This window comes from Dipodomys merriami, unplaced genomic scaffold (genome assembly GCF_024711535.1).
Source record: "Dipodomys merriami isolate MVZ:Mamm:240054 unplaced genomic scaffold, mDipMer1.0.p SCAF_11, whole genome shotgun sequence".
Taxonomy (NCBI): Eukaryota; Metazoa; Chordata; class Mammalia; order Rodentia; family Heteromyidae; genus Dipodomys; species Dipodomys merriami.
The window spans coordinates 12,744,275-12,802,747 of NW_027202382.1; the positions used below are offsets into that span (position 1 = coordinate 12,744,275).

The 58,473-nt window shown below is 42.4% G+C and overlaps 1 protein-coding gene across 1 annotated transcript; it reads left to right on the forward strand.

Annotated features, from left to right (window-relative positions):
* Positions 1–5,549: 5,549 nt before the first annotated feature.
* Aco1 (aconitase 1) lies at positions 5,550–57,196 on the forward strand. Its single transcript, XM_070008503.1, has 21 exons — positions 5,550–5,647; positions 26,072–26,190; positions 27,189–27,357; positions 28,296–28,433; positions 33,062–33,131; positions 33,258–33,441; positions 34,128–34,267; positions 36,524–36,695; positions 38,718–38,818; positions 39,662–39,778; positions 40,680–40,839; positions 41,939–42,074; positions 42,896–42,980; positions 43,692–43,848; positions 45,287–45,411; positions 48,140–48,244; positions 49,698–49,840; positions 52,000–52,147; positions 53,731–53,853; positions 54,691–54,876; positions 56,380–57,196. The coding sequence occupies exons 2-21, from the start codon at positions 26,094–26,096 to the stop codon at positions 56,491–56,493; spliced, it is 2,670 nt and encodes an 889-aa protein (XP_069864604.1). The 5' UTR covers positions 5,550–5,647; positions 26,072–26,093; the 3' UTR covers positions 56,494–57,196.
* Positions 57,197–58,473: the final 1,277 nt, after the last annotated feature.

Genomic DNA, 58,473 nt, shown 5'->3' on the forward strand with positions numbered 1-58,473 from the left:
TTCCCATCTCAAGATCCTTAATTCACCCACATATGCATAATTCCCTTGGCCATGCTAATCATGGCAACAGCTCAGTGTTCACTGGCTGTAACAGAAATCCTAGTGGGTGTGGTGCTCTTAGGCAACTCCCTATCAGCCTTGTAGGAGGGGCTGTGGGCCAGCCTGTGCCCGTGATGCCCATGCTGCTGCTTCCTACATCATGAGGAGGGAGAGGCTGCCTAGATCCAGGAGTCTTGTCTTGTCTCGCCTCATCTTCTACAAGATCTGTGACACAGCCATGGTTTTACCAGTTTAAAATGGAATAAAAACCTCAAACCCTGATGGGCATCTGTGAGAATTTTTATTTGTTTCAGGTCTACACCTAAATTTCTTCACTAACTACTTCACTAACTTCTCGGTATCCCTTATGCCCAATTCTTCTTTTGGGAAAAAAAAAAAGAGAGAAGAAAGAAAAATGCTTAATTTTATCCCTAGTTCCATCTTTAATTCTCAGACCAATGAGTTGAATTCCTATCATTCTCCAAGAAGACCAATCAGTTTCTGTTCTTAAGTAGGATAAACTCACGAATGTAGATGTGTGTGTGTGTGTGTGTGTGTGTGTGTGTGTGTGTGTGTGTGTGTGTGTGCACGCCAGTCCCATGGCTTGAACTTGGGGCTTGGGCACTGTCCCTGAGGGGTTTTGCTCAAGGCTAGCATGCTTTAACATTTGAGCCACAACTTTACTTCCAGCTTTTTGTTAGTTTATTAGAGATAAAAGTCTTTTGGGGGGGGGGGAATCTGGTCGTTGGTCCTGAACTCCGGGCCTGGGTGCTGTCCTCAGCTCTTCAGCTCAAGGCTAGCGCTCTACCACTTGAGCCACAGCGCCACTTCCGGCTTTTTTCATTTTGCTTATGTGGTGCTGAGGAATCGAACTCAGGGCCTCAGGCATGCAAGGCAAGCTCTTTACCACTGAGCCACCTTCCCAGCCCTCTTTTTTTCTTTTTATATTTTAGTTGTACAAAGGAGTTGCCTTTTAAAAAAAATTTTTTTTTTTTTTGCTGTAAAGGTGATATACAGAGGGGTTACAGTTACATGAGTCAGGGATTGATTGAGTACATTTGGTTTTGAACAGTGTCACCCCCACCCAGTTTTTCCCTCCCGACCCCTCTCCCCCCAAATTGTATAGTTCATTTCCAACAGTGTCTACTGAGGATCACTGCTGGTGGGACAAAGTAACTCTCTTAAGGCCAAAGCCATACTCAAATTCTCATTTTGACAATGTGTTTAACTGCATACTCACAGGCCATCAACAGAGGGCAGCAGCTGACCATGATCTTGTGGGCTCTTTTGTTGTTATTTGGGTTCTTGTTTTGTTTTCTTTTGTTTTTGAGAAGGATCTTCCTGTATAGGCCAGCCTGGCCTCCAACTCCCAGTCCTCCTGCCTCTACCTACTGAGTTCTGGAATTGTAGGTATGCACCACCACATCTGTACCACTTAATCAATCTCCATGGTACTTTCAAGGATGAATCTGGAATAAACATGTATCTTTCTCTGTCATAGTTTGTTTCTTCCCACAAAGAATGCGAGTTGTTTAAAACATTGAAAATGACATGTCAAAGCAATCTCTTCATAAACTAGAGCTAAAAATGAGCCACATTATCAACAAACTTGATATATATTTTTTACACTTTCATTTGTCAATGTTGCCAAATGATCTTATTGAAGAAAAAAGAAACAGTAGCAACAAACTTACCTGACATAGTATTTTGTGCTACTGAATAGACTGGATGGATAATTCATGCAGATTTATCTCCACATTGAGAAAAACAACAGATTGTATTTTACAAGTATCCAGCAAATCAATATATATGAAAGATATACTAGACATACAGAAGTTCCTTGCAGGTCTTGAAAATTCACACTTGAAAGGGGACCCAATGAAAGGATCAAGGAAAGGATCCTTCACATCCAAGCCAGGGGACCACGCAGAGGCAGGCAGGCACAGGAGAAAGATTATTACAAGGTTTATTAGAGGAGCCATATTTCTCCCGAAGAAGAGCACATGGCAGCCTTCACTAGCTAGGTAGCAGCAGGGTCTGGGGGTTAGGAAGTGAGGTAAATGGGAGTCCAGGTGGGTCTGGGTGGAGAGAGGGAGGGGCCAGCTGTGTGGCCAGAACTCCAGAGCAGGGAGGAGCTCAAGTCTGGGTGGAGCTGAGGATGGAAGGTGGGCATAATGCTTACATTCCCCACTCTGTTGTTTAATAAAAATAGGGGGTACCAGGCTGGGGGGGTTGGGTGGAGATCTCTTTTTCTGGAGCTACTTCCTGCTGTAAAGGGGTGAAGTAGTCAGGGGTCCCTGTTTTGTTGCTCCACCAGATACCATGCAAGAAGCATCTGCTTAAAAGTCCGCCTTTCCCATGACAATAGTTATCTAAAATGCTAGACACAATTAATAAAAGGCAAAATTGCTGTTAAGGCAAAAACTGCTGTTAGCAGCCCAAGAGAGGAATATGCCATGGGAGGACTGATTCTCAGAAGAGGCTATCAAAAACCTGAAATTGCCTTTTTTTTTGTCTTGGATTGGAGTTATAGCATGGTACCTGACTCCCAGCATCCTGGAGGAGGGGGAGTAAGATTTTTTCTGCTTTATGTTCACAATAACCTGAGGAGTAGGTAGCAGAGATATGAGTCAATGGGTGTCATGGGCTCTTTTGGCTACTTCCTCTGATTCTAATCTCTCCAAGAATAAGGGCTGTGTTTACCTGGTGCTAATAAATTACCGGCTACAGTAGGAATCTCAGCCCCTGGACAGTGAGTGCAACCTGAACGTCTCTAGTGTTCTTTTTTTTGGGGGGGGGAGTCAGTCATAGGGCTTGAACTCTGGGCCTGAGCGCTATCCCTCAGCTCTCTAGCTCAAGGCTAGCATACACCATTTTTCTATTAAATAACAATGTGCATGGAAGTGTACCATGCATGGCAAAGCATGATAGAAGGTCAGTTGGATTTCGTTCTTAGGACTCTTCAACACACTGAAAAGCCGAGCTGATGTGCCATATAACAACATTTTAACCCAGCCAACAACAGGCTTCATGAACTACCCTGTCACAAGACCTTACCCCCGGAGATATCACAGTCATCACAGTCTGTGTCAGTACACTCTAAGTTTGCACAATGACACCGCCAGATTTCAGAATCATTCCCCAGGCCACACCAGACTAACTGAAGCCAGTGTGAAAAACACCAAGGTGTTCCTCACAGCTGACCAGGGCTCGAGCACACTCCCTGTTGTTGTTCTCAAAGTAGCAGAAGCTCTGGCAGGTGAGGATGCTGGAAAAATGCTATTTCACCTGAAGACCTTTCTTCTACTAGCCAATGATGAGATGCTTTGGTGTCTGGGCTCCATTACCATATTTAGGTGGCCTCCTCTCAGAAGATAAATGATATAACTCCATAAAGTATACAAACTCTGCTGGTCTACTAGCACAATCTTTTGTATCAGGACAGAAAAACTTATTAATGAGACACTGCATGAGCATAATAATATGGTTCTCAACTCATTATTTTTGTTGTTGTTGTTGTTGTTGTTATTGCTTTCTGAAAAGACCCTGAGACCCAAACTCAAGATATAGAATACACGATGAAAAAGAAAGTGGATGGGTGGAGGGGACAGATAGAAAGAATACTAACATCCCCATTAGATATGATGGCTCACACGTGGCGATGGTTTAGAAGGCCATGTTCCAGTCATGACATCTTCAGCAATTGGCACTGGCTTTAGAAGAAAGACTACGTATAGCTATTGTCACTTGCTATGAGGGGGCAGTTGAAAAATTCCAGAGACTCACCAAGAACTAAAGGTCCCCAACATCCAAAGTCCAGAACACAGCTCAGAAGGCAGCAAAGAGTTCCAAAGAACCTCTGGATCTAAGGTCCCCATACACAAAACCCTGCTAACATTAGGAGGCAGTGGATTTCAGAGAGCTCAATCCAGAAGGCAGAAACTGCAAGCTAAGACCCAGTATAGACAGGTGGGCAGCTGTATAGAACCATAGTTGGGAGTGAAGACATAAGAACTTCAAGCTGTGGTCACTAGAAGTTTGAGAGAGTTGCTAATGCTTAAGAGCCCAGATCCTGACACCCAAAACCGAGTTGTAACTCTACCTGCTGGATTTCCAGAGCAGTAATTCTTGAATTCTTGAAGCCATGATACTTGGACTTGGAAATCTTGGGGGCATGGGCTTCTAGTTCTCAAGGCTCACAATCAAAAGCCAAAGCCTCTGGGTTTGGAAGCCCAGCTTGTGAATTTCTGGAACTCAAAGGCCTTCAATAGTAAGAAGCTTCCCCCATGCCTATCTGATTTCTATCTGGATACAGCAAAAGAACTCCCCAGGCAGCTATTGGGTGGCATCAGCTCTTGTTCTAAATCCTTAAGAAAACAACAATAACTTAAAGAAGAGGCTGAGATCTGAGGATCACAGTTTGAAGCCATCTCTGACAGCAAAGTCAGGAGACTTTTGTTTCCAATTAGCCAGAAGTAGAGCTGTGGCTCAAGTGGAGAGTGCCAGCCTTGCGCCAAAAAAAAAAAAAAAAAAAAAAAAAAAAAAAAAAAAAAAAAAAGCTAAAGGACAGCACCTAAGTCCTGAGTTCAAGACTCCATACTGGCAATAACAACAACAACAATAATAATATTTAATTTAACTGAAAAGGAAGCTGTGGTGACTTTCCAGATAATCTGGGCAGGAAAAAAAACTCACCTTTGATCTTAAAAAAAAAAAAATCTAATTACTTTTCTGAACTCACATTTACCTGGCATGGCACAAATCTAAGCAACACCCAACGCAGGTCTGGAGACGGCAGCTGCTCAGGCCTATTTCTCAGCCATTTGTCTGCTTGCAGATTTATGTTTCACACACAGGACGTTTTGCATTTGCTTGGACACCGCCGCTGATCATTTATCATCGTGTGTGCACGTGAACCGCGAAAGCTGGGCCCGATCCCAGAGCCCACTGGGCGTGCTTCGCACAAAGAGCCGGGCTGGGCTGGGTGGAGGCAGCGGACAGGCCGTGAGGGGCCCGGCGGCCCTCCTCCCCGCCCCAGCCCCAGCCCCACAATAGGATCCCTGCGGTGATGGCCCAAGCACCTTAAAGGAAATTAAAGAAGCGTGTCTTCCGCTTGGGCTCACTGCCCAGCGCCGGCTGGGCACTCGCACCCTGTGCCCCAGCGGGGGTGAGAACCAGCCCTGCCGCAGGCCCCGGGCTCACAGAGAAGGACGGAGTCCAAGGCAGCCCGGCCTCCACTGCCTGTCCCTGGGCGGTCAGCCACCTCGGGCTACCTCCCGCGGGCGAAGGCGGGAGGGACACCGCAGAGGCCCGGTCCGCCGGTGCAGCCACGCCCCTCCGACATGCCTGCCGCGGAGGCCCGCCCATCGTCAGAACCCCGCCCCTTCCAGGCCACGCCCCCTCGCAGCCCGTGGCCGGGGTTTGACCGCCGCCGGGACCACGCCCCTCGCCACAGGCCCCGCCCCTCGCCAGTCCCGGCCCGGCTCCGCCCCTCGTCCGGTGGCCTGGGGGTGGCTGGAGGAGGAGCGTGCAGGCAGCGGACGGAGCTCTCAGAGCGGCCCGCTGCTCGGTCCCGACCCGGTCGTGAAGCCCCACCGTGCAATCCTCGGTGAGTACCGACTGGTCCCACCCACATCCCAGAGCTGGGGGCCGGGGGGCCACGCAGACCCGGCGGAGTCGCCCCGGGCCTTGTGTGCGGCGTCCGGGGCGCCGCGGCCCGGGGGAGGCCGAGGGGTGGTTCCGGGGAGTAATGTCCCCGGTGTCGCGCCGGGGGACCCCCCCCCCGCCGTGGCTCTCCTCCCGCCCTGGTTCGTGCGCGCCGCGGGGAGGCCGTGCGGGGCCGCGAGCGGGGGTCCGGGCCCCGCGGGGTGCGGGCCTCACGGCGGGTCCCTGCCCAGGCCCGGCCCGCGCCCCGACACCTCGGGAGTCCTTGTGGGGTGAGGGGAGCGGAGGGGGGTGAGGAGGAGACGGGTGGGCGCACCTCCTTCCTGCCCCCCCCCACCCCTCTGCAAGGGAGTTCTCGAACTTCTTTAATTTTTGGACTCAGTACCCCTTGGCACTCTCCAAAACGAGTGACCGAAGGAGGCTTCGTTCCTGCGATTTGTAGCTGTTATTTGTTATCTGTTAGTAAAGCCGAGAAACTTTGAGTGTGAGTAATATGTCGCTTGAAATTAATACCAGGCTAATTGTATCTTAACGCTGCACGTTGTTTTTTTTTTTTTTTTTGTAAACTCTGTTTTCCAAAACGAAGTTACTGAGTACAATATGGTACTGCTTTCCGTTTGCGAAAACTCTTTTTCAATCTCAGCTTTAAGACAAGTGCAGAGCTAAGTGCTGTGGTACTCTCCTGTAATCGCAGTACTTGGAAGGCGCAGCAGTTAAGATTTCCAAGTGTGGGGTCCGTCTGAGCTAAGTTTCAAGACAATTTGAGCTACAGGGACTATCTGTCTCAAAGAAGGAAACTTAATAAATAAATAAGGTTTTTGTACCTGCTCCTGCATACATCCCATTCTAATAATACATGCCAGGTAGCTCCTGGAGACTTTCACAGTGCCCAGCTAACAAAGGCAAATCGCATCTTAGGCTTATTATGGTAGTGGTCTTGACCTTGTAGATACATAGGAGTCTGGTGCACCACACTTTCAGAGTTGTGAGTGTAGGAAATGCTTAAGAGGCTTAATCCACTGAGCCCGCTTCTTGTTGGTGATTTGCCTGTAAGTGGAACACCTCCTCCACCCCAACACCAGAGATAGTGTTAAATGTGATCCAAGGGACCGAGCTTGATCACTTGGGATACCAAACGCTTGGTGCCCACATTCGATGGTGGCTCCGCTGTCAGCCTCCTGAAATCTCAGCATGGCTCAAATGAGGCTTCCGTTGTTTCTTTGCTTGTGTCAAAGCTGAGCCTGTTTGTGTTCTCAGCATTACAGCGCTGATGTTGCAAGCAGAATCGTGGGTTGAGAGCAGGGCCTCTGGAGAGATAGTGCCAAGTGTGTAGGGTGTGAGGATTACCAAGTCGTTGAGAGGTTATTTCCAAAAGAAGGAAAGAGCCGTTTGTTTTTTTTTAGCTCCTTTCCTGGTGCTCACTAGCCATGGGTTTGTTCCAAGAAGCTTCTCAGTCTTGGTGTTCTTTCATTTTCCACTTTCAGAGGTCTAGTGCTGTGTCTAGTCCTCATCCAACCCTACCAGAAAGTAGTTGTTCAACATGTCAGGGAGAGTCTTTCACTGGACTTCGCTTCGTCAGCACAAGTTCCTGAACAAAATTATAGACAAAGACACATCATAGGAAAAAACTTCTCTACTTCTGTCCTCTTCCCAAAGATTCTGTCATTGGAATAAAGCAGCTTGGACACTGCTGCTGATCATTTATAATAGTTTGTGCATGTGAACCTGATGCACATGTTACTGCAGAGTGAACTAGTGGGAGCAGGGACAGGAACCTAAACTCTGAGCCCCTTTTGTGTTCTTTGTAGAAGATTCTACACGTTGATGGTAGAACCTCACTTGTTTATCGTGTCAGGACATAGTTGCTGATCTGTTTATGACCTACCCAGTTCTGTACTGTACGCTGGGAAAGCGGAGCACAAAAGATAACAGTCCCTGTCTTTCTGGAGATTACAGTCTAACAGTTTAGGTTAATGAGACAATCCTGCCACATGTTTATGCGAAACATGGTCCAATTCCCTAATGAAAGTGTACTTCAAAAGCATGTGCTAAAAATACCAGTGCCACGTTGTGAAGATAATGGTAAAATTGAACGTTTATGAGCACATGCCTGGCAAAGAACTTCCTTTGTCTTGTTTCCTCCAGCCTTTTTATGGAATAACTCACTATGATTCTCTTAAGTGTTCTTTACAGGAAAAGTACTCCTAACCTGGCTAGCCTTAGGGAAGATACTTGATCTTTCCTGGCCCTAATGACTTCGGCTTAAAAGAGAAGGTTTGGACCATTGATAACAAGTGTTCATAGCAACCAGTGTTTTACTGCCGCTGCCTTATATTTGTGCCTGCTCTTCCCAACTCTATGGTCAGTGACATCACATTATTTTAGTTTGAAATAAGCTACGAAGAGAATATTTATACCATGGAACAGCCAGCGCTCCAAATCTGGGCTCTTTTCCCCTGGAGAGAATAGTGGTTAAACATTTACTAGAACACCATTGTTACTGTCAGAGTAAAGGTATTTTGTGTTTTTGTTGTTCTTGGTTTTTGTTGTTGTTGTTGTTTTAACATAAAACAGACTCACCTGACCAAAGACTTTGGATATGGGGTGTTTTTCACATCATAGAATATGACTCTGCAAATTTTCTGTGTAAAGTGGAAAACAGAACTATACTATCTCTATTGCAAATATACAGTGTGTAAGCAGTCATAGGCAATGTGCAAAGAAACATGGGTGTGTCCCAATAAAACTTTATGTACAAAAGCATGAGCTAGGCCACAGTTTGCAGGTCCTTGTCCTAGAATATCACAGCAGGAGCTCTGTTTCAAGATCATTTCATAGGAACAAAAAGTCTTCAGGACTTTATCCTAGGGACCTGAATCTCTAAGGTAGATGTAGCTGGGAATAGGAACTTCAGAGGATTTGGGATTAATCATTAAAGAATCTATAGCAGGTTGTTTAAAGGAATACCACATTTTCAAGTTTTGAGGACTTAGCCATTGATGCTCAATGGAAATCTGTATTCCCTACTCCTTTTTTGGAGCAATCCCAGGCCTAAGGTAGATGGACCTCCAGTCTAACTCAATGTGTAGATTTTCTTACACAAAACCCCATAGGATCTCTAACAGTATCCTGATTTCAGGACCAGCACCAAAGGATGTGCTTAAAAATCCTTGTACATCTGTATTTTACACATTGTATAGACACACAGTGTGTATTCATGTGTGTATATGCATATATTATGTACATGAGTGGTATGCATGTGCAATTACACAGCTTGTGAGTTTAAAGTAGCCTCTTAAATGTATGGAAGACAGACACCAAACCTCAGTGTATACCAGAAACAGGTTGTGAGCAGTAGAGGTGGAAGCCAATGGGGAAGCTTTATTTTTATAACACTAGATGTGTCTGTGTGCAACATTTATATATTATTTTTACAACTTTACAAAAAAAGTCCTTGAAATCTCAGCAAGCTATACTTTTTTTTTTGTCAAGTCATGGGGCTTGAACTCAGGGCCTGAGTGCTGTCCCTGAGCTCTTAGGCTAAAGGCTAGTGTTCTGCCACTTTGAGCCACAGCTCGACTTCTGTTTTTTCTGGTGGTTAATTGGAGATAAGAGTCTCATGGACTTTCCTGCCCAGGCTGGCTTTGAACCATAAGCCCCAGATCTCAGCCACCTTAATAGTTAAGATTACAGGTGTGAGCCACCAGCACCAAGCTAGCAAGCTACACTTTTTTAAAACGGAGCTGGGGTTCTTAAGTAATAAAAATCTGCCAGCACCCCTCTCTCTCCCAATAAAACTAATTGTCAAATTACACTTCTGAACTAGTATTTGCAGTGCTAGCATATATAAACTCAAACTGTCATTGAAATCAGGCCCTTCTCAAGTGAAAACTTTTTATTAAACAGTATTAATGTTTGACTCTTATTAACTCTTGTCCAAGGTTAGAAGTATTAGATCAAAGTGTCTCTTAAAGGGCCATTATACAGTCTTTATACTGGTGTTATAAAAAGGCTATGGATTTGCCAAAAGGTTAAGTTGCTTCTCTTGATGGGGGAAAGGGGTATAGATTTTTAGGTTTTTCTTCACCTTTATTTACAAGTGTTTCCCAGCATGAACAAATGATAAACTTGATATGAACAAAACCAGCCTCTATTGTTGTTTGCACATACTGAGGACAGAGTGGCCTCCATTTTTTTCATGCTGACTTATCACCAGCCTGCCTAGAAGCAGAACCCTGCTGGGTTTTTTCCCCCAGTGGGAAGTAGAAAGATAAGTGAGAAGAGCCAGGCCTGAGGAACTGAAGACAGACATACTGCAGTCACGGAGTGCTGTCGACTTCCCCCAAGGTCTCTTCTGACGCTTCTCTGCCGTTAATCACAAGGGGACATTAGAAAGTTCTGCATGGGTTTAATGCCTTCCGCTGACCATCATTAATTGTCCTTCATTATTATTATTATTATTATTATTATTTTAAATTTATTATTATTTTAAATTTATTTTAAATTTATTATTATTTTAAATTTTTTGCGAAAAATGTCAGAAGTACAAAGAAGTGAAATGGAAACTGTAAATCCTCCCCTCACTTGGACCTTTCCTTGACCTCACTCCTTTTTCCCTCTACCAGGTATTGGCTTCTTCATGTTCAACTATTGAACTTCACACACACACACACACACACACACACACACACACACACACACACACACACACACACACACACACACACACACACACACACACACACACACACACACACACACACACACACACACACACACACACACACACACACACCCCTCACTTGACCTCACTCCTTTTTCCCTCTACCAGGCATTGGCTTCTTCATGTTCAACTATTGAACTTCAGACACACACACACACACACACACACACACACACACACATCTCACTCCTTTTTCCCTCTACCAGGCATTGGCTTCTTCATGTTCAACTATTGAACTTCACACACACACACACACACACACACACACACACACACACACACACACACACACATTCTTTTTGGTTGTGACTTTTAAGAAGCTAGAGTCTATTGCCCACCACCAAGGAAGTCTTAAAATTATCCTGTCCTAATGGCAGCACCTGTGCACTTGCTGTTTCTCATTCTTTCCTTTTGTATTTGCTCTTCCCTCTAAATGTCTCAACCTGTCTTTCAGTCTTCTGATAGCCATTCTCAAATCCCAGCAGTAACACTCTTCCTGTGGACTTTTCTTATGACCATTATCTTACTGTAATTAAATGTGTGCTAATCTGCATCTCCTCATTCAATTGTAACTTTTACTTAAAAGCAATGTTTTCCTTATCTTCTTTTCTCCCGAGGTTATTTAGCTATCATAATGCAAAGTAGATACTCAAGAAATACATGCTAAATTAATTTGGATTGATCAAGATCATTGGGAGGAAATTTGAGTGTAAAAAAAAATCCATCATATTAAAAGAAACATTTTCAGACGTTACCTAGGGCCAAGAACATTTTATCCTATCTGCATATTGTTTTAAAACTCATGATGGGGCTGGGAAGGTGGCTCAGTGGTAGAGTGCTTGCCTCGCATGCATGACGCCCTGGGTTCGATTCCTCAGTACCACATAAAAAGAAAAGGCTGGAAGTGGCTTTTCAAGCCCCACAACCAACAAAATAAATAAATAAATAAAATAAGTAAATAAAAATAAAAACTCATGATGTACCTGTATAAAAAAGTGAAGGGGAACTGGAGCTTGACTCCAAGTGGTAGAATGCTAGCCTTCAGTAAAAAAAAAGCTCAGGGACAGTGCCCAGGCCCTGAGTTCAAGCCCCATGATTAATTTTATTTTTTAAGTGATGGTTTTGTTGTTTTCATTTTGTTTTTTAAGAAATATTTTTCACATATGTGTGTTGAATTGTTAACTCTTTTCTGACCTTAAAATGCCTCGTCCCAGGAAAACTACCTGAAAAAATAAATAAAACTAAACAGAGGCATTTTTTATTGAATGACTGAGTTTAATTATTTGTTATGTTAATTTTTTGAGGCACTGGGATTTGAACTTAAGACCTCATTCTTGCTAGGCAATGGCCTTCTGAATCCTGTACCTAGATCCTAAAATCTTTAGCAAAAGAAGTAGGTTATATTTAGAGCCCACCCCCTCAAGCCTCATGAAGTAAATTAATAGCTATACCATGAATGATGTAGCTCCCAGCATCCACTGTGCTTCAAGTATTAACCCATTTAATTATCCCAGCAGCCTTTGTCATGGGGCTTAGAACTGTACTCATAGGCATTATTACAAACAGAGGTTTAACAAACTATAAGGACTCTGCTTACAGCAGGTAAGTAATAGAGTTTGATTTTAAGTGCAGATTAGAAACCAAAAGAATTTGGGATTAGATGCTGTGAGCATGCAAAGACATGAAACCATCTTGCTAGGCATGATAGGTCTTTTGGCTCAGAACAAGTTCTTGTATCCCTTCATGCTTTGAAACTTCAAAGATGAGGTCACTTTCTGAACCAGTTGTTTCTCTGATTGCCCAGGTCCTACTGTAGCTTTGTTGTCAAGAGCTAATCCAGGCACTCTGCTGAATTATCAGACTCTGTCTGGGCACATACCCCTCTGTGGTTTTCTCACATTCTCTCCTGACCTAAGAACTCTGGGTACCATGGTGTCTTTGGATAATGGAATTTACCAGGGTCCATTGCCCCAATATGCGACACTTAATCGTTCATTATCCTTGTCAGCCTGTCTGTGCCCATTATTGTAGAACTACAAAGCAAAGCACACATTGTGCAAGTAGTCCAGGAAGTGACCTTCTGTGTGATTGAGAAGAATAGTAGTAGGCAAACCATTGCTGAGAGTTTTGCATATGCAAGAGCTGAGCCAAGACACAGGTTTAGTAGGTATGGTTTTTCATGATCAGGATCGTGAATAGGATCAGGAATAGCCTTGCATTTGAGGTTGTTGATTATTTTGACCCACACTGTTCAGAAAGGGAATCAGTCACCTCCTGAGTGCTGGTGATACCTATATTGTCCACATCAACCCATCCCATCATACAAATGTTGCCCAAATCAAGGCCATTTTAGACAGCTTGAGGTCCACTATCTGGTCCTCGGCACATGGGTACAATTGAGTTTGAAGATTATTTTAAAGTGAGTTTTGATTTTTAAAATCGATTTGGTAAACTTGAATCTGAGTACGTAAAGTGACTATAAAATGGTATTGTGTGTACAGTCTGCTGGGTGCTTCATGGTAGACGTGAGAGAGTTGGCTCTGGCATCAGGAAGCCTAGCCTTAACCCCCTAAACAGCTTCTTCCTTGTGATTGATGTACCATCCAGGAGACCTCTGCAGGTGACTAACCCCTGTGATGCAGTCTTGTCACCGTCTGCTTCTCTGGGGGTTGCAGTGCTCTGGCAGCGATGGAATACTTGCTCTATAATAGTCCACATTGATGCTGTTTTTCCCAAGCCATACCACCTGAGTTCCAGGGCCCCCCAGATGCATCGTATCTGAAACCAGCATCCCGCTTCCCATCTTGGTTATTGGCCCTGACATTTTCCCCAATAGAAACAGGAGTGATTTTAGACCTCTCTGTCCTTTCCTGCCCACTGACTAGGTGACTCTTTACCAGCCCTTACCCTGAGTCAGTCAGACCACACAGCCAGAGTGGTTTTGTTTTCAGGGCTAGTTCAAACCTTTCAGTGAGGCCCCCTCATGCTCCAGACCTGATTACCCACTTTTTTCCCTCTTAGCCTTTCCCCACATTCCCCTGCTTCATGCATAAGGAAGGACTTTGTGACTCCCATAGCATCCCTCTTGTGCCTTTACATGTATTGTTTCCTCTGCCAGCATATTCTTTCATTGACCTCCTACCTCCCTGCATTCGAGAAGTCTGGAAATGCTGTCACCTTCCCTAAAGGCCTTCCCCTCCCCCCTCCCATAGTAGACTCCGTACTCTTTCTGGATACTTCTTAATTGCCCTGCATCCACCACAGCTGCAGCCTGGACAGCATCATGGAGGGATTTTACTTTCCCCTTCTTATCCTGGTGATCTACAAATACCAAGTGCATGAATGAATCCCTGTCAGTTTCTTCTCTAGGCAGCCTGGCTGGGTCAGCACATCGTGCTGCTCCATTCCTTGTCGTACCTTGAACCCAATGAAATGGCAATCATGAGTAGAAGTCATGCCACCGTGTGAGTCACTGAGAGGGAGGCAGCATATAGCTGCCTTAGAGGCTGATGGATCTGAGCTTGCATTCCACTTCCCTCAACATACCTGCATCTGGCTGCAGATTTCCAGCTCAGAAAACGTGCTGCTATCCTTGTGATGGGAAGGCATGTGCTGGTTAATCGGGTCCTTCTGGTTGTTGCCATTCTTTTGGAAAATCAATGCTACATGAGTTTATCCATCAGGCCTCTGGGAACGTCATTAGCATGAGTCATCATCTCTGAGTCTAAGCAGGTCTGAGGCCCTCATGAAACCATGTTTACCTCTACAGCTTGGTGAGTGCTGAGATAAAGATTATCCTGTGAGACTTCTGGGGGCCAGACCCAGCCTCTAATGGTGACATCCTTTCTGATTTCTAAAGTTGAAAGTTCCTTATGATTTGTAAAATGCATCCAGGAGCTTGAGGAAATGATGTAGTGGATTTTTTTGTTGTTTTGTTTTGTTTTGTCAGTCATGGGTCTTGAACTCTGGGGCTGGGCACTGTCCTTGAGCTCTTCAGCTCAAGGTGAGTTCTCTACCACTTGAGCCACAGCACCACTTCCAGTTTTCTGGTGATTATTTGAGATAAGAGTCTCATGGACTTTCCTGCCTAGGCTGACTTTGAACCATTATCCTCAGATCTGAGCCTCCTGAATAGCTAGGATAATAGGCATGAGCCACCAGTACCCGGCTGCAGTGTTCTTAAAGAATGACTGGGTGCCCTTATTTGAAATAACTAGTATGTGTCTAGGATATTCTTATCAGATGAGCAGAAGAGCTCAAAAGCTATGTACATCTGACCATATAATATGATGCTAAGCGAAATGAACCCTATTGGACACAAGGTTTTTCTTTGTTGTTGTTTTTAATGTACTATGTGGATTTTTTTGTTTCTTTTATATGTTCTTCCCCCTGTGGTATATCCCCTGTTATCACTGTACTTGATTTTGGTACCCTGCATCTTATATACACTTATCTAATTTGGGGAGGGGTAGGAGAATACCAAAATGGTGAAACAAGGACACAGGATGACCCATTGCAACAATGATACTCACAAGACACTATGTTGGAAATGATCTTTACAATCTTGGCTAGGAGGGAGGAGTGGGGGAGATAAAGGATAGTAGGAAAAAACGAAGGAGGGGGTAAAACTATTTGACAACAAATGTACTCATTACCTTACTATATGTAACTATGTAACTATAACCCCTCTGTACAGCATCTTTACAATAAAATATTTTTTTAAAAAAATGACTTTTAGCATAAAAACATACAGCTGGCTGGCCCGTCCATCTGTCCTCAGGACTTTGGTGCAATAGGACTTGATTGCAGTCTCTGAAGGTGTCATGGGTAACTCTGGGGAGCTGCAGCGTAGAAGACCTCCACTCGAAGCAAAGACTGAGGATGAGGTCAGGCTGGGTCTGGAACTTTCTGAGGAGCCCTGCCTCCAGTTCTTCCTCTGCTTTATGGCCAAATGTTTCATGACCCTGTGATGGCTTGCTTTTCCCAGCTGATTTCTGGAATCTAGAAATGTCGAGTTCACATTATGCTTTCATTAGCCCCATGTTAGTTACCAAAATGCAAAAAAATGAATGCACCTATTCTTTTGAGCTGGCACAACTAATGCAATGAGCTTAAATGATGTGTTAGATTAAGTTCATCTGTGAGAGATGTGTATGACCCTGCTCCCCCTTCAAACATATCCCAGAATTCAGGAGCCAAAAGAGCCAACGGAACCCCATGCTGTAGTATACCCCAAGCCCCCCACATTCTGACCATAGCTGTATACATGTGCTCAGTAAGTCACGATCATTTCTCTAAGGCAGCCTGAGAGTTTCTAGTGTTGCTTAATGATGAAGTTGAGTAATATAAAAGATTAGATTACATTTCAGGGATAGCCACTTTTGTGTGTGAGCTTGAACTCAAGTACCTCCACTTCTGGTGTGTTTGCTGCTTTATTTGGAAATAAGAGTGTCATGGACTTTTCTGACAGACTGCCTTTGAACTTCCATCCTTAGATCTCCTGAGTAGCTAGGATTGCAGGTGTGAGCCACTAGCATCTGGAAGGAATAACCATTTCTTCATTGCAGTTTTGGCACACAATGCATTAATTTCTTATTGAACTTTAACAGATATGATATTAGAGACCTTTAGGCCAGATGTACAAGCAGGGTTTGTAGTTGTCTTTATCATTCCCTGCAACGTCTGACATGTTAGGCCGCTGCTGTCTCCTTACCTTCTCTGTTTTGTGTTCTTTTGCCCTCACTCACTTGGTTCTGTAGGCCATTCCGTAGGGCCACATCAGTATACCTCTACCTCAGTGCCCTTGCATGGGATCCCCCTCACTTCCTTCAACGCTGTCTCTGCTCAGATGGCTCATGTCAGTGAGTTCTTTTATGATCATGCCTCATCCTAACCCCATGGCTTCTTCACTCTAATTTTCTTGCCCTCCATTTCCACAGCACAAATAGATCACTGTCTGACATTCTGTCTGTATGTTTATGTATTTGTGTAGTGCAGCTCCTTCCATAAAATGGAGGCATTGTACTATAAGGGCAAAGAATTTGTCTTTGTGTTCACTGCTATCTCCCTAGAGCCTAAAATAGTTCTTGGCACTCCACTCATTAGAAATTAATATAGGTATACATTGAGAGAATGAATGAACAAATGCACAAACAAGTGAATCACAAGTTGTTTTTTTTTTCCCTTAGGACTGTAAAGATCATCAACCAACGTTATATTAGATCACTTGATCATTAAAGCACAGGAGAGTTATATGACTAAACCAAAATGGAACTAATTCATTGACCCACCATGAGAGCTTTTAAAAGATCTAGAATATATTGAAACATTCTTGTTGGTTATGCAGAGGAAGATCGAAAGCTTGGAGAAAATAGACTGATGACATACAAATTGAGTAAAGGAGAGGTTTACTACTGGGCAATGGCAAAGCACTCTGACGCAGAAGCATTGCTGCACTAGACTTAGCATACAGAGCACCCTGCAGGTTATAAGTGAGCACTGTTACAGTCCTGTTAAAGAGCCATTCTTTCTCCAAGATCCTTCTCTACCATTCTCTGTTTATTTGTTTTGCTAGTCTCTCTCGAAAGTGTTCTTCTGGCTTCTCCTTCCATATTTTAAAATTTTACAAGTGTTTAGTTCTGAGTTAAGAGGTTTTTTGTTGTTGTTGTTGTTCTAGTGAGATCATGTTTATCAAGAGCTGAAATAAAGTGGTGGCCTGGTCTCAGGGCAATTTTAGATAGTAAACTCATCCACATGCATACACATCACGTAAAGCAGAGGACTAACCAACCCTGTGCTTGTAAAAGAACCCAGCTGACAAGGAGCCATGGTGATTTTGCTGTCTTGGAGAGTTCTGATCACAGTGTTGCTTGCGCTTACATAGACATACTTGGAATCTTTTCTTTCAACCAGATTAGTTGTTTATAAGTCACAGAATGTTTAGATACACAGCACATACTTTAGGAATGGGACCAATTAGTTTCTCTTTAAGCAGAGGGGAATATGAAGCATGGCTAATCTTAGTGAAGTGAACCCTAGAGATAAAGTGACATTACTTTGACTTTGAAGTTAGAACTTAGGAAAATGCAATATGAATGTGTTTAAGTGTGTGGAAGAGAGGTAGGTTCACCACAAGAAATACAGAAGAAACTTCCTTTGGGTTGTCTAAAAACCTACCTCTTGTGTGTCTTTCAAAATCTTAAATAAAGTCTGCCTTGTGCTACTCATGCTTTAGACCATGGAGGGGTGATTCTCAGCTGATTACTTGAAGGTTCTTGCAAACCATATAGGTCCTCTGAAGGCTGTGTCCACACCCAAAACAAAAAGCACAAAGCACAAATTATCTTTACCTCACTACTGGTAACTCTGATAACAAGAATTCTACTGTTAGGGGTCACTTCTCTCCTCTCTTTTCCTGTGGTACACAAATGCTGGACTGTCCGTATGACGGGTTAAAAACTGTACCTCTTTATTATAAGGCAGGGATTCAGTTATGATAGTAGAGACTGACGAATCATAAACGTTTGTACTCTGTGGGATAGAGACTATAAAAGGAAAGTCTCCCCCCCCCCAACCCTGATCATTGGCATTTGGCTAATAAATAAATGCCAATACAAATCTCTACAGATCTGGATGAAATGGATAAAATCATAGCATAGTACCACTCTTGGGTCAAGATTCTAATATTGACTCATTTGTTATCAGCTGGTGTAGGGTCCAACATGGTTTGCTAGCAAGGTGATGTTTTAGCTGTGCTTAGTCTCCCTCACAAAACCCATTTTGCAGGAATGCTGCTTGGGTTTGGAAGTTCAGCCTGGGGTCATACATAACAAAGCTCACAGGCCCAAATGGGGATTTTGCCTATGATTTAAACTAATGAGTCTCTTATCTTATTGTCACCCATGATGTTCACAATTATGCAAGCAGAAAGTCAAATTGTGCAACACATTTTAGATCTGTCATTTGTGTGAGGGGAAATCTTGCTGACTGCAAGTCTCACACATAGATGGAGACTAAGAGCAGTCCTAGCCCTGCCAGGGTTACACAGCTAAGTCTTATTCACATTAATATTTTAGTCATGTTCCTTGGAAATGAGAACATTTGGTCACTAGAGGTCATCTTAGTGTCATTCAGTTTGACCTGTTTGGCAGTCAGGCAGTTTACAGAGGAAGAAATTCAGATATCTAAGAAGACAAATAAGAAATTATTCAGCTTTACTTGCTATTGAAGAAATGCCAAGATAGGTGGTTTTAATCTCTCAACTTGACAAAAATGTAAGAACAAGTTATGTTGCCTGGTTGGGGTAGCCCCATTCACAGCTCAGAGAAGGGTCATTAAATGCATTCAGACTTTACCAGCACCTTAATGTATGTCACACAGGACATCAGAACCCTTTCACCCAACTCCTTCTGCTAATAATTGAAATCCAGGAATTTAAGAGAATTGATTGGGGACAGTTTAAAGCTATGTACGTGTGCAAGGTTTGCAGCGTTGAGTGGTAATACTTTGAAACACCCTAAGTATTTTAATGATAAAGCTTTCCATGAATCATTTATCTATTCATGTAGTAGATTTTTATTTTAAAGTGATGTAAAATATCACGGTTATCCCAATGAGATATTTGTGATCTACCACTCACTGAGAAAAATTTGCAAAACAATCGGTTCTAATAATTTAAAACTACCCTGAGAATTCATAGTAAGAAAAAAATCTAAACTGTATTATTACAGAGATCTTTTATTTTCTTCTTTAATTCACTTGCGTTTTGTGTTGTCTATATAATGAGGATCTGTTTGTGGAACATTTTTTTCATGTTTTCCAATACATTTTTATTTAAATTTTATTGTAAAGGTTATGTACAGAGGAGTTACAGTTACATAACTTAGGTAATGAGTAGATTTCTTTTTGAACAGTGTTATCCTCTCCCTCATTTTCTCCCATGCCCCCCAACCCCCCTCCCGTCTCCCTCAAGTTGTGTGAAGTTCATTTCCAACATAGTGTCTAGTAAGTATCACTGTTGCATTGATTCACCCTTTGTTCCACTATTTCTGTGTTTCCCCTTCCCTTCCCCAAATCAGATAAACATATACTCAAGACAAAAAGTACAGAAATCAAAAACAGTGACAACAGGGAATAAACCAAAAGGGAAAAAAAGGAAAAAAGAAATAACTGCAAATGGTACAAAAAAAACCCCACAAAACTCTTGTTTCCATTTCTTGGAGTTCATTTTGTTAAGTACCATTTTATATGGTCATATGCACATAGCTATTGAGCTATTGTGATCCTCGCCTAAGAATATCCTCCTATGTTCTCACTGTGCAATGCTTAGAGTAATATTTAATTAACCATGTCCAACCAAGTGTAACTGTATGTCTTTTTGGATTAACATGTAGATTTATGGACATATTCTATTAATTACAAATGAGGGAAGCATGCAGCCTGTGTTTCTTTGGGTCTGGCTTACTTTTTCCAAGTCCTTCCATTTCCTTACAAATGAGGTGTTGATTCCATATTTTAGCTATGGTAAATAATGCTACAGTGAACATGGTTTTGCTGGTGGCTGGTTTGTGATCATTTGGGTAAATGCCCAGACGTAGGATTGCTGGGTTCTAGGGAAGCTCTATGTTTAGTCTTTTGAGGAACCTCCGTACTGCTTTCCAGAGTAGTGGAACAAGTTTACACTCCCACCAACAGTGCAGTAGCATTCCTTTATGGCCACATCCCTGCCAGCATGTTATTATTAGTTTTCTTGATAATGGCCATTCTAACTGGGGTGAGTGGTTTGCATTTCTTTTATGGCCAGAGATGTTGAGCATTTCTTCATGTGTCTGTTGGCCATTCTTATTTCTTCTTTGGAGAAATCTCTCTTTAAGTCTTTAGCCCATGTATTGATGAGGTTGCTGTTTCTTTGAGGATTTGGGGTTTTGGGGGGGGGGATTTTTTGAGTTCTAAGTATATTTTAGATATGAGGCCTTCGTCTGATGTATAGCTAGTAAAAACCTTCTTTATGGAGTATTTTCTAAATTGTCACTACCCAAGAAGGTTGCTAGTTTGGTATCCTGGCACAAGAGAAGGAGGAAAGGGAATTGGGGACTGGGTCAGAGGAAGAATCAGCTTGATTGGCATTTGTGGCTTGATTAAAGTCTGGGACTAAAGCTAAATATGAGCCATTCCAGGATTCTCTTCAGACCAATTTTATTCTGTTAGTGGATAAGGAGAGGGATCTGAGATAGCACAGTGGATTTTATCTACAATTTTAGTCACAAATTTACTTTTCAATAAATATCAGACATTAAAGAAAGACCTAAATATTTGATAGTTCCAGGAAGTTTATGAGCTAGTCTCTCTTTCATTCAAAGAATATTACAAAGCACCTTTTTTTTTTTTTTGCCAGTCCTGGAGCCTTGAACTCAGGGCCTGGGCACTGTCCTTGAGCTTCTTTTGCTTATGGAAAGCACTCTACCACTTGAGCCACAGTGCCACTTCTGGCTGTTTCTGTTTATGTAGTACTGAGGAATTGAACCCAGGGTATCATGTATGCTAGGCAAGTACTCTACTACTAAGCCACATTCCCAGCCCTATAGGGCACCTTTTTTTGTATTTTTTATTGAGTTGATGGGGATCAAATTCAGGGGCTACTGCATGCCAGGCATGCTTGGAAAGTTCTCTACCATTGAGCTAGATCCCCAGACCCCAATTCTCATTTCACAGATATGATTAGAGGTATTTATGAGCTGGGTTAAATGTAGCTGGGTGCCAGAGGCTCATGCCTGTAATCCCAGCTACTCAGGAGGCTGAGATCTGAGGATCACGGTTCAAAGCCATTCCAGGCAAGGAAAGTCCATGAGACTCCTAATCTCCAATTAACCACTGGAAAACCAGAACCGACACTGTGGCTCAAGTGGTAGAGCACTTTGCCTTGAGCTGAAGAGCTCAGGGACAGCATCCAGGCTCAGAGTTCAAGCCCCATGACCACCACTAACAACAACAAAGAAGTAAGTAGTAAGAGGGCAGAGCAAAGTAGCAGATTAGAAGCATCTACTGTTTTCACTCAGACAAGGGAAAGAATCTGATATCACAGAAGAGAGTAGACTCTGAAGAGAGGAAAGAATAGAAAAGTACCAGAAACCATGCAGGAGGTCACAGGGAAGCACAGAGGTAGGTACAGAGGGAAAAAGAAAAAGCAGCAGCCAAGACCTCTGAGCTGCCCCACAGTTACCCTGTTAGGGAAGAGACCATTGAAAATTGCAGTACAAGACAAAATGAGAAGGTCCTACATTACCAACAGACCACCAACTCTAGCTGTGAGAAAAGCCCACACATCCAGCAAACCTTAACACCAGCACAAGGCTATGTGGGGCAGAGACCATCCTTGTAGGGAAGGCTTAGTGAGGAAAGGCATTGTGCAGCTTCTCAGCAGCGAACTGGGAGGGAGTCACTATGAGAGACTGGCATCAGAGCATGGCCCAAGGGCTCACTGGACACTTCACCATAACTTTTGAGTAAAATTTAGAAGCAGTGGTTGAGAAGAAAGAAGTGTGTCTGACAGGACCCTGTAAATAAGAGTAAAACACCGGGAAATTACACTGTCAGCGTCCACACTGGAAGCAGCAGTCGTTCAGGTGATAGGGGTTTGATGCGAATGTTCCAAGGTAGCACACAGCAGAGGCACTGATCTGACACCTCTGTGTTCACCCTGGGGAACGTGTGTCTCATGATGCCAGCAGAAGCCACCCTTAAAGGCATCTGAGACCCCAAAGACGGCCCTCCCAGAGGTTTGTCCATGAAAGCCTTGCAGCTTCCTGTTGGATCACACCGTAGAGATGCTGGGATGGCCACCACTGTTTTCACCCTAGGAGAAGGGCAGCCTCTTATCACAACACAGGCATAGACTGCCAGCACACTGCCATGAGAGACAGCTGCGACTCAGAAGACACAGGCATGGCAGTTGTCCACAGCTCCATCCTAACCCTGCCAGGAGATAATCCCAATACCACAGCCAACATAACCATGACCCTTTGAGCCGAAGGTCTACCAAGTACTCCTACTCCAGGGCCTGCTCCCTGGCTGTATGTGGAAGACAGAGCTCCCAAATCGAAAGAATATGATTTCCTTTTGTGAATGGAGGTTGTTGAAACACTGCACTATGAGTCCCACTCTCCTGTGTGCAAAACCTACCTCCGAAAAACATGATTTGTAAATCACCAGCTGATATTTCCTGACGAGTTGGCTTTGATGCCAACTGTTCCACGAAATAATTTTCTTGGCTTTCAGAATATAGGTGCAGTGCAGGTGTAAGCTGTCTCTTCAGTCCTTTTGTATACTTAGTCTTCAGCCATCTTTCTTGATTTTGTGGCCAGAGAGAATATACTTCAGCAGGTGGAAAGGACCCAGGAAGAAGTTCTGAATGATGGCTCCAACTTCACTGCTTAAAATATATCTTGCCCTTTTCTTTTTTAAGTCTGTCCTCTTCATTTTTTTCTCCTTTTTTTTTTTTACTCTTGCCTCCATGTATTATCTCATTCTATGAAGAATTAGAGATGATAGCTCCTGAACATATTGTGAAATGTCCATGCTGATTTCCCTTTCCAACAAGGAAACAAAAAAATAACCTCTAGCCCTTTCCCCTAAAATCCATGTCTATTCTCCAGGTTCATTTCTGTCTTTTGTTATGTAGTGAAGATTGGATGAAACAGAGAAAGAGTCCGGAACACCATGGGAGGAGGACAGGGGCAGAAAAGAACTACCAGACTTTGCCAGACTTGCATGTAGGGGTTATTTTCCCAACTTTCCAGCAAAACCAGTTTTAATTACTGTAACAGGGCTGCTGTTGTTTTCTACTGACCTTTGGCTTAGTAAGATTGGCAAGGGACGGACGTGACAATGTCTGACTTAGAATAGTTGCTGGAGGATCCCTGTAGCATTCAAACCTTAATCTTCTGCTTAGGGGCAGGTGAGTGGCCACAGCCAACATCATCTTTAGAACAGGAGTCACTGGTGGAGTGGGGTAGTAGAAAGAGTCAGTTATATGCCCTTGGGCAAGATTTTCTGTTGTTGGAGTTGCAGCTTCCATAGCTAGAAGATGGGAATCATAATAAGCTTGTGTTCATGGACCTGTTGCCAGGACTAGAAAAGATGTCACGGGCAGCTTGGCACATGCGTGTGCTTACTGAGTAGTTGCTTCTTCTCTCTCCTAACTTCTGCAGGTAGAATTTGCCTGCTGACTATAATGAAACTCTAGACCATTATAGTTCCTAAGGACACAAGGAGTCAGACACCAGAGCTCTTCCCATCCACGTTTTTTTCAAAGCTACATTGGCAGCTCCCAAGATGCTGACTTCATAGACGCGTGGCAAGCATCTGTGTGAAGGCAGTGGCAGGTTCAGGGCATCTGTGAGCTGCAGGGAAAGGAAATCATCAGACTTGGTGTCACTGAAGAATGGCAAAGCTGGGTACACCCTAGTTACTGGTTTAAACAATGAATTTCAGCAGATTTCTGCTCCCCACCTCCCTTTAGGATGTGGTCCAGAAGTAGGGGCGATTCAGAAATGTAAGACTGTCTAGATGATGGACAACTTATCTAGCTCAGTCCTGCCTAGAGCTCCCACCACCTCTTCTGACCCCTGAGTGTCTGAAACATCTCCCGCACTCTCTGGAGATGCTCTTCTGTTGGCTCATTCATCCAGGCAAATGAATCAGTAGTTTTATAGTGGGAGTTGCTATTGTTTGGGATAGGAAAGTTGAATTTGGGACCTTGGCATGGGTGACAAACCAAAGAGTGGCTAGCAGTATGGCTTCTGTAAGTAATACCTATGTTCGGAATTCCTGTTTAATGGAATTATAGTCTCATTTTCTGAGCCAAAGATTTTTCAAACTCAGAGGAACCAGCATAGTTTTTGCCTTCTGTCCTGTTAGTGGAGATTTTAACAAATTTTGTGCATTTGTGTGGGCTTTATCTACTATGCACTTTCACCTCAAGAACTAAATGCACCCTACTTGTGCACCCTGCTTCTCATGTAGGGTTCTCTGTCCCTAAGTTAGGCTGAGCCCTTCCTCTCCCCTGTATCCTGAGTGCTGTCCCACTGAACTGGGTGTGAGTTTCTCATCTTGCTTTCCACAGCCCCCAGCCAGGGTTCTGTGCTCAAACCACCTGCCCCTTTCTCCATCTGTTCTGATTCTGTAAATCAAATGGAGGGGAGGGAACACTTCAGAATCTGTTTTTCACAAGAAAGACATGAAGGTATTTCCAATACAGTCAGCCTAAGTTACATACTTTTATAAACATTACTGATGCCCTACTATAACTGTTTGGCCTGGCTGGGACTTTCTCTCTTAACTTTCCACAATTCCTAGAGAAGGAAGTTGGTACAGAATGAGTCCTGCCTTTTTCTCCTGCTGAAAAGCAGCTGCTGTAGATACCATGTAATACAAGAGGAGATGACATGTTCCAAGGACAGAGTGCTAGACAAATACTGTGTGTTTGTCTTCTCCTGCCTGGCTCAAATATCTGTAGCATGTTCTGTTACTTGCTACACTGGTAACTCCAGGAACACAGAGGCTGCTTCTCAACCAACTGGTTGGCCTCAAAACTACTTGATGCAGGTTTGGTACCCTGTATTGAAGCTTAGGATGAAAAGCATTTCAAGTTTCAGATGACTTTTGAATGTTTACACATTCATGAGACTCCTTGGGGATGATACCAAAGTCTCAACATGAAATTCATTCCATGTGTAAAACCTTATACACATGGCCTAAAGGTATTAATACACCTTTCACAGTGACTGTCACTTGATATCAGGTGTAAAATTTTCCACTTGTGGCATCATGCTGGCACTCAAAAAGTTTCAGATTTGGGGGCATTTGGGATTTCATCTTTTTGAAGAGGGGGTACCCAACTCATACTGGATCTCAGACAGAGGTGTTTTAACATATGTGTTTTCCATTTTAAATCATTTTTTAAAGTTATATGTGTACACAGTTAAAAACATAAATAATACTGAAGGATACACAATAAAAAAAGTGAGACTTCCAGCCAGGAGCTGGTGGCTCATACCTGCAATCCTAGCTACTCAGGAGACTGAGATCTAAGGATCACAGTTTGAGGCCATCTTGGGCAAGAAGTCCATGATACTTTTGTCTCCAATTCAGCATGAAAACAGCCAGAAGTAGAGCTATGGCTCAAATGGTAACGTGCTAACCTTTAGCAGAAAAAAAAAAAAGCTCAGGGACAACTCCCAAGCCCTGAGGTCAAGCCCCAGCACCAAAAAAAGGAGAGAGAAAGAGGAGAGAGATGTCACCTGTGATGGAACCTTGCCTTCTGCTAAACAGGTAAGTCCATATCAGATGTCAGTGTATGTATATATTCAGATTCCTGTGTGGAACATCCTCCATTTCCCTATTCACTGCCTCTTAGCAGTAGAAGGATACTGGGAAGTTATAGAAATAAGACAAGTTGGAGTTGTATGTGGCTTTCTCAGTAGCTTTACAGAAGCCCATTTCATTGCTAAGAATATTATTCTTATATTCATTAAGTATTACCCACCCCCATTTTGAAAAGAAAATAAGTGATTCTCTAAGTGAATGTGTACCATAATTGTTAAATAGGGCCTAACTTCCAAAGGAAAAATTAAGTTCTTTCTTTTTCAGGGAAGTGTGACCATCAGTGATCATGAAGAACCCCTTTGTGCACGTTGTTGAGTCCCTAGATCCTGCACAACCAGAAAAGAAATTCTTCAATTTGAATAAATTGGAGGATTCAAGATATGGTAGGTACATACTCTCATGTAATTGTTCTGTTTTAGTAGTTTGAATATTACTAGCTTAATGATTAAGCTTTGTAACATTTTACCCTCTAGGAGAGTTGGTAGAGGGAGATAGCAAATGAATGGGAAAATGTTCTTGGATTAAGCATACTGGTATGTGTATGCAGACACACACACACACACACACACACACACACACATACACACACACACACTTATATTGATGACTTTTTTTAGTATTTTTTATATTATATACATGTAACACAGTATTTATATGAACTTACCAATCCATGCTCTGTAAATTCCATATAAGATCATGTTTATAAAACTTAAGGATTAGGAAGCAGAGTCTCAGGGAGAGCTACTGACACAGCTCAGGTAACAAATTATTTGAGGTGCAGAAGGAAACAAGAACCAAAGTCGTTTTTATCCCAGACTCCTTGTTTATGCTACCTTTGTTGCCTTTTCCAAATACTATTGGTAATTTTCCTATACCAAGATCAAACTTCTGTTTTGCAAATAAACAAAATTAATTTTCTTTAATTACTATAATGCTATCTTAGAAATTTCAGCTGCAGGTGACCATGTTGTGATATTTAGGATCTTCCTTTGAAAGATGTCTGCAGATATACTGGAAGTTCAGTTACAATAATTGTAAATGGGTTATTTTCTCAGTTTTGGAGCTTTAGTTTTAATAAGGAATAGGTTCTGTGCATATATAAATGTATATATTACTTGATAACTAACTGATAGTGAGATGTGGTGAGTTAAGGAAAACTTCATGTTATTGCAACCCAAGGCAAGGCAACCATTTAAAATGAAAAATAAACTAGGATATTTTGGTTTGCTTAAACTGTCAGTTACTTTGTCCTTTTCCCTGTTAGTAGAATAATCTGATGCTTCATATCAAGTTTATGTACAGATTGAGTTCAAAGAGAGCTCTTAAGGTGCCTTACGATTTCATTTCAGGTTATTTTCTAATGCTTTCCCTTTATTCCTAGGACGCTTACCATTTTCTATCAGAGTTCTTCTGGAAGCAGCTGTTCGGAACTGCGATGAGTTTTTAGTGAAGAAAAATGACGTTGAAAATATTCTCAATTGGAATGTCATGCAGCACAAGAACATAGAAGTGCCATTTAAGCCTGCCCGTGTGATCCTGCAGGACTTTACGTGAGCCTAATGTCACTTCTCTTCCTCTTCCCCTCTTGTCAGCCTTTCAATGACTGTAAATTGTCACCTAGTATTTAGACACTTTTGAAAGAAAAAGGTGGCTCTTCCTACATCCACAAGAGTAAACTGGGATTGTTTCCTCCCATTTCTAGAAATGCTCACTTCCCACCATGGCCTCTTTTCTGTGACATACATAACCCTCCCATTAAAAAAAAAAAAAAAAAAAAAAGATGTTACCTCAGCTGGGAATGTGGCTTAGTGGTAGAGTGCCTCTCTATCATACATGAAGCCCTGGGTTTGATTCCTCAGTACCACATAAACTAAAAAAGCTAGAAGTAGCACTGTGGCTTAAGTGGTAGCCTTAACCAAAAAGAAGCTCAGGGACAGTGCTCAGGCCCTGAGTTCAAACCCCAGGACAGGTTAAAAATAATAATAATAATGTTCCAGAAACCAAATTTTTTTTCTAAAGGAAAATTACTGATTTTTTAGGTAACAAAAGCAGCAATTTACTTGACTTAAATATGTCTCACAGCCTACTTTTCTGAATTAGATCCATTCCTTAAGTTTGGTGTGAAATTGAAGGTGTGTTCTATCTTCTCGAGGCCTTTGACTACCCCCCTCTTTTATAAATGGGAAGCAATTATGGCAAAAAAAAAGAAAAAAAGTTTCCAAGGGAACATGTCAGCCTTCCTACAGTTTCTCTACCAGTCCATAGTTGTGGCCTAGTTTTATAGCTGCATGTCAAGAGTCCATCAGTCATAGCACATACTACTTATGAGATTTCTGCTCAGAGAAATATGCTTAGAAACTTCCACCTTTCTAAGTCACCCACTGTTACCTTCTCTGATGAACAGCCCCTTGTCAGCACTGTCAATGGTAGCAAAAGTGTAAAATCCAATTACCCACAGTTAAGGCTGTTTAATCCTTTCTTCCCCTAGGGGTGTTCCAGCTGTGGTTGACTTTGCCGCTATGCGTGATGCTGTGAAGAAGCTGGGAGGAGACCCAGAGAAAATCAACCCTGTGTGTCCCGCTGACCTTGTGATTGATCATTCCATCCAGGTTGATTTCAACAGAAGGTGAGGCAGGATTATGAGTTCTTGAGTGTTCTGTTTTGTGAAAAATCTTGAGGTAGAAGTTGGTTTTGTCTTTGGCCTTTTCTTTTCGAAATGTGTTTACTTAGAAGAAAATCTTTAAAAGGTATTGTCAGGAATATTCAAACTGAATGTAGACTTGGCAGTGAATTTCTTTTGTGGAGAGTGGACTCTTTAAAGATTTATTTTTTTGTATGTGTATTTACTTTGGTTAAGAGCAGCCTGCATTTGTATAAAGTTTAAGTGAAACAGACAATACATTAAATTCTGCCATGAGTTTGTCAATATAAGTATGTATTTAACTGAGTTAAATTTGGATTGTTTTCATCCACTGGAGCTTTTTTAAATTGTTTTTTTCTTGTTTTGTTTGTTTTCATTTGGCTTTGGTAGTAGTGGAGACTGAATTCAGGGTTAATTGTTAGGTGAATCCTCTCCCATTTGAGACATGCCTGTCAAGCCTTTTTGCTTTGGTTATTTTTAAGGGATTGGGTCTCTCCATTTTGTAGAAGCCAGCCTGGGCTATGATCCTTCTGATCTCTGCCTCCTGAATAGCTGAGATTACAGGCATGACCTGTTCAGGTGTACACCTGGCACTTTATTCCTCTTTTTAATCCCAAGTAGTTGTCTTGTATCTAGCTGTTTTGTGGGTCTTGGAGGTTTCTCTCCACTTCTGTTTATTCTGTTGTCTAAGATAGCCTCTCCTCTCTGCTCCTGTCCTCCACACTTAACTAACAGCACTGTATATTAAATCCTCTTGTAATAGTATTCTGGAGATTTTATATTCTCTGTTCTAGAATTTCCACTTCCAAGCTTGCCTTTAATCAACATCTGAAATCCAGAAGAAGCCAATAATGCTCATAGCCAATAATGTCCACTAAAGTATTCCGTACAAATGAAAGCCCAGGAGCAGTCCAAATGCCAAAGAAAGATGAATGGTTTGTTAAATTGTGGTACATCCTAGAAATTATTAGGTAATTGTTCCATTATGTTTATAAAGTGTTTTATTATTCTTGGAACAAGCTCATGATAACTCAGTGAGCCAGGTCCTAAATTGTAGGTGTAGAAATCTCAACTAGACAAAAGATATATGGGAATTAAAAGATGAGAAAGAAGTACTAAAGCAATCATTACTGGAATTGTAACTGGTCTTTGTTTATTTTTACACTAACAAGGTATTACTTCATAATTTTTAAGTCATATGAAATAAACCAGTCAAAGGGAAATAAAACTACCCTGGAGATTTGGTTGGGTTCCAGAAAGACTCAAAGGACATTTAGGAAGTGATCATTTTTCCATTTAATATTACAATATTTATCCAGATAAATTTAGAAATGTACTTTGTTCTCTGAATTGACAATTCTTGGGCAAAGAGACTGAATTCTTGCCAACTGTCTTTTTCCTTTGCAACCTTAGCAATCTGCCTTCACACCTTTAAATCACAGGGGCTCAGTTTAAAGTTTCATTTCAAAATGAAACATTGAAGGCATAAAATGATACTGTATTTGACAGTTAAGTATGTTTCCTAAAGTCCCCTCCAGAAATGATAGGAGTGGCCCTACAACACAGGGCCAGCTTCATCTTGGAGAGGCTCATTGATGACTTACCTTCATTTTGCCTGGCTAGAAAGTCAAAAGACTAGTGGAGACAGAAGTGTAATTTCTAAGACCTCTTGGCTTAGAAGTTGAAGTATTTATGGTTATTAGTGCATCTGCATTATCAGTTAGTTTACCTTGACTTTCCCCCCTTTAGATCTTGACTTCCAGCACTCTGGTTTTCATTTTTTATGTCTTTCCCATTTACACTGTGAACATTGCATTATGAAAACTACAAAATCCAGAGGATGACCTCCTAGTCTTAATACCCAAATCTAAGCCAGCTGCTGATTCCAGCTACTCAAGGGGCTAATATCTGAAGGATCATTGTTTGAGAACACCCTAGGCAAAAAAAATTCAATAAGCTCCATCTCCAAAATAACCAGCAAAAAGCAGGACTGGATGTATGAGTTGAGTGGTAGAGTGCCACACTAACAAGTGTAAGGCCTAGGTTCATACTGCAATACCAAAGAGAGAAAAGAGAAACACAAAAAATAGATATCTAAATCTAGTAAACATATATATATATATATATATATATATATATAATTGGAGAGGACAGTTAGAATTGTTTTCATTGATGGTATTTTGTTCTCTTTTCTTGTGTTTCGGTTTTGCAATTTGACCTCCTGATCTTGTTCCTTATTTTTGCTCTTATAGCTCTTCCAGAGGGAAAGGGAAAGGGTGGTAGAATGATGCCTTTTTCCATTCTTTCTAAGCAACTTGGCCTACTTTGAATAATATTGGCTTAATGTTGTGTTTTGGGAAGTTAGGATATAGCTATTGTATATTTTGTTGTAACATTTTACATAATTACCTTGGAAGTACATCCTCCTAGCAAGAATTTCTGACAAGACATCATGGATGTGAAAACTGTCTTTTTTTAAAATATGATTTATGAATTTCTAGAGCACCATTTAGTGTGATTCTCAGAAACTGTGAACAGTGTCCATATGTGAATTCAAATCATATAATTAGCAAACAATTTTTCTGTTTGTCTGTGAGGTCATTCACATGCAGGGATCTTGCTTAAAATTCACAAGATGGAAATAATTTAGGAAGAACTCTGAACTCTAGGTCTGTTTATTCATTCCAGTAATTAGAACTAAATGAATTGACAAAGCTGAGCGTAACAGATGTTTTATTTTCATAGTAAATAGGTTTTTACCTAGAAGTACTATAACTTGGACATTTCTGCCTGCTCATCCTCCCATGAATATGTTGCTTTTGTCAGGCTAATGTCTCCAGCATTTCCTGGGGCCGGCATTTGCCTTCCACCTAACAGCCTCCTGCTGCTGGAGGAAAGGGAACAAAAGGACAGCAACTTAGTCCTGAAGTGCTCAAAGTACAGCAGAAAAGATGATAGCAAGAATCTTACCCAGAAGTAGAAATAATGGCTGGAGATCCCTTCTCGTTTTGGTTTGGGCTTTGTCAGACCCTTTAACAAGCCTACTGTGGATCAGTATTTATTGGGGTTTTTTTGTTGTTAGAATCAATTATTTATCATAAAGTGAACAATTTCAATTTTAAACATAAAATTTCTTTTCTTCATACTGAACCCAAATATGAGTGAACAGGATTTTATTCAAACTTTACAAATATCATTTACACTTAGCCTGAGTTTAAGCCTGAGAGAGTTCAGCCTGAAGTTAGACTTCATTCTAAACAGTTAAGCATCTGACAACAGTGCAGAGGATGACCATGAATGACCATATACAACCCAATGGTCCAGAGAAATCTGTGAACATTGACACAAATGAACTTCAACCCTTTACTTTGCTCTGGTCTACATCATCTTTTTTTTCTCCCTTTTCCGCTCCCGGGGATTGAACCCAGGGCCTCAGCATGCTAGGGAAGTGCTTCATACCCTGAGCTACATCCGAAGCTTTCATAAGATCTTTGGAGCCTAAAATTGTCTACTGTAAAATAACTTCAAAAATCTGCAAATGGGGCTGGGAAGGTGGCTCAGTGGTAGAGCGCTTGCCTTGCATGCATGAGGCCCTGGGTTCGATTCCTCAGCACCACATAAGCAGAAAAAAAAAGCCGGAAGTGTTGCTGTGGCTCAAGTGGTAGAGCACTAGCCTTGAGCTGAAGAGCTGAGGGACAGCGCCCAAGCCCAGAGTTCAGGTCCATGACCGGACCCCCCCCCAAAAAAAATCTGCAAATGACATCTTTATGAAGGTGCACCCAGATGCAAAATTTTAGCTCAGAAGCTGCTTTAGGTGACAACTTTTCAGTCCTCACTGTTCATCATGTACTTGAAAATATGCAGCAGCATGATACTGTTTAGTAAGTTTATAAAAATCAGTACTTGTAACAAAATATAAAATACAGAGTATCTCTTTTTCAAATATGAAGTCTCTGAATGTTTCATTCATCCTTTGGTTTCAGACCCATATAATGCAGTCATATGACACTGTACACTTGAGCACTGAGACAGAACACTGTCCCTCTAACTGGGAGGGAGGTAAACTAGTATTTGTTCATGAAGCTAGTTAGATTAGAAGAAGAGATTCATGAACGTGTAATTTTAATATAGCTGCAAAGTGCAGCCACCCAGAGAGAGCAGAAAATCATCCTGAAAGTGACTGAAGTTCTTGGAATGGCCAGTTACAGCCACACAAACAAGGGAGCACGTGCATGCCAGCCCACACGTGGTTCAGCTCAGAGGAGTGGCAAGGTCTTGGAGGGAAAAGGGTGCAAAAACAAGTGTTCCCTAAATGTCTCTGCCGCCACTGTTGTATAAACGTCTTGAATTTGTTTCTTGAAGTCAGACTTCACTATTAATTTTAACATCACTCAGTGCGACCATGCTTGAGGACATTGTAGGGAAGAGCCAGATAAATTTGTATAAATTTCTAAATTTGACACTCCTTCTCTAGATTGTAATAGTGAAATTTACTATACCATCCTGCAAGGGGCAGAATACAGCTGCAATTGGCGTTTATTCATTACTCGCTAAATTTAACTGTTAACTTCTTCAGCTTTGAAATTCCTACAGTTACTTTTTCTTTCTAACAGAACAGACAGTTTACAGAAGAATCAAGACCTGGAATTTGAAAGAAATAGAGAGCGATTTGAGTTTCTGAAGGTATGGGCCCGGTTTGGTTTTACAGTTCGGTCTCCTGGTTGTGGGGTATGAGGGAGGGGTGTGTAGGAGATGGTCTGGTAGAAGTGTGGCAGGTGTTCATGGTGTTCTCTCCTTGTTCAATCCTAGTGGGGTTCCCAGGCCTTTCACAACATGAGGATTATTCCCCCTGGCTCAGGAATCATCCACCAAGTGAATCTGGAGTATTTGGCAAGAGTGGTATTTGACCAGGATGGATATTATTACCCAGATAGCCTTGTGGGCACAGATTCACACACTACCATGATTGATGGCCTGGGCATTCTTGGTTGGGGTGAGTGTTCTCAAGAGTGTTCTAGAGTATTCCAAGTCACATCAAATCTCAGTGGCATGAATTTATATGACCACAAGTATCGAAGGAGTGTTTTTATCCGCAGTTTCTCACTTCCTCCTATACTTACAGTGCCTGGAAAAGCACACAATTTATAATTGGAAAACTAAACTGAAATGAGGGGTTAGGGGCACTTTGTGTAAATGAAATTCATATGGGATATTTAAAAATAGAGGATGATTTATTTTTTTTTATACCAGTTCTACGGTTTAGACTCAGGGCCTCATGTTCTTACTTGGCTTTCTTGTTCCCAGATGGCAGAATACTGCTGGAGTCACACTTCCAGTCTAGCTTTTTTGCTGGTTAATTAGAAATGGAGTTTCACAGATTTTTCTACCCAGCCTGGCTTTGAACTGCAGTCCTCAAATCTCAGCCTCCTAAATAGCTAGGAGCCACTGGCACCCGGCTAACCATGGACTCTTGAACCTCACTCTCCAGTGTAGCCCGGAGGGTTACAGCTGTCAGGGTGAGGAGAACACTTTGGAAAAACACTTGTTAAAATTTTCGTAGAGAGACAGAGAGAAAAAAATAACTGTTCCCTATAGAAAACTCTAAACATTGTAACTGGATTTGTTGAATTCTTAGATGAGGGTATAGTGAGTTGTTTTGTCCACGCTGTTCCCTTGCAGGAGTGGGAGGAATTGAAGCAGAAGCAGTCATGCTGGGCCAGCCCATCAGCATGGTGCTTCCTCAGGTGATTGGCTATCGGCTGGCAGGGAAACCCCACCCTCTGGTGACATCTACTGACATCGTGCTCACCATTACCAAGGTAAGGACATGCTGCCTCTTCTCTGGTCTTGGAAAACCTGTGACAGGTGGAGTCTGGATTTCTGTGTGCTGTGGAAATCCTGGGAAATAATACACTCATAATTTTAAAGGGATAAGTTTTTATAATTATGTTCATTTTCCTTTTTGATAATTATGTTTCATTTTCCTTTAGTGTTCATTTTCCTTTTGCTTAATTTTTTAAAATTGTGACAGAGTGAAACTATGCGTAAATTAAGATGATGTTTATATGCCTACCACTTAGATTTGGCAGATGATAAGATTTTTATCATATTTTGGAATCTATTTTTAAAGAAGTAATATACATTGTTTATGGCTGAAGCCACCTTCCCACAATCACTGTAGTGAGGTTGAGAGACTCCCATACAAATGGTTATGGTTTGGTTTTTTTGGGGGGGGGGCGGTTGTGGGGCTTGAACTCAAGGACTAGGCACTGTCCCTGAGCCTGTTTGTGTTTAAGGCTAGCACTCCACCACTTGAGCCACAGTGCCACTTTGGGTTTTTGAGTGGTTAATTGGCGATAATAATCTCATTAGGACTTTTCTGCCTGAGCTGGCTTCAAACCGCAGTCCTCAGATCTCAGCCTCCTGAGTAGCTAGGATTACAGGCATGAACCACTGGAACCTGGCTGATTATACTTTTGATATATTTTTCCCACATGGTTCTTTATATGTGCAAATAGTAAATTAGTTTCATGAGTGTTGTTTGACTTTTAAATTTTTCTTCTGTATTGCAAATTATAGTATTATAACAACATTTTCCCAAGTTGGAAAATATTAAGATTTATAGCTTAAGCTTTTATAAGAAACCATCCTTTTTTAATGACTTAGATGCTTTAACCACCCACCCCCAAAAGTTGCATCTTGGAAAATTTTTTGGAAAAAGTACATCATAAAAATCCAAGAGAATTTCTCTTGGAATGAAGAATTGGATTTATTTGAAGACCATACTTATAGTAAATATCTGTATATTCTTTTTCTTTACATTTTTTAAAGAGTGAACTCAGAGCTTTGTGATTATGAGACAGGTGCTCTACCACTTGAGCTCACCTTCTAGCCCTATTTGTGCTAATTTTTTTGGATGGGGGTCTGGTCGTGGGGCCTGAACTCTGGGCCTGGGCACTGTCCCTCAGCTCTTCAGCTCAAGGCTAGCGCTCTACCACTTGAGCCACAGAGCCACTTCCGGCTTTTTTCTTTTTGTTTATGTGGTACTGAGGAATTGAACCCAGGGCCTCAGGCATGCAAGGCAAGCACTCTACCACTGAGCCACCTTCCCAGCCCCTGTGCTAATTATTTTTGAGGTAGACCTTCTTTGTACCCAGACTGGCCTGGCCTGAAGTCTTCCTACTTTCACTTCCCCACACTGCTGGGATGACAGATGCATGCCAGGGCACCCAGCACTTGTGCTTTGCTCCATAGTTAGGATTACACACACACACACACCATGTACCCAATGAGATAGAATCTTACAGTTTTGTGTCCAGGCCAGCCTCAAATCATGATCTCTTGACCTCTGCCTCCCAAATGGCTAGGAGTACAGCCTTCAGCCACCATGCCTGGCCGTGCTGTGTTTCAGATAGAGTGTGCCACAAAATTTGGAAACATTCGCATAACAAAAAGCGCTTTTTCCAGTCTGTGAAACTGGCTCATGCACCGCTAAGTCAGTCATGGGCCTCACCCCTGGCTGACGGCCTGTTGCATTGACATGTACCTGTAACATGAAGCTTGCTTATCATTACCTTTACATATAAGTCATTTTCTTATTATTAATTATTATGATTACATAACAATTGATTTAGATTTATTTAGTTTGAAAGAACCTAATTTTAGCACGTCTAGGCACTTCTGTCTTATTAGAGGGTGTGTGATTTGGGGACTTACTTTTTCTTAAGAAGTATGTTGACGTAATTATACAGGAGAGTCGGGAGAAAGATGGTACCTAATCCCTGTTACTTTTCTCCCAGCCCACAAGTGTTAACATCTTACCTATTCACAGCACATTCCCTAAAACTACAACCTTAGCCTATGGCACTCCTCACCACTCCCCAACTTCCCCAGTGATGTCCTTTGCTGTCCCTGGGGTCACCCACAATGCCGTGTTACTTAGATGACACTTTTTAAAGTATTTTTTAAAAGTAATCTGAAGCATGTTGGGCTAACTTATTGTTTGTGCAAGAGGATAGTTGTGTTTCAACGTGAGCCATCAAGTTTCAAACTTCTCTGTTGTTTTTGCTGCTCAGCACCTCCGCCAGGTTGGGGTTGTGGGCAAATTCGTGGAGTTCTTTGGCCCAGGAGTAGCTCAGTTGTCCATTGCTGACCGAGCTACAATTGCTAATATGTGTCCAGAATACGGAGCCACTGCTGCTTTTTTCCCAGTTGATGAAGTTAGTATCAAGTACCTGGTGCAGACAGGTAAGTGAGGCTCGGGGAGGCAGAGGGCTTCTGCTGAAAATCTCATTGAATACAGAGAATCCAAGCCCCACTATATTCCTGTGCTCTGGTCAAAGTTACATATTTTGTCCTGCTTTTGGACCCAAAATATATTGTTGGGATTGAAGAGTCTATACAGGTGGTATAGCCACTAGAAAGAGCTTGGTGCCCCAGAAGCCTGGATGCTGGATTTCAACTCCTAGTTTTTAACTATGAAACCAGTGATCTCAGTAATGATGATTATTATCTGAAGTAGCTGGTATACCAGATACTGGGCATGTATTTACTCTCATCATCATCATCACACAGATGTGTGAAGGCAGAGTAGACTGATTAAGCAATCCAATAGGAGAGAAAACTGAGATCAGAAAAACACAAGTTATTATCCAAGGTTAGTAAATAGCAAAATCAAGATCCAGCCTGCAAAGGCCTGACTCTGGTTGTTCTAAAACAAATGAAAATCTTCCCTGGAAGACATTTTATGTCCTTACAGTTTTAACTTTGTATAAACTTGTTGAGAAATGAAAACAGAAAAATGTGCTAATGACAAAAGTAGTTTTCTGTATGGGAAGGCCAGCAGAGAATCCCTGGGCGGAGACTTGAACAGATGGATGAGGGAAGTGGGGTTTGAACCAGGCATGGGTAGGTTTTCATGAGGCTTTTACAAACTCCAATCAATCTCAGCTCTTCTGCTAGCAGGAGGAAATTCCTCTGGAACTAGTAATGATTGTGATGAAAAAGTTTATTTTTAAGAAAGCTTTTCTTAAGTCTAACCACATTGGAATTCCTATGCCTTTGTTCCCCGCAAAGAATTAGAAGTGAAAAGGATATAGAAGTTAAAAAAAAAAAAAAAAAGAACCAAGACAGAATTAATAGTTGAGGGCAACAGCCTAAAGAACAGGAAGGCAGAATGGCAGCTGGGAAAAGGAGAAAGGTTACAGAATGCTTCCAGAAGTCAAGTTCATTTCTAAAAGAACTGGAAATGTCACCCGAGTTCTTACTAATTGAGTAATAAACTCACCACATCTATTAAATTGAGAGGAACACTTTGATAAAGTGAGAACCTTTCCTATTCAACCCTAGGAGAACTCTCTCCTGTTCATCTTCCTGGAAAGGAAGCATAGCATGCGATCAGCAGTGGACTTAACAGTAGGTTATGTTCAGTGTGTTAATAATGAAGCTCCTCGCTCTGTTTTTTGGCTCCATAATGAAAGCCAGTGACCTTGGTAACTCATTTGAAACACACAAGCATTCTGGCAGATGGTTGGATCCAACTTTTGGCCAGCTTAACTGTCAAAGAAGCAGGTCTACTGGGCATACTTTGGGAGCATTATTATCTTCAATATCAGGATCTTGATAAGCATTAAATATCAGAGTTCAGAGTCATATTTCTGGTCATACTGCACTTTGGACTTTGGAGACCGACTGAGGTTTGGATCCTGGTTCAGCTATTTATTGGCTGTGTACTGTGAGAAAGTTTCCTGATTTGTAAAGACAATAATAGTGCTTTTCTCATAGGATGTGATAAAAGAATGAAATACTTCACATAAAGCATTTAGCACCTAGTACCAGGCACACAGGAAGTGATCACTAGTCAGGGGCTGGGAGGAGGGGTGTTGGGCTGGGAGTCAGTGGGGTGATTGTTTCAGAAGGAATGTCGTACGCCAAGTCTTCATGACCAGCTGAAGGCAGATGCGGAGGTGCACTTTGACAAACTGTCTCAGACTTAGGTTCCTCCTAATCAAGGGTTAGAAACCAAAAAGAAGAGGGGAGCCTACATGTAGACCCAGAATTCCTTCCAGAAGATATAGCTACTTCGTGAGGAACAGCAGGTCATTCACGGCTCCATCCAAATGCAGACAGCATCAATCAGAGGTCACACAATCAGCTGTTGCTGAGTGTATGTGTGAAATGCATATTCCTTTCATAACTGCTGATAGACAGTTTTAAGATCTGTCACCAGGAAATACTAACATGTCACTTTCCACTCTTTATACTATTTAGGTCGGGATGAAAACAAAGTGAAGTACATTAAAAAGTATCTTCAAGCTGTAGGAATGTTTCGTGATTTCTGTGACTCCTCGCAAGACCCAGACTTTGCTCAGGTATGAGATATAACGTCTTCTACCAAACACGTTTCTTCTTTCCCAAGGTTGCACTTACAGGTGTCTGTTTTCTGGGGTGGAGAGTGCAGTGCACTTGTGAGAAATGAGTCACAAGGATGAAATATGAAAAGGATAAGGAAAACGTAAGAAATATTTCAACTACTGATTGACACCTCCTGCAGGGCAGAGGAACTAGAGCTATTCACAGGCTTAAGTTTGTCATTGATGTAGTCCTGAAAAGAAGCAAAGGTATGAACGCATCAGTTGATTCCATCTATCCTTCTATTTGCCTTTATTTCTTGGGTTGCAAACTGAACCTATGTGTTTTGATAGCCAAGGTTGGAGGGTAAGCCAGACTTGGAATCCTTATTTTTATGTTTTATTGAGAGAAGGAAGTGTGTGATGAAACTAAAGCCTAGTTCCTGGCACCAGTGACTTACTAGCATGTCCTACCAGATCACTTTTGAAGTGTGTTGGTTTATGTACTGTATCAGTAGAAAACCCACCTCAACCTAATGGGAGCAATGAAAACTATGTATTACAAACTGCTTCACAGCGTGGGGTGAATGAAAATACTGCATAGCTGCTGCAGCATCTACTCTGACCTCTAAGAGGCATCAAGAAGTCCTGCCAGTCTTGCTTAAGTGCCCAGCTTGATCTTGGGAAATGAATAGCTCGGGTCTTAAAAGGAGTCTGGGGCTTCTTTGTTTTAGAGTGTGATGATTTTGTTTATTGGCTTATGTTACATTTCATTGCAATGGTTGGTTTCTCTAGCCTGGCTTGTGCTGCTGCTTTTGTACCTGTAACGTGAATTCCGCAATCCCTTTTGGCTCGGATTTACAGGTTGTGGAGTTAGATTTGAAAACAGTGGTACCTTGCTGCAGTGGACCCAAAAGGCCTCAGGACAAAGTCGCTGTGTCTGACATGAAAAAGGACTTTGAAAGCTGCCTTGGAGCCAAGGTAGGGCCTCTGGACTTGGCCACACGTCCAGTTTCCTTCCTGCCCAGGCTTTTACCCCACTCCACGAGGAATCCTCCTGGAGCCTGCTACTGAGGGCAAGTCTTGTTCATTCTAAAATCCTTAGTGATTCCTTCACTACTTGCTAGCAAGGCAGCTTCCTTAGAGCCATGTGCCTTTGTGTAAACACAACTGAACCTTCCTTTTTATGTATGTCTGCTTTTCACATGGCTCACCATGTTGCTTACCCACTCAGGACTGCCTATCATGGCTAATGTCAGCCTTTTCCTACATGGCCACCATGTTTCTTCTCCATCATCTGGTGTGCTATTCTGTGACATCCTTCAGACTTAGTACAGATACCAGCTCTGCAACACAGCCTGACATCTCCTAACAAAGTCTTCTTTGCCGCTCTCAGAATTTCAGGGCACTTGGTCTGACCACCTTTGATGGGATATCACTTGCTTTAAATTATGTTGTTGGTACCTTATTTACATGTACAAATTCCCTTACTGAATTATACTGTGGCACATAGGACGTGTGTCAGAATACCCAATGGAATGTCTATACACAGACTTTCAGTTGAATATTTTCCAAATAAAAATAAATGATCAAGATGTGCCATGACTTGTAATCCCAGTACTCAGGAGACTGAGGCAGAGGGATTGTGGGTTCATCTCCAGTGGGAGCTATATAGTGGCAGCCTGTTTCAAGAAAATTGTAATGAAAGGGACTCACTCTTGGACACTAGCATTGTACCCTATGACAAAAAAAAAATTACCATTACCGAAATATTCCTCCTCCTACCAAAGTAAAAACTTTTGACCATATATGTTTTTGCTTCCTATCTTTATGTCTTATCTTTCTCTTCCTGTATATAATATGTACTTTTTTCTACCTATAGCAAGGATTTAAAGGATTCCAAGTTTCTCCAGAACATCATCATGCCCAACAGACATTTGTCTACAATAACAGTGAATTCACCCTTGCTCATGGCTCTGTGGTAATCGCTGCCATTACAAGCTGCACAAACACAAGTAACCCATCTGTGATGTTAGGAGCAGGTGAGTGAGTGTATGTTCATCCTGTGGATCTGAGATAGGGACCCATCTGGTCACTGTGTTGTACATGTAGGGCCTTTCCTTTCTGGATGCAGAAATAGTATCCAAAGCAAAGTATTTAAGATAGGATTCATAATATAGACTTATAATATAAACATTTATAATATAGACACATAATAGGCTTTTTCTTTAGCATTATCACCAAAGATACGTAGAGGAAAGCTGAATTTCTGCTGCCTAGAATCTGTACCAAATGTTAGAAAATTAAAATAAAAAAAGAATGCCTTCTGTTGTGTCATAGACTTTGTTCTCTGAAAAATCTCCTGACCAGTGGAATTCTGTACCATCTTGGTGGATTGGCGGTTGCATCTGAGCCAGGGCAGAGGGCATGGGTTGATAAGGCTCAGTGCACCTGACCCTTCACACAATTCGGGTGGAGCAGTTAATATGCACTTGCAGGAGGTCACTCACACAAGATTGCTTTAGTTTCCAGATACTGATTCGTTGTGTGCACACATCAGGGTGAACAGGGGAACTTTCTTTTTGAAGAGTTCATTGGTTGCCACTTGAGCTTTCCTTCTCTGCAGCCACCAGACCAGTTTTCTTAGGCCACATCACAAGCTTCAGTAGCTCTTGTCCCTTTGCCATCAGCATCCAATTCTCTAGTAACAGTCTCTGAATTTGTCCAAAGTTCAAAGTCCCAGGAACTGGTGATGTTACACTTAAAAAATACCTGTATCTAGATTTTTCACTTGTAACCAGTTTTATTCCATGCCAGCCAATACACAATATAGTCCTCCAGTTCTCATCTCCATCCACATGGAACATAATTAGAAAGATAACTTTTCCTCCAAAAAATTCGAAATTCGTTTGTAATTTATTACTAAATGTTTGGGGTTTATCTCTTAAACAGAAACATAAAAGTAAGCACATCCCTTTCTTCATTTCTGTGACTGGCCTTGAGTTTACTGAATACATGTATATGTCCCTGGGCCAGGAACTTTGGACTGCTGTTAGGCAGAAAAATCTGGCTCTTTCCTGAGGTCCCCTGGACACCTAGAGCAGGTGTTCATGCAGAGTATCTCTCTTCTCTGTTTCACAGGGTTGCTGGCAAAGAAAGCTGTGGATGCTGGCCTGAATGTGAAGCCATACATCAAAACCAGCCTGTCCCCGGGAAGTGGTGTGGTCACCTACTACCTGAGAGAGAGTGGAGTCATGCCTTATCTGTCTCAGCTTGGGTGAGGCATTCTTGTTTTTGTTGTTTTTTATTGCTCATGTATCACCGAGCAGAGCAGCTGTGGGCTTATCGGATACTGTCTGGTTACATAGTCTTCAGCAGATGGTGGATGGACTTCAACCTGCCACTCCAACTACTCAGGGCCCTGCTGTACAGTTGTGCTGGCTGTTCATGGGACAAGGGTGCCCTCTAAGGGCCAAGCCTGTGCTCTGCTTTCAGGACCCTGTGCCCCAGTAGTCTACACCCTTTTCTCACGTGCCCTGGAGTGTGCCAGGAGCTGCTTGGTGGCTCTGCCACAGAGAGGTATATCTTTTGATATGAAAATAATTATTTACCATGGCTAACAACATTCAGTCAAGTTGGGTATTCATTGCCAAATAGTTTCTCCGGTTAGCTGTTATTTCTAGTTTAGACATTTATTTTCCAGGCACTGCTGGCTCACAGCTAGCTATTCAGGAGGCTGAGATCTGAGGGTCACAGTTCTAAGCCAGCCCGGGCAGCAAAGTCCACAAGACTCTTATCTTCAGTTAACCCCTCCGAAGTAGCACCATGGCCCAAATGGTAGAGTGCTGGCCTTGAGCAAAAGGAAGCTCAGGGACAGTAGCTAGACTCTGAGTTCAAGCCTCAGGACCTCCAGATCATTCAACTCTTTGTTATGAGTTTTAAAAATATGAGTTAGATTCTTCTTTGATACAATATATGAAAATGCTCTACAGATGGGAATATCGCTGTCTTGGCTTTACGGCTCTCTGTGTCCCACAGCCTCCTGGATGGCTTAATGGCAGAGCAACTCCTTGAACGTGATTCTCTTTCCATGTCTAGGTTTGATGTGGTAGGCTACGGCTGCATGACCTGCATAGGCAACAGCGGGCCCTTACCTGAACCCGTGGTAGACGCCATCACTCAGGTAAGTACAGAGGAGCCCGGGTCTTCAGAGATGTTGTTACTTTTCATGTGATAGATGACCAAAAAATGCTGGTATTTCAAAACAGTCCATGGAAACAGGGTGAGATTAAAAATATTAAGAATATTGTCTTTAGTGCTAAAATTACATAATCTTAAAGACTTACTCTCTTTGTGCCTCATTTTGCACACCCGTCCATTGGAGATGGCAAGAGTGTCTGTTTTATAGAGTTACAGGAATTCTGATGGTGAGGGTGCCTGACACTCAAGTGAGCTTAATTCTTGCTGGTTTTGACTCCAGTAACTCAGGAATTGTTTGCTCCTGATTATGTGACATTTGGTTAAGAGTCAAGCAAGTCTCCGTGTGTTGGCTGCATTCATGTCACAAAGTTCTATAGCCTTGAAGCTACTGTGGAATGTGTGTGCGTCACTTGGCTTCCTTATTTATCCCTGTATCTGCACTTTCCCACCAGTTCTTCAGCCAGGCAGCCATGGCTAGGACACTCCATTCTCACCTCCCTGGTCTTTTCTCATGAGCAGAAATCACTTAATATTACTCTGTTACTTTTGCTCTAAGAAATCTACTGTCTGCAGAAGAGGACCAGGTGAAAGGGCAGCTGGCGGAACAAGAGGTCCCGTGATAGGAGAGCTGATGAAAATGGTCTGTGATGAGAGGTCTAAAACAATCTCTTTGTGACTTGATTTTTCTCTTAAGGGAGACCTCGTAGCTGTGGGAGTACTATCTGGAAACAGAAATTTTGAAGGTCGCGTCCACCCTAATACCCGGGCCAATTATTTAGCATCTCCTCCCTTAGTAATAGCATATGCAATAGCTGGAACTGTCAGAATTGACTTTGAGAAAGAGCCATTAGGTAAGTTTTTGGTTTTGTGATTGTAATTCTTTTGCAGTGAACTCCAAAAGAAAAAAAAATGAAGTAAATTGCTGTTTTTGTTAGTGAAAAGTGATGTGTCAAATCTCCACAGATAAAGACAGAGGAGAATTATCTGAAGTAAATAATATGGTGTGGGAGAGGGGGGTGAGAGGAGGCAAATGGGGAAAGTAGTAGGATTGGCTATTCTGGTTTCTTCTGAAGTTCATCCCTTCCCTCTCCCATGGGACTCTAGTGATAGACATTGTTCTCATATATACTTTGTGTCTACACACTCCAGATATTTCAGCCTCTCAAATTCAGGAGAAGTGATACTTTGTCTCTCACCCCCTCCCATTTTTGCTGCTTTACGGCCTTGAATTCATTTTAAGCAGTCTCCCTTAGAAATCTATAGTGTAGCAGTTCATATAATGGTTAATCTTTATTATTTGTGGATTCTATGTTCGTAATTTTGCTCCCTGAAGCCTGGCATCAGTGTGTCTTTTTTGTTTTGTTCTCAGGATTGATCTCAGGGCTTGCGCTCCAGTGGAAACACTGTCCGCTGCTATCCTGGCATGTAGAGGGAAAGAAGTCAGGAAGGCTGCACTCTGCCTTGCTGTCTCAGTTGTTACGCTGTCACACTATAAACAAGTGTCATTGTTACTGCCTATTTAGTTCCTATTTATATTTGCTCCTTCCCCCCTCCCCCCCCCACACACAGTTTGGTGCCTTTTGTAGTGACTGATGTTTAAAATGGCCCTTGGTCCCTGGGCATCGGGCTGAAGTGCAGTCTGGTATCCTAACACAAGTGAACCGTGTTCTGCCTTGGGCTTGGACAGACTTCATTCAGGCATGAGTTAGAGCTGTTGGCTATACGTTCATGAGGCATCGATGTTCAGCCAATCATCCGAGTTCCTAGGGGATTAATTTCAGGATCTCATATACCCAAGTCTGCAGACATTCAAGTGCCTTGTAGCAAACGGCCTTACATTAGCATTTAACCTATACAGATCATCTCTGAATTGAATACCAATACAATCCAAATGTTTAGGAATAGCTATATAAATATTGTATTATTTGGAGAATAATGACAGGTACTATGTCCTTACATATTTAGTACAGATGTAATGTTTTCCCTAAATAGTTTTGAGGTATTGCTCAGTTTAGCAGATGTAAAACTCACAGACATGAAAGACCCACTACATATTGAATAAGATGTCTTTTTAAAAAATAAAAAAAAAGCACCTATAACACAGGACTATGTATTGGCCAGCAGGTCTGAAGGCCTAACCTGTATTGTCTCTGGGAGCAGATGACATTCAGTGATTCAGTACTGACCCTTGTAGCACAGAGGCACTGGAGAAAAGCACCTCCTGTGTGCAAGAACGAAGTGGAGACATAGGCCAAATGCTTCTCTCTGATAACATTCATGTTTTCCCAGGAGTTAATGTGAAGGGACAACAAGTGTTTCTGAAGGATATCTGGCCAACTCGAGATGAGATCCAGGCAGTGGAGCGACAGTTTGTCATCCCGGGGATGTTTAAGGAAGTCTATCAGAAAATAGAGGTGAGGCCCCTTTCAGTACCTAAGAGAAAGACTCTCCTGTGTTCTATCTGCACTTCTTCAGGGAGTATAAGGTATAGGAAATAGGATTTGTCTTTGGATAACTAGAGAAGTGGTCTTCAGCCATATGATACCATTTTTTTAACTTTTTTATTTATTTTTTGTTGTCAAGGTGATGTACAGAGGGGTTATAGTTACATACATAAGATAATAAGTACATTTCTTAAGGAGGAGGCAACAATGCTTGATAAGAAATGTACTCATTACCTTGCTCATGTAACTACAACCCCTCTGTACAGTATTTTCACAATAAAAGCCCTACTTTAAAAAAGTACATTTCTTGTCAAACTTGTTACCCCTTCCTTCATTTTTCTCCCTCCTTCCCTCTCCCTACAGTTCCCCCCAAGTTGTACAGATCATTTCTAACATGTTACTTTGTGTATATCACTGTTGCATTGGTCCCCCCTTGTCCTTTGTCTCACCATTCTGTTGCTCCCCTTCCCTTCCCTAATTCAGATAAATGTTTATACAATACCAGGGTCCCAAATTCAAATACAGTGACATAGGGGGAAGAACATACAAAAGAAACAAGAAATTATATAGTGTATTTTAAAACAACAACAACAAAGAAAAACAAACCTCTGGTGTCCATGTCTTGGAGTTCATTTCATTTAGCATCATCTTATATGGTCATATGTATGTAGCTATTGAGCTATTCTGCTCATCTGTTAAGATTATCCTAGACATATACTATTTATTGAAAATAAGGGAAACCATGGGACCTATGTTTCTTTGGGTCTGGCTTACTTTGCTTAATATGGTTTTTTCCAAGTCTTCCCATTTCCTTACAAATGGGGCAGATGACACACAATTTTATAAACCCGACACTCCCCAGATGTTCCTAGTATCGCTGAAGGATAATCAGCTGAATTGGTTGAACATACCATTCAATGTATTATTTGGTTGCTTTAAGAATATAGTAAAGGGGGCTGGGAAGGTGGCTCAGTGGTAGAGCGCTTGCCTTGCATGCATAAGGCCCTGCGTTTGATTCCTCAGCACCACATAAGCAAAAAGAAAAATGTGGCTCAGGTGGTAGAGTGCTAGCCTTGAGCTGAAGAGCTGAGGAACAGTGCCCAGGCCCAGAGTTCAGGCCCCACGACCAGACACAGCCCCCCCCCCAAAAAAAAAAGAATATAGTAAAATAGGCGCTAGTGGTTCACACCTGTAATCCTACTTAAGTTCATGGGACTGTTACCTCCAGTTAACCACCAGAAAACCAGAAATGGAGCCATTGCGCAAAGTGGTAGAGTGCTAGCCTTGAGCAAAAGAGTTCAGGGACAACACCCAGGCCCTGAGTTCAAGCCCCATCACTGCCAAAACACACACACACACACACACACATGTACATATACATATACATATATATGTACATACAAATATATACATATAGACTCACATATATGTAGTGAATATAGGAAATACCAAAGTCAAGAAATAAGAACTTTCTATACATTTTACAAATAGGAAAACGTGAGTAGGGCTCAGTGTATTTTTCTGATGTTACTCCTTTTCCTGTTTTCTGGGTTAAGCTGCTCAAGGACTTGAAATAAGGGGACTGTCCCACAAGCAGCTTATTAGTGTTAGGTAGCTTGGCAGACATCAAGTTAAACATATTTGCCCAAGAGCCCAATTAGTATATTTGTGAAGAATTTGAGCACATTGTAAATTCATAGCAGCTCTTATTGCCATCCAGTGTCCATGTTACCAGGAATTTCATTCATACTTTGCAAAATATTTAGAGTACATCATTTTACCTTCAATACAATCTGGATTATTATTTTGTGAATTACATATGTATAAGTAACAACTTGCTTTAAAAATTAGTAAGTAGAAAGCAAAGAAATTCATTATCTTAAGGGTACCTGTGGGCCAGACATCCAGGTGTTCTGACTTTATAAGTCTCAGACAAGATGTTCTGGAAGAGCACTGCCTAGTGCAGGGTCCAGATAGACTTGGGGTGGCTGGGCTGAGAACTGCCGTTCCTCACTGGCTGCTAGCTTGATGCCTTCCTCATGGCCTTCTCCATGATCTCCGGAGCTCACCCTGGGATTGTATTCCCATCAGAATAAGCAAGAAAGCAGGGTCAGAAGACAGAGTCTGTAACTCAACCTTGGAATTTAGTTACTAGGGTGAATCCCAGGAAGTAGAATAGCTCCTACCATTTTAGTAGTGCTCTTATATTTTTAAGTTAGTAAATAAGAAATTATCTCCTACCATTTTAGTAGTGCTCTTATATTTTTAAGTTAGTAAATAAGAAATTATCTTGGGGGCTGGGAAGGTGGCTCAGTGGTAGAGCGCTTGCTTGCATGCATGAGGCCCTAGGTTTGATTCCTCAGCACATAAGCAAAAAGAAAAAAGCTGGAAATGGCACTGTGGCTCAAGTGGTAGAGCTCTAGCCTTGAGCTGAAGAGCTGAGGGACAGCACCCAGGCCCAGAGTCCAGGCCCCACAACTGACAAAATAAAAAAGAGAGAAAGAAAGGAAGGGAGGGAGGGAGGGAGGGAAGGGAAGGGAAGGAAGGAAGCAAGGAAGGAAGGACTCTTTTGTATTAACTATTTTAAAAAACAGTATTTGTTGTATGTCTAAACTAGAGTATTTTGCATATTTAATTTTCTGTGGGATGGATTATGATTTAATATGTCTGTATTTTTCTTTTTTCTTTCTTTTTTAAGACTGTCAATGAAAGCTGGAATTCCCTAGAAGCTCCATCAGAAAAACTGTATTTTTGGAACCCCAAATCTACGTACATTAAATCACCACCGTTCTTTGAAAATCTGGTATGACTTTTTTTTTAAACAATGAATTCTTTTTTTTTTTTTTTTGTCGGTCATGGTTCTTGAACTCTGGGCCTGGGCACTGTCCCTCATCTCTTCAGCTCAAGACTAGACCACTACCACTTGAGCTACAATTACACTTCCAGTTTTTCTGATGACTTATTGGAGATAAGAATCTCACAGACTTTCCTGCCCAGGCTGCCTTTGAACCATGAGCCTCAGATCTCAGCCTCCTGAGTAGCTAGGATAAAAGGCATGAGCCACCAGTGCCTGGCTAACAGTGAATTCTTTTTTTTAAAATAAGTTTTTTATTGTGAAAATACTGTACAGATGGGTTACAGTTACATGAGCAAGGTAATGAGTACATTTCTTATCAAGCATTGTGGCCTCCTCCTTTGTTTCCCCTACCATCCCTTCCCTCCCACTTCCACAACTACACTCCACCCCCCCACCCCCGTCTAAAGTGTAAAGTTCATTTTCCAACATAGTGTCTTGTACGTCTCATTGTTACAGTGGGTCAACCTGTATCCCTATTTAAACATTTTGTTTTTTCCCTTCCCCTCCCCAAATTATACCGACATCAAATACAGTGAAAACAGGAATTCTATGCCTCCATCAGAAAGAATGACATTGACCCATTTGTTAGGAAATGGAAAGACTTGGAAAAAATTATATTAAGTGAAGTAAGCCAGGCCCAAAGAAACACAGGTCCCATGGTTTCCCTTATTTGCAATAACTAGTATATGTCTGGGACAAGCCGAAAAGGTCAAAAGCTATGTACATATGATCATATAAGATAAAGTTAAGTGAAATGAACCCCAAGATAGGGACACGAGTGGTTTTTTTTCTTGCTATTGTTTCTAACATATTTATAAGGTACCATGTGATTTTTTTTGTTGCTTTGTATGTTCCTCCCCCACGGTATAACCCATTTTCACTGTGTTTTAACAGTGAATTCTTTAAAAAGCTCTTTTGCCTTGTAAAATACACTTTACTACCCATTCCCTTGCTTAAAATACCATCTTGTTAAAAACCTTTGCCTAGTTAGGCAGATAGTGCTATGGCTTTCGTAGGACCGGGAGGTTTGTCTGTAGGAACTGTTTCTCTATGCAGGGACTCTGTGTGACTGTGTGGAGGCCCTGAGGTGCTCTGGGAGAACACTCCATATACTCCCCAGTGGGTCGTTGGGAGGGGCAAGGCAGAGAAGCCAGAATTCCATTTGTGTGGAGAGGAAGGAAGTCTGGTTTGTTTTGTTGCTTTGGAGAAGATCGTGCCAATTACTCTGCCTTTTCTTCTAGCTTGAGTGAATTCACCTTACTTCTCTAAGCACTTGCTCAAAATCAGTAAAGGAGAATTCTGTGTGAATTTGGTGAAGAGCTGTCATTCAGTTTGGATTACTTGGTGAAGTGTTTTGAGAAAACCTGGGCAAACACTGACTTGTCATTTTCTTTGCTAGACTTTAGATCTCCAGCCTCCCAAATCTATCGTGGATGCCTATGTGCTGTTAAATCTGGGAGACTCAGTAACAACTGACCACATCTCTCCAGCTGGAAATATTGCAAGAAACAGCCCTGCTGCTCGCTACTTAACTAAGAGAGGGTAAGTCTGAATGAGGTGGGAAATCTAAGGACAAAGTCAATTTTTCTGGAGAATCTGTCAACACATGATTGATTCCCAGCAGGGGGCAGCAGAGAGTCACCTTGTTTTTGAGCAAGTGTCATCCCTGCCCCCAGCTTGAAGTGGAGCCTGCCTGAGGCCCCCCGCAGTGATAGACCCAAAATGCCAGGTCCTGGTTGAGAAGCATGTTTACAGAGAACTGCTTCAGATTTGTAGTTCATTTATCCATTCATCAGTGCCAAAGACATGTCAGTGGTTATTAGATCTGTGGTATATAAATATAAATATTTTCTGTTATACTGATGGGAATTGAGGTTAGAGGTTCTCAAGTCTGATTTCCCAGGAGAGGCTCCTGTCCCAAGTTATGATCAGCCCCTGCAGAGATGGATCCCAGAGATGGTGATTCTTCACCATTTTGTGACATACAAAGTCTTTCAGGAATTAAATGAAAGCAAATATACCTTCTCCTCAAGATGCACCAACCCACAACATTACATAGACAGGATCTCTGGGATTCCTAAGCATGCCTGCCTGCTCCTGAAGCCAAGTTAGACCCATCACTAAACCGTATTAATACTCATGCCACTCCCTAGTGTTTTAAGAAACAGGCCAGCCATTGTGTTCACTGTAAGACAATGTCCTTGATGGCGTGAACTGTCTTTTATATTGGTTCCCAGAGACAAGATTTTTCTGTGTTTGGGGGACCGGAAAAATGGATCCTGCCACATTGGTACTACTATGATTTCATTTTGTAAAACTTGTAAATTATGTGGCCAACATATTGTTCACCTTTGCATACATTTCTTAATAACTCAGGGACAAAGTCAAATCGACTTCTGCTTAGCTTTTATGTAATGAGTTCTAGGTCAGAGGCCAGGTGCAGGGGTTCTAGCATGTTAGGCCTGGCCCACTATACTGTGTAGAGATGAGTGGTCATGAAGGGCAGACAAAGGAGGTTCATTTGACATGGGTATACTGCAGGAAGAAGATAAGCAAGCACTTCAGTGTGTTTTTAGATTAAAGCCCACATAGTGCTTTAATCAGAAGAATGGAGGCAGAGGGCAAGAGGTATACATAATCATTAAAGGATCACAGATACAAGCAGTCTGGTGGTCAGAGGTTGTTAGAGCTATGGTTGGGTTGATCATCCTTTATCTCAGAACTGGTCAGGTGAGGCCTGGTCATGGTACAATCATTGGTGGCTCAGGGTAGTTTCAATTCTTGTTATAATATTGTATCAATCAATCCTATTCCTCCTGGATTCCAAGGTGGCTGCATGGAGAACGGCTCAGAAGACAGATATGAAATGGCAGCTGGGATGCCAAGTTTTTATGTTGTTTCTAGTTAACTTGTGGGCCCAAATAGATGACAGTGCTTTCCTCCTCCCCCTCCTCCTCCTCCACCTCCTCCTCCCCCTCCTCCTCCCTCTCCTTCTCCTCTTTCTCGTGTACGGAAGAGACTCACACTCTTGCCCAGCTTGCTTGCTTATGGCTGGCACTCTACCACTTGACCTGTGTCTCCAGTCGAGCATTTTGCTGGTTAATTGGAAATGGAGTCTCCCACTCTTCTGTTCAGGCTGGCATTCTTCCAATTTCAGTTTTTCAAGTCTCAGCCTCTTAGATAGCTGAGATTATAGACATGAACCACTGGTTGGTGCCTGACAGTTGTTTTGTTGGTTTGGTTTTGGTAGTGCTGAGATTTAAATCAGGGCCTATGCTCACTAAGCCAGCACTCTTACCACTAAGCCCCTGATATGGTTGCTTTTTTTTTTAAGTAGTTTCTAATATATTTTCAGAATATTCATTGACTCCCATCTGACTTGTTTGTATTTTATTTTTATTTATAGCTTGCCGTGATGAATAAACAAAATAAATCTTTTTAAAGTCCTTCTTGGTTTTCCTATCTAGGTTCAAATGCCTCTAACTTGATTCTAGAAGTAATTGATTTCTGCTCTTCTCTGTTCCATGTGTCACTGTGCCAAGGCGGAGCTCTAAGAACAGCTTTTCGGACTTGGAGACGAGGGCTTGGTAGCATCATAGGAAGTGCTAGGTTTATTGTATTTTTCTTCTCTTGGGGTAAGCTAAGTGAAATCTCTGCTCCCTTTACTAAACTGGCTCCTCTTCTTCTACCTGTGTAATTAGCCTAACGCCACGAGAATTCAACTCCTATGGCTCCCGCCGGGGCAACGACGCCATCATGGCACGGGGCACGTTTGCCAACATTCGCTTGTTGAACAAATTTTTGAACAAGCAGGCACCACAGACTATCCATCTGCCTTCTGGAGAAACTGTAAGTACTGTTGGCTTCTGCTCCTTTCAGAAGGTGGCATTTCTCAGGCTCTGGGAGACTGGCTCTTTACACAGTGGCTTTCCTCTTAGTCTTACTTTTTCTTCATGGCTTAGCCTACCGTAATTCCTCTTGCTAGGTGCCTATGTTTGTGAAGTTTGTCACTACCTGAGATTAATTCTGCTCCATCATGTACATCTTGTTTCTTGGGAAACAAGCTTAAACAGTCTTTAACATTTCATTGGTCAAGTATTTAAAGGGAAATTCCCAATCGAATTAGAGAACATTTATCAAGAAGTGCTATTGTACATGCTTCCCAGTATTTAATTCACTGAATCTGTGGGGAAGAGAAGGATCTACAGGCCCTTTGAGACCTGCTTCAGTCCTGTAGCAAGCCATTTGGAGCTGGTGCATGGGTAGGGTTGCTTACTCACAGACGGGGTGTGTCAGAAGTGAGGGAATCTGCACTTGGAGCCACACAAGTCTGGGTTGAAATCCCAGGTCCAGTTCATTCCTGCTTTGGGCCCATTATTTCCCTCTGTAAGCTTACAGATTTTTTTTTAAAATTAGTATAGTAGAAATAATACCTTATAGGCTTTATGGCTAAAAAAAAAAAAAAACCCAAATGGAATGACATGAAAACGAACTTTGGTAGTATCTACCATGGCGGGGGGGGGGGGGGGGGGGGGTGGTGGCTTAGTGCCCCTCCCCTTCCCCCAGTGAATGCTAAGAAACTGCCAATTTAACCCACTTGATCAATAACCCTGCCAATTTGTTTCAAAATGATGGTCATTAATACCTGTAGCACTTGTCATATGCCAGGAACTGTTCTAAGCATTTTGCATATACTGGCTTTTCTAATCCTCGTAAGAACCCTGTAAGGAGGGAATTGCAATTACCTGTGTTTAGCTTGAGAATGTGCAGCATCAAGAGGTTACATAACCCCCTGGAAAAGCAGAGCAAACTGTTTATCGGATTGTGACCTAGGCGCTGGTGGCTCACGCCTGTAGCCCCAGCTACTTGGGAGACAGATTGTAGTGACTGTGATCTGAAGCCTGCCTGGGCAGAGAAGAGTCCATGAAACCCCTTCTCCATGCAGACCTCCATGCAGACACATGCCTGTTACTATACCTACTGAAGCCTAATATGAGTGGATTGTGCCCAGGCTGTGCCAGGGTAGGAAATGAGTCTGTATCTCAAAAGCAAAAAAAAAAAAAAAAACCACCCCAGCAAACATGAACATAATGTGACTCTGTGGAAGAAGCACTAGCCTAGTAACCATAGGTCAAACCCCAGTACCACCACCAAAAAATTATATAGTTATATAATTTTATACACACACACTTATATAAAAGTCAACTTGGTAGAAATTAACACACACACACACACACACACACATATGTAAAAGTCAACTTGGTAGAAATCAACAGGTAGAATAACTAAGGACTTGTAGGTTGAGTTTCCCGTTGACTTCATGTTGACTCCACTGTCTAGAGACTTTCTGTTCTCTCTCCAGGACTCACTAAGGCCTGGGCCACTTTGTTGCCTCTTCTGCATCTGTAAAACCTTCCTCTTCTCCTCCTTAGCTTGACGTGTTTGATGCTGCTGAGCGGTACCAGCAGGCCGGCCTTCCCTTGATCGTCCTGGCTGGCAAGGAGTATGGTGCAGGCAGCTCCCGGGACTGGGCAGCCAAGGGCCCCTTCCTGCTGGTGAGTGTGCAGCAGAGCCTGTTGCAGGCTTCTGTCCCCCCCCACCCCGCACCCCGGGATGGAAGGGAGGCTGAAAGGGCACCCTGGAATAAATTGCTGCTCTGCTCACCAAGAAGTCATTCCACAGCAAGCGCTGAAAAGTGTCTAATATGCCTCTGGATGGATCAGTGAAGGGGAAGGCCCTTTAGTTGCTCAGCGACCATGTCCTGGAGATCATGGACTTTTGGGGAGGTGTGCAGATGAGCTTTGGAGGAGCATTTGTGAATCTGACATTTTATCCAGAAGGTGTACACACAGATGTCTCTTCTGTACAGAGTTTCAAAGTGACCATAACATTTTCAGAGTTGGGGGCCCCACATGTATTTTAGGCCATTGTCTTGAGGTCTCCTTTATAGGAGGCTTACTATCAAGATGTTATTTGATTCAATTCAGTCCTTGACACAGGAAGTATAAGGGCAGTGCACGGTAAGGATTGGCTACTGTGCCAGCTACTGTGCCATCAGTGAGGCTCTCAAAGGACAGACATGAGGAGGCAGGCCCAGGCTGCTAAGGGAGGTTTTCTGGCAAGAATAGGCTCCCAGTCTCTCAGGGAAACGAGGAGTGAGTACTTCACAGCCAGTGGAACTGCTTGCGGTGTGTCAGTGAGAATAGAGCCGTGTATGTGCAGAGCCAGGCAGCTCCCCGTGGCCCACAGCCAGTTCATGGCTCGTTGAGTGTCCCCACAGATGGGAACACAGAGCACTCTTACCTCCTGAGTGTTTGCTCTCCCTGAAGGCAGAGATGTTTCCATTTGCCTGAAGGATAAAAAAGAAAAGAACTACTCTGTTGGCTCTTCAGGGAATCAAAGCTGTTCTGGCCGAGAGTTATGAACGCATTCACCGCAGCAACCTGGTGGGCATGGGGGTGATCCCCCTGGAGTATCTCCCTGGGGAGAACGCAGACACCCTGGGCCTCACAGGGCGGGAACGATACACCATCAGCATTCCAGAAAGCCTCAAGCCACGCATGAGAGTCCAGGTTAAGGTAAGTGGACTTCTCCATGCCCACACCTGCTGTATCTTTTGACAGGAAACAAGTGAGCTTTAGGGAGACAAAAATCACTCAGTAGTGTGACCCAGCTATACCACTCCTGGGAATCTACTGAGCTCATTACAGATCAGGATACCAGAAACACACTTGGCATCCATGTCCACTGCTGCCCGATTCACAATAGCAAGTTACAGAAACCACCCAGATGCCCTACAACAGCTGAGTGGATCCAAAACCTGTGGTACATATACATAATGGAATTTGACTCATTGATTAGAAAGAATGATATTATGCCATTTGTAGGGAAATAGATGGATCTAGAACAAATAATGCTAAGTGAGGTAAGCCAGTCTCAGAAAAACAAATGGCATGTTTTCTCTCATATGTGGAAGCTAGGTGTAAAATATAGCTGGACATGATCACCTAGCCAGGACTCTAGGCATCCACACAGAGTAAAGGAGGATACCCTCAGGGGAGGAACCCAAAACTGTGACTTCTCTGAACATTTAGAATACTAATGAAAAAAATGGGTTTTTTCATTGTTGTTGTTACTGTCATTGTTGGTGGTGATAGTGTTTAGTTTTGCTGGGTTTTGTTTTTTTTTTTTTCTATTAAGGATGGCAAGGCAGGTGTGTGGGGCAGAGAGTAAGGGTGAACAAATGCAGTCTTGCTGTTGAGCAGACACGGTGGAAAATGACCCATGTAACTTTAGGCAGGGATGGGGGAAGAAACTGGGGGAAAGCAAAGTAAAGGATTACATTGTCCAAAAAAGAAATATACACATTACCTGACTTGTGAACTGGTAGCCTCTTTGTACAACATCATAAGAACAACAACAAAATTATATAGGGCTGCATTAGCCTGTAGTCCTACCAATACCTTTCCACCAGCCTTCACAACATGAAGAGGATACCTGTGGATTCCTGGTTGATTGCTCTGTACGTCACAGGATGACCCTCAGTTCCAGTCTCAGCTCCCAGCTCCTCCCTCCTGCTTCAGTCCCACTTACCCAGAGAATCACATAGATGGTTCAGAGAGAGGACATTTTCACATCATTTATTATATAAATACACATTCACCACTTCCTTGATCCTCGCCCCAGCTCTGGCTTTAAAGCCTCACTGCAGAGGTAACAGTGACTGAGCCCCATGTGAGGAAGGTCCCAGGGCTGCCATCCCAAGACACTTCAACAGGGAGCCCTGGAGAAGGCTGGGAACATGTCATCCCAATGTCACCTCCATCATTAATTCTCTACAGTGCTTTTCAAACTCCGCTCCAGTGAGCAGGTCAAACTCCTTGAGTTCTTGTGGAAATGCAGTCTTGATTCAGTGGTCTGGGCCGGGGGGAGAGACCGTGGTTGCTGGTACGTGGGCCACACTGAGTGGCAGGCTAAGGGGCTGGCAGGCTTGTGCAGTCTCCCTGAGCTGTGGGTATCTGCTCCTCCCCCTCAGCTATCTGCCTCTGCTTCATCCATCTTCTCTCTCTTCTCCATTGCAGCTAGACACCGGGAAGACCTTCCAGGTCATCATGAGGTTCGACACCGACGTGGAGCTCACATATTTCCATAACGGGGGCATCCTCAATTACATGATCCGCAAGATGGCCAAGTAGACCCAGCCTGGGTGCTGCTACCCACAATGCACAGGGCTCCCAGCCTCCCCAGCCCCCACAAGGCTCCAGCCTTGTGGACAAAGCCAGTGGGCTCTGCAGTATTGAATGTCGTCCCTGGAGGGGAGATATTTCCACATGCTCTACTTCTGCTTATCTTTTTATCAATTCCTAGAACTCAGAAGCTGGAATCATGAGAAGATCAATAGTGTCAGAAAGACAACTAGCCTCTCTCTAAAATCACTCAGCATGGGACACTGATTTTTCTTTCTTACCCTTGCCCATTAATCTTAAGCTGAACACTAACAAGCATCCTCATAATGCTTTATATCCTCTTTTATTGTTCCTTTCTCCTCTGCTCCAGGAAGTCCTTCCCTCACCTCAGGTCTGTTGCTCTGCATCTTAGAGCAGTGGTTAACACAGGCAGGCTGAGTCTGGTTCACACTTCAAATCATCGCACTGACTGATTCCCCTTCACAGCGCATGATTCAGACAGCTTGTGGATAGGGCAGACATTGGAAATTTTCTATTATTATGTACCTTTTTTGAGAGATCAACACAAAAGACCATTTTCTCTTTTTATCCTTACCAATTTTTCCTAGAAAATTTTGCATTTGTCAAGAAGAGACCTTTGTTTGGAGGTGGCTGGGGGAGCGAGACAGAACATTTTATAACTTGAATGAGATTAAATCTATTTTCTTGGAAATTCTGTTGACTTTGAAATTGAGTGGGAGGGTGGCCGGGGTTTTGTGATGGAGAGAGTGCATCTTCCTGAAGCCTGCGTGGCTCTTATGTGTTCCTGTGTCTGCAAGGACACTGCATCAGCAGGAGATGGATGTGTGAAGGAGCCAGCGGCTCTCCTGCCCTGTGAAGTAACAGACAAGAAAGACCAGCCCACAGCATAGCAAGGTCGTAAGTATGGCGAGCCATACTCCTGTCCTGAAGTATATTTGCTTATCTTCACTGAAGGCACTGCAGGACATATCTGAGTCTGCTCAGGTAGCTAGAACAAGAGCCATACTCCTGTCCTGAAGTATATTTGCTTATCTTCACTGAAGGCACTGCAGGACATATCTGAGTCTGCTCAGGTAGCTAGAACAAAATACCACAGGTCGTATGGCTTAATCAATAGAAGTTTTTATTCTTCCAGTACTGGGCCCGTACGTTCTAGCCAACTTGATTTCTGGTGAGCCTACCCTTCCCCTGGCTTGCAGATGACCTTTCCTCGTATTTGTAATAGACAAGGGAGAGTGAATTGATGTTACAATATTCCTTATAAAAAACACTATTTGCATTAGCATTCCTAGCTCCGTACAAATGTAAGGGTTAGCATATTAATTCTGAGAGGACACAAACCTGTGCCTAACAGAGAACCTAAGTTAATCTCCTTCAGCGCTGTTTTTAAACATATTCATTTTAAAATTAGAGGGATAGAAAGTGTTGTTACACTATCTCAATAAGAGCTTAATTAGCAAGTCCTAAGTCTAGTAAATGGAGATATCAGAACTTGAAAGCTGATCTTCTGCACCAAAGCTACAGCTTTTCTTAGGTATTACCAGTTTATGAATCCTTGATTTCCCCTTAGTCTGTTTTCTCAGGAAGCCAGCATGCTGCCTCCTGCCCAGGCACCCAGGCTCCAGGCCTAACAGCCTGTGTCTGTGTGACTCCAGAGCTGCGCCACAACCAGAGAGCTAAGAACATCCGCTAGCTCCTTATCCGGTCCCCAGAACCCCAGCTCCACCCAATCAGTTTCTGATTAAAATGGAATGCTCAGAGAGGAGCTTGTTTTGTATTTTCTAAAAAAAAAAAAAAGTTTCATTGATAAAAATCATATGTACTTGCTGTGTACGACTTGTTTTGAAGTATGTATTATAGAGTGGCTCCATTGAGTCAGTACCTTTTAGCAGTATTACAAGAATACTATTCATGGTGGTCAGGAATATGTTAGAAATAATGTATTGGTTTTTTTTTTATATTTTATTT

Coding starts and splice junctions, on each gene's coding strand:
- Aco1 (XM_070008503.1), top strand. CDS start 26,094: ATGAAGAACCCCTTTGTGCACGTTGTTGAGTCCCTAGATCCTGCACAA. Junction 26,191..27,188: donor ATTGGAGGATTCAAGATATG/GTAGGTACATAC, acceptor CTTTATTCCTAG/GACGCTTACCATTTTCTATC. Junction 40,840..41,938: donor ATCTGTGATGTTAGGAGCAG/GTGAGTGAGTGT, acceptor TCTGTTTCACAG/GGTTGCTGGCAAAGAAAGCT.